Genomic DNA, 72089 nt, shown 5'->3' on the forward strand with positions numbered 1-72089 from the left:
ACTGGTGTAACGATGATTATTCGTTTATGTAGTGTGTTTTTGAGTCCAATTGATTGGTTTAAAATCTGGTTTTATTAGTTCATAGAGAGGTTTAACCCTCTCTGCATAATTTAGAATGTAAGTTCTTCCGAAATTCAGGAAACCTAGAATTGATTGTAAGTTTTTCAGCGTTCTTGGTGCTTGGATTACAGCGCATTTCTCTAAGAAATTGTCCGCCAGGCTTTTGCCTTCACTTGATAATTCATATCCTAAGAACAGGACAGTTAGATGGGCAATTCGTGACTTTTTAAAGAACCTATACTCCTGAGGCACAGCCGGGAGCTCTGCTGAAAAATTGTATGAAAAATTGTATGTTTTTTTAAAGTGTGTGTAAATTGATTTTAGAATTTGTACACTTCCCACTAACCTGTTAGGGGCACTCACCTAGACTCTGAAAACACCCGTGCAGCCGACCTAAACGCTGCCACGGAGAAGAAAAGTCTCCTTCACCGCCATTAGCGAGTGAGCCTGATTACAGGCCACGCCCACTACTTTTGGCCACGCCCCCTTGACTACTTAAAGCGCCGACGCCCAGTCTCTCTCAGAACCTATACTCCTGAGGCACAGCCGGGAGCTCTGCTGAAAAATTGTATGAAAAATTGTATGTTTTTTTAAAGTGTGTGTAAATTGATTTTAGAATTTGTACACCTCCCACTAACCTGTTAGGGGCACTCACCTAGACTCTGAAAACACCCGTGCAGCCGACCTAAACGCTGCCACGGGGAAGAAAAGTCTCCTTCACCGCCATTAGCGAGTGAGCCTGATTACAGGCCACGCCCACTACTTTTGGCCATGCCCCCTTGACTACTTAAAGCGCCGACGCCCAGTCTCTCTCAGAACCTATACTCCTGAGGCACAGCCGGGAGCTCTGCTGAAAAATTGTATGAAAAATTGTATGTTTTTTTAAAGTATGTGTAAATTGATTTTAGAATTTGTACACCTCCCACTAACCTGTTAGGGGCACTCACCTAGACTCTGAAAACACCCGTGCAGCCGACCTAAACGCTGCCACGGGGAAGAAAAGTCTCCTTCACCGCCATTAGCGAGTGAGCCTGATTACAGGCCACGCCCACTACTTTTGGCCACGCCCCCTTGACTACTTAAAGCGCCGACGCCCAGTCTCTCTCAGAACCTATACTCCTGAGGCACAGCCGGGAGCTCTGCTGAAAAATTGTATGAAAAATTGTATGTTTTTTTAAAGTGTGTGTAAATTGATTTTAGAATTTGTACACCTCCCACTAACCTGTTAGGGGCACTCACCTAGACTCTGAAAACACCTGTGCAGCCGACCTAAACTCTGCCACGGGGAAGAATAGTCTCCTTCACCGCCATTAGCGAGTGAGCCTGATTACAGGCCACGCCCACTACTTTTGGCCACGCCCCCTTGACTACTTAAAGCGCCGACGCCCAGTCTCTCTCAGAACCTATACTCCTGAGGCACAGCCGGGAGCTCTGCTGAAAAATGTTATGAAAAATTGTATGTTTTTTTAAAGTGTGTGTAAATTGATTTTAGAATTTGTACACCTCCCACTAACCTGTTAGGGGCACTCACCTAGACTCTGAAAACACCCGTGCAGCCGACCTAAACGCTGCCACGGGGAAGAAAAGTCTCCTTCACCGCCATTAGCGAGTGAGCCTGATTACAGGCCACGCCCACTACTTTTGGCCATGCCCCCTTGACTAGTTAAAGCGCCGACGCCCAGTCTCTCTCAGAACCTATACTCCTGAGGCACAGCCGGGAGCTCTGCTGAAAAATTGTATGAAAAATTGTATGTTTTTTTAAAGTGTGTGTAAATTGATTTTAGAATTTGTACACCTCCCACTAACCTGTTAGGGGCACTCACCTAGACTCTGAAAACACCCGTGCAGCCGACCTAAACGCTGCCACGGGGAAGAAAAGTCTCCTTCACCGCCATTAGCGAGTGAGCCTGATTACAGGCCACGCCCACTACTTTTGGCCACGCCCCCTTGACTACTTAAAGCGCCGACGCCCAGTCTCTCTCAGAACCTATACTCCTGAGGCACAGCCGGGAGCTCTGCTGAAAAATTGTATGAAAAATTGTATGTTTTTTTAAAGTGTGTGTAAATTGATTTTAGAATTTGTACACCTCCCACTAACCTGTTAGGGGCACTCACCTAGACTCTGAAAACACCCGTGCAGCCGACCTAAACGCTGCCACGGGGAAGAAAAGTCTCCTTCACCGCCATTAGCGAGTGAGCCTGATTACAGGCCACGCCCACTACTTTTGGCCACGCCCCCCCTGTCGGTATAAAATCATGTGCCGCATTCGGACGCGCAGTGGACGGGCTCAGCGGGCGCGCCGTCAGCGTGCCGAAGGCGCGCCAAAGGCAAGCCCGTCTGGGCCCGTCCGGGCCCAGCCGGACCCGGGCCCAGTTACTCTGCCCATTTCTGTCACGAAATGCCCGAACTACTCCCGGGACAGGCTCCTGGCCCTGAACACACAAAAACACCCCCTCTGCAATTACACCTATTCGGGCGACAATCCTTTTACCGGCTGCAGTTTCTGCAACCCTCCTGGCACAGACTCGGCACCAGGCGGACTTCAACTAGGCCTCCTTAACTGCAGATCGCTCGCTAAACATGCGCATGAAATTAACCTCTTGATTCTAAACCACGCTATGGACATTCTGTTTCTCACTGAAACATGGCTCACTCACAACAATGGCCCTGATATAGTCCTAGCACTCCCTCCGGGCTATCAAATCTGCTCATTGAATAGACCAGTTGGTAGAGGAGGCGGCCTAGCCATAATATCTAAGGACGTGTTCTCCTGTAGAATCTCGGATGGTAACATCAAAGGTTGTGAAAGCTGCCACTTCTCCATCCAAATCTCCCCAGTAACATCCCTGTCGGGAATGCTTGTATATCGCCCCCCTGGCCAACTCACCGATTTTCCTAGCAAACTCACTGACCACATCACCATGGATTGCACGACTTCCTCCAACTATCTCCTACTGGGGGACCTCAATATCCACTTCCTGGACCCGGTCGACAAACAGGCTGTAGAACTCCTACAAGATCTTTCCTCTATGGGCCTCGGCCTAAAAAACGCACAGGCGACTCACGACAATGGACAGCTACTCGATCCCATATTCACTAACATCCAAGATCTGAGCACTCGCCCCCACGTCCCCCTCCCTTGGACCGACCACTTCCTGGTCCCCTTCGAATGGCACATTAACATCCCTCCACCTCAACCTCCTAAATTCAGAACCCTTATTAGACGCTGGCATAAACTGGTCCCAGAGGGATGGGCAGCTAAACTAAGTGAAGATACCCCTCCCCCTCTCAAGACACTATCACTGCTGACACCAAATTTAACACATGGATCTCCCAATCTCTGGACGACATCCTCCCGAAATCCAGCACCCTCAAACGTACCAAGAGAGTCACCCCTTCCCCCTGGTACACCCCCGAATTAAACTTACTACGGAAGGAATGTAAGAGGAACGAACGCTTATGGAGGAAAGATAAAAAGGCAGACAAAAAAGATATATTTCGGGCCTCTTTAAAATCCTATAAAACGGAACTCCTCAATACTAAAAGCGCCTTCTACGAATATAGAATTAAAAACGCCTCCTGCTCGGCACATGAAACCTTTGCCGTCCTTAAGGAACTCCTCCAGGCCCCAGACCCCCCAGTAAAACCTCTGGACCCCAAAGCAGCGGAAAGCAAATGCATTAAACTTGCCACCTTCTTCGACGAGAAAATCCAAAAAATTCTCGCGGACCTACCCCCAATCACGGCTGACAACCTGGGCGGGGATCCTTCTAAATCTCCCATTAACTGCCCTCACTCCCCTGATGGCAACCTACCCTTTCTGGACACCTTTGGCCCAGTGTCTACGGAAGAGGTAGCCGCGACATTGGCTACAATTAAAAGTGGCTCTCCTCGCGATCCCGCCCCCCTCCGTTTTCTGAAAAAAGTGTCCAGCACCATCCTCCCCCCCTCACGTCCCTCATTAATTCCTCCCTCTCGCAGGGTCTAGTCCCTCCTAGCTGGAAGGCGGCAGTGGTCAAAGGCCTTTTAAAGAAACCCTCTCTAGACCCCCTGGACCTAGCCAACTACAGACCTATCTCCCTCCTCCCAGGAAATAGCAAGATCACGGAGAAGCTAGTGAATAAAAAACTATCACTATTCCTTGAGAGCAACAACCTACTCGGGACCTCCCAGACAGGGTTTCGTCCAGGACAGGGCACTGACACCGCCCTCCTGGCAGCAGTGGAGAAGGCCAGAAGCATTCTGGACACGGGAGGATCAGTGGCAGTGATCCTCCTGGACCTCAGTGCGGCCTTCGACACTGTGAGCCACCACACCCTAATCCAACGACTGGGAGACATCGGAGTAAGGGGCACGGCCTTGAAGTGGCTAAAATCTTTCCTAGACGGATGCTCCTTCCAAGTCTGGGAGAATGACAGCCACTCCCCTGCAATCCCCCTCCGTTGTGGAGTACCGCAGGGCTCATCCCTTAGCCCTACGTTATTTAACGTGTATATGTCCCCGCTGGAGAAACTGGTCAACCCTTTCGGCGTCTCGATTATCAACTACGCCGACGACACCCAGCTGGTGGTAACCCTCTCACACCCGCACCAATCCCCACCCGACCTTCACAGCTGTCTCTCGGAAATTCATAACTGGATGAACTCCTCGGCACTGAAACTGAACGGGTCCAAGACCGAGATCCTGCTGCTCGGACATAAAGAGCCCTCCCTGCCGCCTGACATCTGGCCCGTCTGTCTAGGTGACCCCCCTACACCGAAGGAGGAGGTCAAGAGCCTGGGCGTATGGCTCGAAAAGGACCTGAGCTTCAGATCACAGGCCAAAAAAACGGCAGGAATCTGCTTCGGACTCCTTAGGGCCTGCAGAAAGGTCTTCCCCCTGCTCCCCGCTACCTCCAAGAAACTTCTGATTCAGGGCCTCATTATGGCGAGGCTGGACTACTGCAACGCAATCTACCTGGGTGCCCCCGAAGCCACCCTCAATACCCTGCAGAAAGTCCAAAACGCCGCGGCCCGCCTACTTACCGACACCCCCGCCAGATCCTCGGCAAAGCCAGCCTTGAAGCTCCTGCATTGGCTCCCAGTCAGAGAAAGGGTGGCTTTCAAGGCCCTCTGTCTGGCCCATAAGACCCTCCATGACAAAGGCCCACCCATCCTCAAGGATTTCATCATCCCTTACAATGCGAGTAGGGTCCTCCGCTCAGGCGGAGAGAACTTCATCACTGTTCCCAGAGTCAAAAAGGCCCGGTCCGGAGGACGCCGCTTCTCGGTCCACACGGCCAAACACTGGAACAACCTTCCTCGGAGACTGAGAACTGAACCTAATCTTCTCCAATTCAGGAAGGCCTTGAAAACCTTTCTCTTTCCTTAAATCCCCCCCCTTCGATTCTGACCTCTCCTGAGTTCTGGTTCTAGCGCTGGGATGCTCTAGGGTTACTACGCGCTCTATAAAACCTTAAAATAAATAAATAAATAAATAAATAAATTTGTAACCCTCTGCTGCGAACCCAAGTATTATGGTATTCACTCTTTTCAAGTGAGTATCCAAGTCATCATCTGTTAGATAGATGTTATCGACATAAGATATTGCCTCATCATCATATATTTGTAGTAACTCTGTTACTCTTGCTGAGAATAATCCTGGGCTGTTCTTGAACCCCTGTGGGAGTCGACAGAATTTTTTTGCGAGCCCATTATTGAGAAAGCGGACAAATATCTGCTTTCAGGTGCTATGTTTTGACAAAAAGAATCCATTAGAGATGTCTAATGTTGTTTTGTATTTTTTGCGCACAATGTTATTCATTAGTAATGCACTGTGTGAGTTTTGTACTGCAAAAGTTTTGCAACATGAGTTTAGATGTCTGTAGTCCAAAACTAGACGATATGAATCGTCTGGCTTGGAGACAGGAAACAAAGGATTGTTCATTTGTGAGGTTCAAGTTTCAATCACCCCCTGATATTCAAGTTGATCTAAGATCTCCCTGACCTGTTTTTTAGCTTCTTGCTTAATTGGGTACTGCCTCTGTGCAGTTGGTTGACATTTTAACTGGATTTTGTGAGGAGGAGAGTCCTCATCCCATCCAACATGGTTTTTATATAATGCAGGAGCTTGGGCTACTGCCCATTTTCTTGCAAGTGTATATTTTTTATGAATTGGAATGTGATTTGAGAAGGCAGGTATAATCATTTCTTCGCCATGAGGGCACTCCCTGACAAACTCTGGTGGCCAGTCTTTTTCAGCTAAAAGGATGTCATAGCCTTTGGAGAGGTTATCCCAAAATAGACCCATTATTTTCCTAGTCTTATCTCCCTCTATACGTAATGTTATTTCGTATATTTTATGAGGTTTGCTAACTCTGGTATCTGCAGTTTCCACCTGAATGTATTCATTCGTGTCCACTGTCTCCAGATGATTCATCAGGATCTTGCGAGCTTTGCTCACTTCTGCTGTGCTGTCTAGCATTGTCTGAGCCCACTCTCCGTTTTTCAGCTGTGTCCTCAGGATCCTCGGCATGTTTGATTACATTAATACTGGCTACCTTCTTTTTGGGAAATTGTAATTTTTTACTTTGATGAGCAGGTTCCTTGTCTCTGGACTTGACGTGCTCTTCCCTGTGTTCTGACCGTCCTCTTCTTTCTGATTTCTGCGAGGAAGTCTGAAAAGATCGAGAGGGACGTGTATCGATATCTTGATATCTATCAGGTTTCTTCAAATTATCCCTATTTCTAAGGTTGTATCTTTTCTCAGAGGGCTCCCTCTGGGTAGACTTGTGTCCTTGGTCCGGAGATCTTTCTCTCTGTCGAGGAGACCTTCCTCTGGACTGGAATCTTTTTTCTTTGGGAGTGGATTGTTTATTTCCATCCCAGCTCTTTTTTGGAGTGTTTAGATTATTTTTAATAAATATTTTTTCAGGATTTTCAGTTAGTTGGGGTTTTACCGGTTTCCCACCCAAACTATCTCTTCCTAGTTCTTCATAGGATTTTTCCATGATTCTGGCAAGTTCAAATGGTTGTTCTGCTATATCTGTTTCTTTCAATTTCTGGAGGAAAGTTATATCCTCTGTTGCCAATTGAACTAACTCTCTATATGCCTGTGTTAATTCATTTATTTTAACTAAGAGTTCTTCGCTTGACATTTTGCTAATGTCAGGATGTGGTGTGTGGCTGGCTCGAACCGGCCACGTTGCTCCTGGTCTACCTAGTGGACCGAGCCTGGTGATGTGATTATTATGTTTTAGGGCGCCTTTAAACCAGAGCAGGTGCTCTTTGTATTTTAATGGGATTTCCACCTCCTCGAAAGGAGTGTACTCTTCCGGAGGTTCCTCTTTTTTGTAATAGTGGAAGTCATGTGTGACAGCGTTTGCTGCTGGAAAGTTTATCCATGAATAGAATACCTCTGTCTGCCGATATTCGTGTGCCTCAATTACGAATATGACTGTACCACCTCTTGGTGTTAGTCCATTTTCTATAAGTTTAAGAGTTATAGTTTTTCTTATGTTTTCCGGGATGATAATTGCACGCGGTTCATTTTCATTAAACCCTGTAACATCGAAACCCCGTTGATCTGCATCTACTGCAGTTTCACCGGTTTCGTTGCTGTCGCCGTTAGTTGACATTGCTTTAATGAAAGTTTTCAGAGCAGGTTTCCAAGGAAACAAAGATTAGGTGCACAATATTTTGGAACACTGTATCCTTCAATGTTGAATAAACCAAAAACTATACATAGAAATCTCTTCCTACTAAGTTCCGGCGGATTTTAACCTTTGACCCACTCCAGACGTCTTTGGAGTATGTACGGGAGAAAGGGTCTGTGTGAAAAAGCACGACTGAGTTACTCTAACGTCTTGCGTTAGATTTATCGCCTTACCAAACGTTGGGCGCCATGTAGTGTAGTTCCTATAGTCCCAATAGTCTCTGCGCATTGGAATAATATCTTCAGTAGTGTAGACGTAGGACTGAGGTTAACTAGGTATCTACTGACTATATTAGACTTACGTTTTTGCCAGCTAGCCCAAAGTTCACTAGAAACTTTCTCGAATAAGCGAGGAGGAGTTTAACCTCCCTGGATAGACAAGAAGGGATTTAGTTTCTGACAACCATAAAACATGACAACTTTGCTCTCCTTGATTAAGAGTATATCTCTAGAGTCGTGTGAAAACAAAAGACAGCTATTTCACTCAGTCAAAAGGTGCATACTTAGTTTCACCAGATTGCAGAGAAAAGAGAGACGGGCGTTTTCAATAAAAGGTATTATTTATTGAGCAGTCTCCTTCCTCATACAAGAGAAATGAATCGCTACAATTGCAATACTTATAGTAAAGTAAAGTGCATATAGTAAAAGCAGGATTATAAAATAATACTGTAAAAGCATTGATATGGTGCCTTAGCCATATGATACTTTAAAATGGATAGAAGATATACATACATATATACATTGACTAATCATACTCAACTGGTGCTTCTAAATACGCCTACCCCGGTGTACCTGACCTAAGCCTAATACGTGGGAAGGAGTAAGTAAGTAGCAGTTTAAGTTAAGTTTGTTTTGCCAAGAATCTGACTCAAGAATTCTCTGTAAGGGTTTAGTCAGTTCAGTACCTGGGTATTAGAAGGCAGGAGGGCTGGTATCTCTCTCTCAGGACTCGATATCCCAGTCACCCGCAAGGGTAAGCTGGAAACGCCGGAGGCTGGATTTTCTCGGCAGGAGAAGACAGCCTCTTTCTCAGCGCGTCAAAAGGGAGGGGCAGCGTCCGTGGGCTCTCGCATCAGCTGGGCTCTTGGGCAAGTAGTAGCTGATCCAGATTCACCACCACCGTGTCTTTGCTTAAGGCAGCGTTGGTATATTTATACCTGAAAGGTGCCGGGTTTGACGTAAGGCTGGACATAAGACGTCAATAAAGATGTCACTAAGAACGGGTCGTTCTTACAGTGCTTTACAGGATTGCTTGGACGAAATCAAAACAAAGGCAGCGGGGATTTCCCAGGTTGCTGGAGGCTTGGATTTGTTTAAGAACTCGGTGTGCTTTCTAGGGGGCTGGAGGAGTAGGCTTGCTTAATGTGAAAGCATGCGCTTTGACTGAATTATGAATAGGGTTTCTATGTCGTTGTAGGGATATTATTGATTTATAACCGGACAAGGGCAAAGAATAGAAATATCGATTCAGGTACCTAGATAAACACACTACAAGAGGAGCCGTCAGTCTTAGTTGTTGAGACCTGAATGTCTGATGGGTGCATCTTTATACTTCAACTGTTTGAGAGAGGGTGGCAGTGTCAAATTCTGGAGACACAGCTACCAACAGCTCCCCTCATAGTCTTTACTTTTTGCATCCACAGTCAGTGCTGATTCCACCTAAGACAGTAAGCTTTTCAGTTCGATGGAGTCAGCCTGCCTTGTTCTTCTCATACTTCTTTCAGAAAAGGTAAATGTGTCTTTTACTAAAGTGTCCTTAGCTCGCTTTTGGTAAAATGACTTGTGAGGTACGGCCTCGTTTGATGGTAAAGGTGAACAGTGGAAGTCACAAATTTCAAAGAAAAAAGAGACAAGGACTTCAAGATTCTAACCAAGTTTAGATAAAGAAGAATATTTAATAATTATTCAGAAGCAAAATCAAAAGAATAATTGTGATTTAGGGATTATTAATTAGCAAAAACAACGGTCCCAAAGAAAATAAAGGATACAGTTAGTCATGTATTCTAAACCAAAAACAAATGCTAAAAAAAATAAAATTAAAATGCCGATCCACTGATGCAATGTTGAAGCCACATATGAAATAGTAGTTTTCCTCGCTAGCCATGCTCAAGGGAGAACGGTAAGTCTAGTCTCCGGTAATGATTAACACTGGAATTTGATGCAAGGGTTTGGACTGAACCAATCACAGAAGGTGACGAGCTGCACAGAAGTGGCTTGAAGTACAAAATTCTCAGAGTAGAGTTGGATCATCAAGTCAAAACAAAATCTACTGCCATCAAAATGTGTGAAACGTCAGGCAGTTATAACAGGTGTGAAGTCTTCAGACCTCCCAGGTTATGGATATGGTCCAAGGTTGATGATCCAAACCAACTCAAAGAGCCAGCGAAACAAACACTTCGGAGGAGTGTTCTGGTGTCCGCGCAGGATCATCCCATTCGCTCTAATAACAGCCCACGTGCTGCGTTCACTTTAGCGTTACCACAACAATGAAACACCCAGGTTGAGTTGGACACCTCGAAGGCTATTCACAAAGGTAACTTACACCTGTGAGTAATCTATACATGCAAGAATGCTCATAGAGTAACGTTGCTAGTTTTAGCTATTCACCATTACGGGTATAAAGTTACTCAAAAATGTGGACTTGCACGTCTGTACACGCTTAAACAGAGGTGGAGTAAAATGTACAAATGTAATTTACTAGGGCCAAAGTGGAGTAATAGAGAGTGCAGCACCACGTATGGCCAACCACTGGTAATACAACACCATCCCTTAGAAAATAAGGGAGACAGAGACCTAACAAGCATTGACAAATCCAATAGGTCTCAGCAATTTGGGAGCTATTGATGTTGTTGATGTGAATGTCTTTTAGCTAAGGATTTTTCACTGGGTCCTGTTTTGAAGATGTGTGTTACAAACATGGTATCTTTACACTGGGTGGTATTTATCACACTTGACACATTCTGACTCAGTAGAGTTGTATTTTATTTGGTGCAATAAATATATCACCAATTACAAACCACATGCAATAAGGGACTGAAATGTATAAGAAACACCATGTGATGTCACTTTCTGCGATGTCACTTGGTCAAAGGTTATGTGAGGTCACTGACTCAAAGACCATGTAATGTTCACTTCCTATGATGTTACTTTGCTCAAAGATCTGCAGGTGTGGGTTCCATTGTTCAAGCTGTTCTGAAATGTTGATATTCAGGTTATATGAAATGTTCTGTAAGAGGCTCGTTGACCCTAAATAGCTGATTTACAATGGTTGATAGAATGTTTGAAATGGGATTCCTGTTTGGCTGAGGTATGCAACCAAGCCAGGCAGGAACCACCGCTCTCTACAGGGTAAGCTAGATGCACACTAAAAGATAACCTGTGTTCACCCTCCGGTAACTTGGGACAGAGCAGTCAGGCTTATCTAAAGATGTGTCCACAATTGTCTTCACTGAGAACCAAACACCCCATGGTAGCGCTCGACTCTCACAGGTTAGCTGGCGGAGTAGTCCAAGGCCTACTCAAGGGAGGTGGTGTGGGCCAGTAATCACCAATCACTGGCACACAATGATAACACCCAATAACTGATTGTCCAGTCAGTACATTTTCTTTAGAAGAAGGAGAAGTAGATTTATTTAAAACACACTTCTAAAAACTACAAAATAATGTACAAATATGTACATTGTCAGATGGAACATACATAGATGCCATTGATGAATCACTGGGGACCCCTTAGAGGGTCACCCAAACATCTCACATTAGTTCAATCATTTGTTTTGTAATAAACACATACATTTTGCAAAAATCATTAACATTACTGTGATAATCAATTAAATATTTGCAATCATAATGGTAACCCCATTAAGAATTTATCAATAATTAACCTTGTGTTTGTGTATTCTTTCATGGGTTTGAAATCAAAGCTGCAATGATACAAACAACCATAGAGGGCATCACATTGAAAAAGCACTGCATTGCAACCATATAGTCAGCCCCTACAGGGCATAAGATCAACATCACATTTGTGTATTTCCAGGCCTTCCAGGTCTGATTAAATGCCATTAAATTACCATGCATGTGGCCCCTAGAGGTTGAAACAATACCGGCTGTAGAGTCAAAGCTACAGCCATGGGAGAGCTAAAAAAGAAATGAAAATCAAGGGGAGGTGATCATTTTGGAGTCCCGCCAACTAAGAGTGAGGATTCTGACCGTACCTTTAAAAGAAAGACTGCGTTGTGTTGACTTTTTGGTGGTGGTCCCGTCATCCTGGGACCACCACAAGCAGAGATATGGGCCAAAAAGTGTTCAAACAGCAAGGCTCCGAAGGCATTATGGGGCTATTTTCTGAGAAAGCAGTAAATACGGTAGCAGGGGCACTCTCGCTATGCTGGGGAGAGCTGCGCGAGTTTTGTTACTTTGTTTTCCTTTGTTTTTTAAGCAGCCTCGTGTTGCGTTTCGTTTAGGGTAAAGCAGTCAGCAGATGAGACAGCATCTGACAAATGATCTCAGTCTTCAGTTTTCATGCGCGATGTGAGGCGCAATTGCACTGTATGGCGTGGCAGTGGGGGTGGCGCAGAATGGTGTAAGGGATGAGAGAGACAGACATAGAACACAGGGCTGAGCCATTGTATAGATAGCAGTCTGCAGATGAGACAGCGTCTGACTTTTGATTTCGGGCTTCAGTTTTCATGCACATTGTGAGGCACAAACGCGCTGTATGGCGGTGGCGGTGGGGGGGTGCAGGTAACCTGAATGGGGCGAAACAGAGGGGCGGAACACAGGGCGGAACCATTGTGTATGATAGCAGTCAGCAGATGAGACAACATCTGACATTTGATCTTAGTGTTTGAATGGACAGCAAATATTACGAGATAAGAACAAGAATTGAATTCCTGTTTACAGCGGTGCTCCATAAACCATGTCGCTCGTCTCAAGTTCTCTAAATTAAAGAAAAAAGTAGCACTGATTACAAATGCTAAAATGGCAGCTGGGGATGGATAGTAGTAATTGGTCTATGCTCTAGTAGGTAGAGACATGACAAATGTATGCCGTGGACATATGGGGATAAATCATATTAGATCGATGGTGGAGCCAGCAAATGGTAAGTCTGTGTGTGGGCTGAAGCCCATAAAGGAGATAAGCATGTCTCTTTGAGACAGCGCAAGCAGTGTCTAGCCGAGACATAGAAATAGAACCTCATAAGAAATAAAGGTACATTAAAATAATGTATTTTGTCTTTTCACAAAAAATTATTTCAATTAGTTCTATACAAAACTTTTGAGCAGAGGCAATTTAATAATTTAGAGCACATAGTAAGAAAATACAGGGATTTTACTTTCAGTGCGATTTTTTTCAACAAATCTTTAAAAAACATTTTTAACACATTTAAAATCAATTACATATTTAATTAAAATAAAAGTTAATAGTATTCAAACATTTTGTTCTATATTTAAAGTATATCAAATTAATTTACAATAATATTTAACTTAAAAATAATTCTTTTTTTAAGTTTAAAAAACATTCAAAATATCCCATATATTTTTACACAGGGAGATCTCCACCCTAGTTGAACATATTAAAGATTATATTTCTTCTTAAGATTAAATTAAAGGTTTCCCACCTGAAGTAACATTTGTTCATGTATTAATAATTATTAAATGTGCTGTAGAGAATTAGTTTTAACACATGTAAATTGACTTTACTAATAATTAATGTTATACTAATGTTTACATTTTTAAAATGTATTAAAACATTAAAAAATAATGAAATGTTTTCTTTAAATATTTTTTGCCATTAAATTATATTTATTTAGATTTTTTTAACTAGGTTTAAATATTTAATTCAGCATTATTTCCTATGGGGTTTTATTTTATGTCCCTACCACCATTATTATTTATGGGAGTTTGCTGCAGTTCCAGTGGATGGCCATGTGTGATATTGGACTTAATCCCGCTCTGAGAACAAGTACATTTACGATTGTTTTAGGTACATTATGGCTTAGTGACTTAAGAGTTGTAATTTATAAACAGCAATGGGCTTACTCTTTAGCGGGTGAGTGCCTGTCTTTTCTCTAAACCCCTCCCTATACTCCTCCTTAGTTCTGCCTTCACCCCTCCCCTTTATTTATGAGAATTTCCCATTTTACAGCCACTCCCTCTATTCCTTCCACATTTACTACTAAAAACTATACTAACGTGTGCGGAAACTGAGAAGTCGGGGCAGACAACTACACACAGAAAAAGTCACTAAGGAATGAGGTTAATTCACAAATTTCTATCCCTCACTGTGCTCTTTTCTCAGTAAACAGTTTGATGGACGATAAATTGATTGATGTCTTTGTGGCGGCTTCATGTGAAGGTTTTGCGATGCTGAAAGCTATTCCTCAGAGCACCTTTTGCTTTCCCACATTGTGTCTGTCATGTAGAGAGGTTGCTTTTATAACTGAAGTTTTTGTCACACTGAGAGGACTGATAATGTTTTTTCTTGCTGTGGATTTTCTCATGTTGAATCAGACTGAGTCTCCAGCAGATGCTTCCCTGGCATTTAGACCAATGACAAGGTTTTGCCCAGTGTGAGTTCTCTCATGACGAGTGAGACCAGATTTCTGACTGAAGCTTTTCCAGCATTCAGAGCACTGATGAGGTTTTTTCCCAGTGTGTATGCGCTCATGTTGAATGAGATTGGCCTTACGACTGAAGCTTTGTTGGCATTCTGAGCACTTATACGGTTTTAGTCCAGTGTGAGTTTTCTCATGTTGAGTGAGACCAGATTTATGACTGAAGCTTTTCCAGCATTCAGAGCACTGATAAGGTTTGTACCCCGTGTGGGTTCTCTCATGGAGAGTGAGAGCTATTTTCTGTCTGAAGCTTTTCTGGCATTCAGAGCACTGATACGGTTTTAGACCAGTGTGAGTTCTTTCATGTTGAGTGAGACCATATTTGTGCCTGAAGCTTTTCCAGCATTCAGAGCACTGATAAGGTTTTTGCCCAGTGTGTATGCGCTCATGTTGAATGAGATTGGCCTTACAACTGAAGCTTTGTTGGCATTCAGAGCACTGATACGGTTTTAGTCCAGTGTGAGTTCTCTCATGACGAGCGAGACCAGATTTCTCACTGAAGCTTTTCAAGCATTCAGAGCATTGAAACGGTTTTAGTCTAGTGTGAGTTTTCTCATGTTGAGTGAGACCAGATTTATGGCTGAACCTTTTCTGGCATTCAGAGCACTGATACAGTTTTAGTACAGTGTGCGTTCTTTCATGACGAGTGAGACCAGATTTATGACTGAAGCTTTCCCTGCATTCAGAGCACTGATAATGTTTTTGCTCAGTGTGAGTTACCGCATGTTGTGAGAGAGTAGATTTCTGACTGAAGCTTTTCCAGCATTCAGAACACTGATACGGTTTTAGTCCAGTGTGAGTTCTCTCATGACGAGCGAGACCAGATTTCTCACTGAAGCTTTTCAAGCATTCAGAGCATTGATACGGTTTTAGTCCAGTGTGAGTTCTTTCATGACGAGTGAGACCAGATTTCTGACTGAGCCTTTTCTGGCATTCAGAGCACTGAAAAGGTTTTTGCCCCGTGTGGGTCCATTCATGTAAAGTAAGGCTGAATTTCCGATTGAAGCTTTTACAGCATTTAGAGCACTGATAATGTTTTTGCTCAGTGTGAGTTCTCTCGTGTTGAATGAGATGGTCTTTCCGACTAAAGCACTTCAGGCACTTAGAGCACTGATAAGGTTTGTGCCCAGTGTGGATTCTCACATGTTGAATGAGATCACTTTTCCGACTGAAGCCTTTCCGGCATTCAGGACACTGATACGGTTTTTGTCCAGTATGAGTTCTCTTGTGTTTAGTGAGGTGGGATTGATAACTAAAGCTGTTCTCACATTCATTGCTCTTATTCAAGTTGTCTGTATCTCCAAGTTGGGTTTGTTCCTGGCTACATGCCATCTTAAGTCTGAATCTAATTCCGGAGTCTGTACTTGTTTGTGTTAAAACTCAACATTAACTTCTAAACTACGCTGCTGAAGATCTTCTTCACATTTGCATTTGACTAATTATAGCTTTTATTTGGAGATCAATGTTCTTATCTTTGAAGCCAGCCTATCTTTGAAGCCAACCTAAACTTTCACTGAGAGGCCCCTTATTTTTATTAAGATGCCCCTCATGGATTCATTTTCTCCAAGTTATGCCCACAAGGATTCCCTCAAGTAGAATTAAGCTCTTTCTGACTGCAGTTTATCGCATTTAATTTAGTTTTAAAAGCACTGACAGGGTCTTTGAGGATTAGTACTTACAAGTGAGGTAAATTTTTATACAAGTAATGAACTGGGATTAAAAGATGCTGGGGTAGTTTACGAATTATCAATAGTGTAACACTGGCCCTTTTTTAGCTTCCTATTCCGGTGAGGCCCACCATTAACTTTGGAGGTCTGGCACACTTGGAAACAACATAGATCAACCCAAGAGACAGAGTTGGTAGGAAAACTCTTTCTATGTTGTAGATGTTAGTCCAGTATCTTTGCTGTAATGACATCTGAGAAGAACATTTTCAGTTATTTTTTAAATACAAGGTTTTCTCTCCTCCGAATCACAGGAGACGGAGACATAAGCGTGCTCGTGTTAACTGAGGTTATTAGCCTTCCTGACAGTTCTGTCACATCACATCACGTCTACGGATACTGATTTGGTGGGAGAGGCTTAGGTCTCTATGTCATTTCTCATAAATCATCAGACAGAATTTGCAACACTGCTCTGTGTGAGGATCAGTTGTTGCCAATGTTCTTTGCTTGACCAATCGTGAAATGTTTCCATTCAGTTAAAATATTCTTTTAATTAGTAGTTGCAGTAGATTTTCAATTTACTTGCGGATACAGTTATTATTTCAAAGGTTATTCAATCCCAAACACTGACACTTGGTAAATGTTCCTTGTCATTGTACTTCAAGGGTTCGACAACAAATAATGATTGTAAGAAAGTCGATAAATAACTTTCACATTCAGCAGTTTCTTCCACACCAAATCCCTCACCATTCCTGGTGCATAGAACTAGTTTCTCTTTTAGAGATCTAGAATGTTTCTACTTTCCTCAAAATATCCCGACATTGCGACATTTCTTTTTCTTTTTGTTGCCTCAGTGACCTGTAAAAATAGTTAGAAATTATAAATGAGTTGCACTCCAAGAGGGTAAAACAGTTCATGGATACTGCATAGACAGGGAACTCGGGACCACTGAAACTCAATGTCGTGAGAGCTAAAGTAGTGAATACTGTAGAAAGAAAGACAAGTTACACATGCATCATGACACAGATTCTCAGAAGCATCCAACACCAACAGTTTACTCTTTCTGTGATGACGACTGGCATCACAGTAAGGCATTTGTACCTCCTTTAATGAATTATCAGATGTTGTGCACTCCCCTGCCCATTTAAAGGACTCTTCTATTCCTTATTTCAGGGATCCATGAAGAGACATTTAATTGAACAAAGGAATCTGCCTGATTGAAATCACTGCTCCAAATGCCACTGGTGGAGCGTGATTATTTTATTAAGAGTGTTTTGGTCGATCAACTCCTTACCCTTGGGTGTGATACTAATACATAATACATACTTAAGAAACATGACTAACAGTGTGCCTCGTGAAACACGTGAGAGTTTAAAACTGCATCGTAAAAGCATGCAGAAGGGTCACAAACTGGTTTGAGATTAAGTCATTCCTGACAGAGAGAGAAACCTACTAAAGTGCTATGAAAATAATGTGAGAGGTAATAATGCAGTCTGTAGTGTTAACACAAAATATGATTATGAAAATGCTCAAGTACAATGAGTCCTGCTTATGTTTTCTTTGAGATGCAATTCCGAGAGAAAGTGCTTGCACGTTTCTCAAAGAAATGTAATTAGGCTATGCTTACAAGTATAATGAAATGGTGTTTTTATATTATTTCTTATGCATCTCTATTTCTTTACTGTTTTCAACATTAGCATGTTTTTTCTTTAGAAAATAGTGATTTAGTGGTTTTCCATGTAGGCCTCAAAAATGTATTTTGTGTTTCATTATTTCCTTCGAATAGACTAAAAATGTTGACCTGATTGCACGGTAGCTATGAGTATTATCGCTGAAGTTTTTGTCCTACAGTTTGAAAAATGGACATCCTTTCTGTTAGAATAAAACTGTATTGACTTTGCTGCAAGCTCAGAAGAGAGCGAGTGGAGTGGACATGTTGAGTTGCAAATGTATTTACTATTTCTGAAGGGAAGTGATATTGCCCATTCTTAAAGAACAATGACCACTGGGAAAAAAAAAGAACAATGACCACTGAACAAAGGTATTACATATGGGTTCCAGACGATCTAGGTTAGAGAAAGATCACACCACGGTTGCACCATGGATTTTGACTAATGGAAATCATGCAAACTACCTAGAAGTTATTTTGTGGGCAGGAACTGAAATCGTTTGGAGGCATAATTGCCCCTTGGGAAAAGGACGGCATGCTGCTATTTTCCCTTGCAAATCCTGGGCCTGACCTGCTGTCGGTCTGAACTTTGATTTTTCCCTGAACTGAAGTCTCCTGATTACCTCCGCACTTTACAGGCTGGTGAAGTTGAGCAGGTCAAATCTTTCAGGTGAAGAATTTATTAACAGTGGGCAATGAACTCAGCTCCGCTAGTGGAGGTGGAGATAACTACGCATTACATTGAAAACACGGAGTTCATGCAAAAACTCCCACTCTGCCACGTAGGGAGTTAGCAACTACACCCACAACCTTTTTGTAAAACAACGTTACCTTTACATGCTAAACAGCATATAACCGTTTCACAAAAGTGAGCTTCGAAAAATATCAGGCAATGAGAGAGGTGATGATTTTGGGGTCCCCCCAACCTAGGGAAGGGCCAAGCAGATGCCTTGAACACAGAGAGCATATCACGCTGAACGATTCAGTGGTGGTCCCATCCTCCTAGGACCATCCCAAGCAAAGTTATGGGCAAAGATACAATGCTAACCAAAGGCCCAGCAAAGCATTATGGGGCGAGATTCTAGAGTGCAGTGAATATTATACTATTAGCTCTCAGCTGAGCCGGGAGAGATGCAGTTTGAGGAATGTTTTAATATTGCATACTATAATATTCACTTCACTCTAAAATCTCGTCCCATAATGCTTTGCAGGGCCTTTGTTTGGTATTGTAATTTTGCCCATAACTGACTGTGCTTGGGGTGGTCCTAGGAGGATGGGACCACCATTGAATCGTTCAGCCTGATATGCTCTTTGTGTCCAAGGCTTCTGCTTGGTTCTCTCCTTAGGTTAGGGAGGACCCCAAAATCATCAACTCTCCCATGCTTGCTTAAGTTTCATTTTCACTTTTGTGAGATGACTATATGCATTTTTGCATGTAATGATAGAGTTACTTGTTGTTTTACCAAAGGTATGTGAGGTTTCTGTTTCATTAAATGGGATGAGACGGGACGGAGTTACGGAGTGGAGTTTCACTGAGTTTTTGTTCAACTCCGCAAAATTCTGCGTAGTGGTACTCCGCCAACTTCGCCTACCCTTAGAATTTATGACTCCCGCTATTGCACGCTGTGCTCTAGCGTTCTACTGGGTCCACCTTGCGTCCTGATAAGTCTACAACCAATTCTTAGTTTGTATGATTCCGAATTGCATGTTCTATTTTGAAATGTGTATTCTCTCTTTTTCTCTCTTCCTTCCACAGTAGGTGTTATTTGACGATGAATTTGTTCTGAGCTGTGATGTGCTGTGATTTACCTGTATACAAAAGAATAACCGTTATTAAAAGATTCTAGTGTATGTTTGTGCTTTGACCATTCAATCTTGAAGTTTAGATAAAGATAACTTGATAACTATTCCATGTGTTTGTCCTTACTTATTGATGATTTTATTAATATTATGTGAATATTATTAGCTAGGCACTTCATTATTAAAGGAGTGGCTTTCCACCTCTAGTTATCTGAGTCCCTATTAGCTCATACGGAGGACCTTATGATTGTGAATGAATTGTTGAGTTTCTATGGGCCAAACTCTGCGTTATTGTGAATTGTGTTGCTGAGGATTGAGTTTACGATGTGGTGGGTAACCTATGTTTGAGCTCACAAATTTTACACCTCTCCCCTGGATCACCACCGTAGACTGAGGCTGTGTCCAGTAAGCTCAGTGGAATTCACCATTTCAAATTATGGTGAGGATAAGGACTTACCTGGTGGACTGGAACTTGTTACACTCCTTTGACAGGACCCAGACACTCCAACACCTAAAAAAAAGAAGAAAAAACCAGCATAACGGGAAAGGAAACTAAAATGGGATAAGAAAAGATGAATACTACAGAAACAGAAGAATAATAAAAAAGAGACTCTCTTCCACTCTTCTTCAAAGAGACCCAGTGTGGCCCTGGGGGTGACAAACAGGACAGGAAAGGGCAGGCTGGGAGGACGCAAAGAGCTGGAAGTCAGATCTAGAGAGAAAGGATGGGGCAGGTATAGACCAAGGAGAGGATAGAATCATGGGGTGTAGAGGAGACAAATGTGTCGACAGTCAAGGGACTGCTTGGGAACATGGGAGGCAAGCATGCTGATGGCCCAGTGCCTCCCGACCCGAGAAGGGCCCAGACCTGCGCTAGGATCCCACCACATTCATATTCCTTGAGAATGTGGCTGCATCAGGTGGGTGCCAGGGTTAGTGGAAACTCAAAAATTGATGAGGGGGGTTTGCGGGAACATGGGGAGGTTGGCCACTGCTACAACGACCATATGTGGCGGCACGCTTTTCCAGATAAACCTTAGTATTTATAAGAGCCCTAAAGTAAGAGGCGGAAAGAATAAAACTGGTATGAAGAGAATACACTGAAAGAGTTCAACAGTTCCTTATTAGCTTCCATACCTTCAGGCCAACAGATGATAGAGCATTCCAAATGTGGCAGGACAAAGGGGGAAAGGAGGGTTATACCAAGTAGGTTGATTATAACAAAAACATCACACAATTTAGGAACCCGAAGATAAATAGCCTGACCCTGGAGTATACCAACATTTGTGCAGAAACACGCTTAAAACAGCTAGCATAAAAACTACGTTACAGCCACGTATTTGTTTTATTTTTAATTTTTTTAAGATCATATGCTATCTAGCTAGAGAATGGTCTGGAGAGGGAGTCAAATTCTTGAAGCTGAAGAGAGATAAAAAACAGAGAGAGAGACACAGAGAGAGACTTGAGAATAAATAGAAGAAAAGGAAACAGAAGGCACTAGGAAACGTTACCTGACAGTTATCTTGTTTATTTCTCTGAAGGAGGCAGCCGCACCACCTGGCACGTCCCAGAATACCTTGAAAGGAAGTAAAGATTTGCTTCAACCAAGAGCTTATCTGCATCAAACGTGAATCTCACTTCCTCTCATCTTCCAAAACAACTGTCCTTAACTTACAAAGGAAAAGTCTTGTTCTCTGCAAAACCATTGTAAAGCACAGTTGGTCTATGATTAAATAGACATTTTTTTGTAACCTTTTTATTCTTCTGGTATCTACGACCAACCCACAACATCCTCCAAATTCAAATCTTGCACTGCAATGGACACACAATGAACCATGATCACTTGCTGAACATGGTCCGAGTGAACACACAGCCCACCAACAAACTAAACAAGGTCTGAGTGCTCATACAGCGCACCCACAAGCTGGACAATGTTCGAGTGAAGACACAATGCACCAACAGGCTTAACAAAGTCTTAAGTGCACGTTCAGCGCACCCACAGGTATAGGAGATTCTGAGTGAATAGACAGCTCACCCACAGGCTGAACAAGGTCTGAGTCAACATACAGTGCACCCACAGGCTGAACAAGGTCTGAGTCAACATACAGCACACCCACAGGTTGAACAAGGTCTGAGTCAAAATACAGCGCACCCACAGGCTGAACAAGGTCTGAGTCAACATACAGCACACCGACAGGCTGAACAAGGTCTGAGTCAACATACAGCACACCCACAGGCTGAACAAGGTCTGAGTCAACATACAGCGCACCCACAGGCTGAACAAGGTCTGAGTCAAAATACAGCGCACCCACAGGCTGAAAAGGTCTGAGTCAACATACAGCACACCGACAGGCTGAACAAGGTCTGAGTCAACATACAGGTCACCGACAAGCTGAACAAGGTCTGAGTCAACATACAGCCCAACCACAGGCTGAACAAGGTCTGAGTCAACATACAGTGCACCCACAGGTTGAACAAGGTCTGAGTCAAAATACAGCGCACCCACAGGCTGAACAAGGTCTGAGTCAACATACAGCACACCGACAGGCTGAACAAGGTCTGAGTCAACATACAGCACGACCACAGGCTGAACAAGGTCTGAGTCAAAATACAGCACACCGACAGGCTGAACAAGGTCTGAGTCAACATACAGCACACCGACAGGCTGAACAAGGTCTGAGTCAAAATACAGCGCACCCTCAGGCTGAACAAGGTCTGAGTCAACATACAGAGCACCCACAGGCTGAACAAGGTCTGAGTCAACATACAGGACACCGACAGGCTGAACAAGGTCTGAGTCAACATACAGGACACCGACAGGCTGAACAAGGTCTGAGTCAACATACAGCCCACCCACAGGCTGAACAAGGTCTGAGTCAACATACAGGACATCCTTAGGCTGAGCAAGGTCTGAGTCAACATACAGCGCGACCACAGGCTGAACAAGGTCTGAGACAACATACAGCGCACTCACAGTCTCAGAGAGCATATTCAAACAGCTAAGCCCACTTCTTCATAACCCAATTTTTCTATTTAGAGCCCTTGAAATCTGGTTGACAAACAGCATGTTTAAGTCTTTGTACATATTTCTGCCCACCCTTCATAAATCCGTCAACCACACTCAGATTTACAGAAACCATGCTCTCTGAGCAACTTTAAGCTGATGCAGTGTCCGACCGAATGCTGAGAAATGGCAGCAACAAGGCATCAATGCATCCAATCCCTACTCTTAAGGTGAACCAGGAGTGGAAGCGAGGTGACCCACCTGAAGGAACAATATGTGAGCCAAATGGCTGGTGGGCGATGTTGGAGTCAAATGAGGAACATTCGAGATGGCAGGACCTGAAGGTTCTCCGTTGTGATGGGAACCAGGAAGCCCATGATCACGTGAAAAAGACGCAGATTGGATGATGATGTGCAATTAGTGACTTCTGCCCTGGAAAGGCAAGGGGTGAAGCAATGCCTTGAACGATGGATGGTCACCCATTCCAAGGCTGGCAATAGTGAATGGAGGGCAGCACGGCTTCCCAGCACAGGGTGGGGAAAGTATATGAGCGAACAGGGAAGCTATACAAGGGCCCACTGGTCATGCCAATATGGATGAATGTATGTATGTATGTGGTATTACTATCAAAAGACACACAAATGATGGACGCAATGCAGAACAAATCAAAACATTCACCCCCATTCAAGAGACCTGGGTTAAATCCATCATTCTTTTGCTCACCATGCCACCCCAGTTTAGACCTGACAATATGCAAATCAGTCTTGATGCTGTGCCCCATGGGAACAATCCAGCCCGAACTGTTAAGCTAGGTCCTCCCTGAACTGGAAACAAACATCCTTGGACCTCAGGGTTTCACCCCCCTTCAGCCAGGATAGCTTGAATCCAGTGGCACAGGGAGCCCGGACCCATGTCTGGGTATACCTGGCGCACTTGGGGCGAGCAAGCAAAGACACACAATTGAAGGGTGGAACGCAGAACAAATCAAAACATTCACCCCCAGTCAAGAGATCTGGGTTAAATCCATCATTCTTTTGCTAACCATGCCACCCCAAGTTTAGACCTGGCCATATGCAACTCAGTCTTGACCCTGTGCCTCATGGGAACAGTCCGGCCTGAACTGCTAAGCCAAGTCCTCCCTGGACTGGAAAGAAGTATCCTAGGACCGGTTTCAGGGTTTCACACCTCTTCAGCCAGGATGGCTTGAATTCAGAGGCACAGTTGCCCGGGACCCACATCTGGGCATACCCGGTACGCTTAGGGCGAGGAAGCAAAGACACATAATTGGTGGACAAAATGCAGAACAAATCAAAACATTCACCCCCATTCAAGAGACCTGGGTTAAATCCATCATTCTTTTGCTCACCATGCCGCCCCGGTTTAGACCTGGCAATATGTAAATCAGTCTTGAACCAGTCTTGACGCTGTGCCTCATGGGAACAGTCCAGCCCGAACTAAAAGCCTGGCTGATGAGGGCTCTTAGCCCGAAACCGGTCCCAGGATGCTGCTTTCCAGTCCAGGGAAGACATGGCTTGGCAGTTCGGGCTGGACTCTTCCCATGAGGCACAGAGTCAAGACTGATTTGCAGATAGCTATGTGTTAGATTTGGGGGTCTATGATTGGCAAAGGTAAGTACTTGGGACATACAGGGACCCTCTCCTCTAGTCAGGGCAAGGGACTTACTCTTCAAAATAACCCCTGCTCACCCTCTAGGTTGCGTGGCGCGAGCAGACAAGGCTAATCATGGAGCATTATGGGTTAAGCATTTGTAAATACACAAAGTAACTCAATGACAACACCACAAAAGGGATACCACACTATGTTTTGTATCAAAAATAATTACTTTTATATAAGGCTTAGCACAAGAACCAATTACGTTTAAAATTAGGCCACAATACTATTCAGGCAAAGCGTCCTTGAACAAATGCGTGATTCTTTTGTTCTGTGCGTGTTGCGCACTGCATACACGTTGCGGACTTCACCGGTCCGGGGCACACACCCTGGGGTGCACGTCGAAGTACAGTACCTTTAGAGATGGGGAGTCCGGCTCGAATGAGGCGTGATGGCGGACTTGGAGCGGTGTCGGCCTCTCAGGGCGGTGATCCCGGCTGGTCGCGGCGTCATCTGGACGAGGCGTAGAGCGGGGGCCACGGAGCGATGAGGCGGACGTTCCGGGTCACAGTGCAGTGCGGCGTTTGAGCCGTACCTTCCTTTTGGGCTGCTGTGTGGATGCGGGCAGCGTGGCACGAGGCAGCCAGTACGAGGCGTACGGGCCGGCTCTTTAGTGCGGCGCGGTCACAGAAATCAGGAGCGCAGTGCGAGGCGGCCAGTACGCTTCGTGCGTATGGGACGTACTTCGCCTTGCACTGCACTCCGGTCTGGCTTCCAGCGCTGGGGGGCGGCAAAGCGAGCAGTGCGGCTCAAAGGGGAGAAGGAGGTAGAGTGCGGGCCGCCCAAGCGGGACGGTGCAGACACGGCTCAGGTCAGAGCGGAGTCACCCGGGGCAAGGCGGCCAGGCACAGGCTGGACAACAGACGGGGGCGAGGCACGCTTGGTGTCGCGGCTCCAGCGGCACAGAAGATTGGGCAAAAGTCCAGCAGCACGTCAGGGAAGGCAGGGGAGAGTCCAATAATCCTGGGACTCTGTTCAGGAGGCAAGCTCACCCACAAGCCCTGGGAGATTGTTGAAGCACAAGTTTGCAAAGTCTCTTTAGTCTTTTCCTCTCCTTTCACAGCAAGGCCAATCCCCCAGGTTAGGGACAGTACTCCTCCTTCAGCTTTCCCAGGTCCTTCTCATCGGGCAGAGGTTCTTCGTGGTTCAAGCAGGATCTGATTTCTTAGGAGCAGGGCTCCTATATTTATACCACATTTCTTTTGTTCTTGCAGGCCAGGGGGCCTTTGCCCATTCAGCCCAGTTCTGGAGCACTTTGTTTACAGGACTCTGGCTTCTTCTTTCAGTGTGCAGGGCAGAGACATCAGACGCTCCACAGGAGGTGAAGCCAGCATTGTGGTGGCAGAGCACAGCCCTATTCAGAGTCAAGGGGCACTCCTCCCACCCATCCTGGTGTAATCTTCCTATTCACCACCTGGCAGCCCAGACTGTCTCCTGGAATCCCCCATCCCTGTCACACACAGAAATCAGACAGCAGATAAACATCAGAGCAGAGGCGGGCTGACTTGGTTAGGCAAGCAAACACCAGCTTTCTAAAAGTGGTATTTGCAAACACAGAACATTAAAATAAACCTCACTAAAAGATGTATTTTATTATTCTGAGTTCAGGCATACTAAACTCGAATTTCTACCATGTTCCCTGAGTCTGTTAGAATCACAGGATGTAACAATTCTAACAGCCCATTCTGGCTTATGGGAACAGGTAGCCTTGCAACAGCGAAAAACGAAAATGACTGTAATTCACTATTAGGACATGCCACACACATCATGGCTTGTCCTACCTTATGCTTACAATGCATCCTGCCCTTGGGCCTACCATAGGGGTGACTCACATGAAGTAAAGGGAAGGTTTAGGGACAGGCAAGTAGGGGCACTTGCCCAGTCAGCATGACAGTACCAGACTGCACGCAGGTTCTGCAATGGCAGACCTTAGGCACATTTTACAAGGCTGCTTCTGTGTGTGGCACAACTAGTGCTGCAAGCCCACTAGCAGCATTTGGATTTACAAGCCCTGGCACTCCTGGTGCACTTTACTGGGTCTAACAGTAAACCAAATAAGCCAATCATGGAAATCAATCAACATATACACTTTATATAGGGAGCACTTGCACTGTGGCACTGATTGGCAGTGGCACAGTGCTCTGAGCAGCTAACACCAGCAAAACACATGAGGCAACAGCAGCAAAAATGGAAGGGAGACCCACGCCAAGGATGCCAGGTCTAACACTATGTCTGAACTGGGGTAGCGAAGTCAGCTAAAGAACGATGATGGATTCAACCCAGATCTGTGACTGGGGGTGAGTGTCTGAAAAGTTTCAGCGCTCCGTCTATCATTCCTTGTGTTTGCTTTGTTTGCCCTAAGTTGGCAGGGTATGCCCAGAAGTGGGTCCCTTGCTCACTTTGCCACTGGATTCAAGCTAACCTGGCTGATGAGGTCTGTTAGCCCAAAACCAGTCCCAGGATGCTTGTTTCCGGTCCAGTGAAGACATGGCTTGGCAGTTCGGGCTGAACTGTTCCCATGAGGCACTGGGTCAGACTGGTTTGCATATGAACATGTCTGAACTGGGGTTGCGAAGTGAGCTAAAGAACGATGATGGATTCAACCCAGATCTGTGACTGGGGGTGAGTGTCTGAAAAGTTTCAGACCTCTGTCCATCATCTCCTTGTGTTTGCTTTGTTCACCCTAAGTTGGCAGGGTATGTCCTGACATGGGTCCCTTGCTCACTTTGCCACTGGATTCAAGCTAGCCTGGCTGATGAGGGCTGTTAGCCCAAAACCAGTCCCAGGATGCTTGTTTCCGGTCCAGTGAAGACATGGCTTGGCATGTTCGGGCTGGACTGTTCCCATGAGGCACAGGGTCAGACTGTTTTGCATATGAACATGTCTGAACTGGTGTTGTGAAGTGAGCTAAAGAACGATGATGGATTCAACCCAGATCTGTGACTGGGGGTGAGTGTCTGAAAAGTTTCAGCGCTCCGTCCATCATCTCCTTGTGTTTGCTTTGTTCACCCTAAGTTGGCAGGGTATGCTCAGACGTGGGTCCCTTGCTCACTTTGCCACTGGATTCAAGCTAGCCTGGCTGATGAGGGCTGTTAGCCCAAAACCAGTCCCAGGATGCTTGTTTCCGGTCCAGGGAAGGCATGGCTTGGCAGTTCGGGCTGGACTGTTCCCATGAGGCACAGGGTCAGACTGATTTGCATATAGCCATGTCTGAACTGGGGTGGCAGAGTGGGCTAAAGAACGGTGATGGATTAAACCCAGATCTTTTGACTGGGGGTGAGTGTTTGATTGATTCAGATGCTCCGTCCATCACCACCCCCTTTTGTACCACTTTTGGCCGCCATAAGTGTGGCAGGGTATGCTCAGACGTGAGTCCCTTGCTCACTTTGCCACTGGATTCAAGCAAGATGGCTGGAATGCCAGAAACCGGTCCTCAGAAGCTTGTTTCCGGTCCAGGGAAGGCATGGCTTGGCAGTTCGGGCTGGACTGTTCCCATGAGGCACAGGGTCAGACTGATTTGCATATAGCCATGTCTGAACTGGGGTGGCAGAGTGGGCTAAAGAACGGTGATGGATTAAACCCAGATCTTTTGACTGGGGGTGAGTGTTTGTTTGATTCAGATGCTCCGTCCATCACCACCCCCTTTTGTACCGCTTTTGGCCGCCATAAGTGTGGCAGGATATGTTCAGACATGAGTCCCTTGCTCACTTTGCCACTGGATTCAAGCAAGCCGGGCTGAAGACGGCTGGAATGCCAGAAACCGGTCCTCGGAAGCTTGTTTCCGGTCCAGGGAAGGCATGGCTTGGCAGTTCGGGCTGGACTGTTCCCATGAGGCACAGGGTCAGACTGATTTGCATATACCCATGTCTGAACTGGGGTGGCAGAGTGGGCTAATGAACGATGATGGATTAAACCCAGATCTTTTGACTGGGGTGAGTGTTTAATTGATTCAGATGCTCCGTCCATCACCACCCCCTTTTGTACCGCGGACTGTTCCCATGAGGCACAGGGTCAGACTGGTTTGCATATGAACATGTCTGAACTGGGGTGGCGAAGTGAGCTAAAGAACGATGATCGATTCAACCCAGATCTGTGACTGGGGGTGAGTCTGAAAAGTCTCAGCGCTCCGTCCATCATCTCCTTGCGTTTGCTTTGTGGTATTACTATGGCATGAACTCAGCGAAAAAGGCAATGGAGTGCTGTAGATGGCCAAAGACAAGCATAAAGTCAGGCGAAAATCCAAGACGACCTCGCGGCCATCTCTGAATGGATGGTAGTTAACTACTTTCAACTGAAGTCCACCAAGTCGGAAGTGCTCCTGGTGGGCTGAGATACCCATCGATGGGGCAATCAATGGTGGCCTGTGGCCCTTGGAACCCCACCTCAACCGAAATCCATGGTCAAGAAACTGGGAGTTTCTATGGATGTGCTCTCTCATTTGAGGGGCACGCTAAGACAGTGGCTGGCACTTGCTTTGGTGTCTTACATGGCCTGAAACCCATTTTGGGACTTTTTGGCGCACCTGCTCGATAGGTGATTGTCCTATCCACCGTGCTGTCATGACTAGACTACTGTAATGGGTTGCTACTTGGTGTTAATTGTGCTGTGACCAAAAGACTTTAATGGGCCCAGAACGTGACTGCCAGCACACTCTTTGCACTACCTAAGTACTGCCGTGTTTCAGACCTTCTCCGCCTGCTCCCCTGGCTATCTAAAGAACAGAGAGTCTACTTTAAGAATCTGTGTATGACACACAAGATCCTGTATGGCCTGGGTCCACAATTGTTGGGCGAGCTGTGCTCTCTGTATGTCCCGGCTCGAGCCTTGCACTCTGCGGACCTGCATTTGGCCTGTGTCCAACGAGTGCACAGGACAAGAGCAAGGGGGCGCTCGTTCAGAGCACTGCCACCAGCCCTTTGGAATTCCATTCTCCTTGCTGCCCGTAGCACGCAAGACCATTGGGCTTTCAGGACAATGATCAAGTAGTGGCTTTTCTCCAACCACTAGCTTCCTCACCGTCTGCTCTGTCAGATTTAGCGCTGGGATGCCCTGTTGTTGGGGCAGCCATGTTCTCTACAAGTGCGTATAACATAACATAAAGTGATAGAAGAGGAGGCAGTTTGTTCACGGTTAATGCACTAGTGATGTAGGGTTCTTTAACGAGATGCATCTTCAGCTCTTTCATAAATCGGAGCAGCTTTGGTGCGTCCTGATGGATACGAGGAGGCTGTTCGAATGTATGCTGCTCACCTCTCATCCTTTAGATGAACCTGGTGAAATCTTTTGAGATGAAACATATTTTTGATGGAGAGAAGTTTGTTTGGAGGGAGATCTCCCTGATTTGGGGCCGATTAGAGCACTCGAGGGCAGTCATGTGGGATAAGATATTGGGGCGCTCCTGACAGGTGAGGTCAGGGAATGTACCTGAGTGCTTTGCTTCTGTGCAGCCGCAGCACCGATGGGACTGCACTCGATGGGGAGACTAACAGGAAGTGTCCAGTGTCCACCAGGTGGAAAGGTTCTATTCTGTCTGTAGTTGTTTCAACAGGTGAGCCTGCATTATCTGGAGGGATCAAGAGGGTGGGGTGGGGGAGTGTACACTGGTTTAATATGGACTGAAGGAGGGGCAAAATGAGTAACATTTCTAAGAAGTATTCATGTAAATCATGCAGAGTCAGGACAGGCCTCACCCCACCAGAGGACAGGCCTCACCTCTGCTCTGTACCATCTGGACAAGCCTCACCTCCTCTGTACACCGTGGACAGAACTCCCTTCCTCTGCACCCCCTCTGAATTGGTCTCGCCTCCTGGGCATCCCCTCTGGACAGTCCTCACCTCGTCTGCATTCCCTGGACAGGCTTCACCGCCTCCTCACCCCCCTGGACAGGTCTCGCCTCTTCAGCATCCCCTAGAGAGGACTCACCTCCTCTGCACCCCCTTGGACAGGCCTCACCTTTTCGGTACCACTTCCGGACAAGCCTGATCTCTTCTGCACCCCTCCTGGACAGACCTAATCTCCTCTGCACCCCTCAAGCCCAGGACAGACTTCACCTCCTCTTTATCCCCAGCACAGGACAGGCCGTAGCTACTCTGCCCTTCTGGACAGGTCTCACCTCCTGTAGGAGAGTAGGGTCTGCTATCCTATGGTCACCCCAAATTTTTGCTTTTTGCTTCACTGGTTTTCGACTACTGAGGCTGTGGGCCTGCTAATCAGACCCCCAGCCTGCTGTTCTCTCACTAAATTAATGACACATGTGCTATAGGCACATACCAATTGGAAATGAACTCCTTGTCAGCCCCTGTAGAATGCACTATAGGTGCACAGGGCACAGGAGCCACTAAGGCCTGCCAGGGGCTGCAGCATATCTTTTGCCACCCCTGGCTGGTTCTTAAATTGACACAACTGGCTGATCACTCAGCTGGGGTAAGGTGGTGTACACACCCCTTGCTTAGATATAGTATACCTATGTCTAAACCTATATCTGGACACATGTAAACCTGTGAGCCACTCCTATAGTCAGGCCTCACCAATCCTGGAGGCTGGGTGCATGGTTTTATGTGAGATGGAGCTCTAGCATGAGCTGAGCCTGTCTGCAGCCGTCGGGAACAAATCCCTAAGCTGTTTCAGGATAATGCCATACCATATACTATTAAGTGCCTTATAATCCTCGCGGTTATTTAGCAACTCTGGTTTGGCTTTATCAAAACATGTCGTGTAAGGTGTCATACGCTTTGGAATACCATCCCCTCGCCAGTTCTGGCGACGGGGATGGCATTCCACCCCTCTAGAGGGGTAAGACATGTTACTTCCCTTTAATGCGGTTGATTTCTCCAAAGGCCTTAAGATCCACAAAATGGATGCCTCTGCCACAGACAAATGTCTGGACCCCTGCAGTCGACCGAAACTCGACCAAATGGGTCCTGGACAAAGGGTTTCCTGTCACAGGAGGGTGTCACCGCCCTCCAGACAGGAGATAGTGTATTGTAGCAGGGAGGTTTGAAAGAAACCAGACACTGCCTGGGGCGCACAAGGCTGCCCCTTGCATAATCCGGCCAAACCGGTTCTGGGGCACTCCAGCCCTCGTGCCAGGGCGGCCTGGATCAAAGGAAGGGGGTGTATCCACCCACTTCCTGGGTCCCACCCATAGGAGGGGACCTAGCAGGTAATCACGCCCACCAGATTCGAATAAGAGTGGGAGCAGTGCCAATGCACATCAGATTTCCTGGAAGAAACATTTGAAACGATATTCTGGACCCTTCGCCCTCCATTTCAACGTGGAAGCCCGAAGAATCTCCCTTGTGGTCAAGGAGTGACCACCCTGCAGCAGCAGGCACCATCCAGCCCTCGACGTCTACTTAGTTGCAGTTCCCGCTGGAACTCGAGCGACTGAGATCGACGAGATCAAGCCTGCCCAGCTTCTAACAGCCCGATCCACAGTCCCTGCAAAGCTGAGACCCGTGGAGGCGACCGGAAGCGTGGGGCACGCCATCTTGAAGTGACCACGAGACGCTGACCGTGCAGCCCACGAGTGACCCTCGAAGCTGTGCACCGGGGTTTGAGAAGCCCCCATCCTGAGCTACTCCTGAGCCGAAGTTCAGCCCTCCACACTCGACGAGTGCTGCGTGGGGCCCTTTGGCACGATTTGGCTCAACGCGTTGGCCCGGTCACTTGCCAGCTGGCTTGTGGTCCCTGTGCCGACGAACTACCTAAGAAGACTCGTGAATCTGGTTGCTCCAGATCCACACCAGCTCTCCTGAAAAGGAGCCCCGACTCTGACCTTCCTGGTCCGAGTGAGAAGCAATCTTCCGATCCTGCGTGGATTGCTCTTACCAAGGCTTGTTTGCTCCAAACTTGAAGCCGACTGCACCGACGGTGAGAGCCTGCGTGGGACAGATCGTGACCCGCTCCTGGACGTCGCAGATGCCCCAGAGCCCACGTGACAGCGGAGAGAAGCTCCTCGACGACCACCTGATTGCGCCCGACATTGCCTGGTTCCGTCCTGGTTCCACCCTGGTCACTGCTGAGTGACCCAGACTCTGTCCCCTCTGCTTTCAGGTACTCTACAACTTGAGTCCACCCTTGGACTCCACCGGACACTTCGTCTTCACCCTGCCTGCAGCCCTTTCAGCTTCAAGAACCAAGAGCCTGCGTGTCAAAACCCGACGCCACTTCGACCCTGTGCACCCACTTCCTGTGGGTGAGGTAACTTTGCTCCGCCGGTGTTCCCACACTGGTGCACACCTCTAGGGTCTGTGTGTTAAGTTTTGTTCCTCTAGGTTCAGCGGAAGTGTCCTTAAACTTTAACTCTTTGACTTTTACGCACCATTGGTTAACATTGGTGCATGCGTGCGCTTTCCGCACATCTCCCGAATCCCGAGGGCCATTCCCGACTTCAGCATTGCTTGTCCTGACTGCTCCCAGCGATTCCCTAGGCCCTAGGCCTAACCACTGTTCGAGTGGCCTCTCTTATACCACTTGTTTAGTATATGGTTTGAGTGGCCACCCGCCCTCATCCATAATTGTGCAACTTGTATGTTTAAACAGTGCTTTTGATTTAACGCTTGTGCCCCTTTATTCATAAAGAATACTGGGGATTGTTTTTAGTAATAAACACATATATTTGTATAATATATACTTGTGTGGTGTCCTTTCATTTGGTATTACAGGATTGTATGTGGTAAAACAGCTCGCTTAACACGACCTCTTAAGTTAAGCCTTTAGGCTGCTTAGTCCATGCTACCCCTAGGATAGCTTGTCTAATAAGGTTGACTTACAACCAGACACCATAAGGGATTGTTTGGTCAGGTAGTAGGTGGTTCCAGAATTGGAAACATCCCCTACCAGGCCAACTTCTCACATTGGTGAGCAGCGGTGCGGATTTGAGCTTGCTGTTGTTTTACCATTGCAATCTTTATATCAAATTGAAAGATCACATCAAGTACCTCTAGGTACATATAAAATCAAAAGCTTAGCATATTAAGTTCTACTGAACTTAGTAGTTGTAGGTTGAAGGGAGTAGCACACCCCTGACTACAACTCACTAGCAAGGTCCAGTAGGAAAACACTTAGTGTAGGTAAGTGCACCACTTACACCTCACTAGTAACCATGTCTGACACAGGAAAAGCCTCAGGGTCTACTCCTGTGACAGTTGACCTTACCCAGGCAACTTTTGGATATGACAAATTAACCCGCAGAGACTTGATTGCCTTGTGCAAAGCAAGAGGGTTAAAAAGGGGCAGAAGCCCCACCTGCCTAATCCTGGTAGAAATCCTAGAACAGGATGACTTAGAGAAGGCTAAAGCAGCTTCCCTAGACACAGGAAATGGAGGGAACCCCCCTGTAGTTGATCCCCCTGAAGAGGAGGATGATGATGACTTGGATGAGGACTCAGATGTTGAGGACTTAGAAGTACAGGATCAGGGTAGCCAGGTTCCAGTTGGTAGGCTTAGCCAGGCCAACTTGGACCTACTGGGGAATGGAGAGGGCCAGCACCTCCCCAGAACCCAACATGTTATTCTCCCAGGCAACAGAAGAGTGAGATCTCCCTCAGGGGACTCTCATCTTTCTAGTGCCTCCAGAGAATCACAGAGAGGCATGAATGCTTCTCAAAAGCTAGAACATAGGGCCAGAATGAGGGCTGTCAAACTCCAGATAGAGAGGGAGGAGGTAGCCTTGGCTCAAGCTAGACTTGCCTTGGCAAGAGAGCAGAAATTAAGTGGCTTAGATGTCACTGGTGGCAGCAATTTTCCAAGAGAAAAAGACAGGGCCTATGATAATAGAAACCTGACCAAAATTGTGCCCCCCTTTAAAGAAGGGGATGACATCCACAAATGGATGACTGCTCTTGAGAGAGCCTGCATGGTACAGCAGGTTCCTGAGAATCAGTGGGCTGCAATTTTGTGGTACTCCTTTTCTGAGAAAGGGAGGGACAGGCTCCTCACAGTTAGACCTGAGGATGCCAAAAACTACTCTGTTTTGAAGAGTGCTCTCATTGAAGGGTATGGCCTAACCACTGAGCAATACAGGTTGTTGTTCAGAGACACCCAGAAAGCACAGACTCAAGACTGGACTGATTTTGTGGAGTGTGCCACTAAGGCTTTGGAGGGTTGGTTGCAGGGAAGTAAAGTTTCAGACTATACAGGATTATACAATCTTATGATGAGAGAACAGATCCTTAATAACTGTACAAACCAGCTGTTGCATCAATACCTTATTGACTCTGATCTGACCTCTCCCCAAGAATTGGGAAAGAAGGCAGACAAATGGGTCAGAACAAGGATTAAGCAGAAACCCCAGAACCAAGGTGGTGACCAGAAGAAAACAGACCAGAAGGGTGGTAATCAGAATCAGAAAGATAAAGAAAAAGACCAGAAGTCTTCAGGCCCCCAAACTAATAGTAAGGAGGGTGGTTCCCAAAATGGAAACAAGAAGAAGAAGAACAAAGGTCCAAAGACACCTTGGTGTAATACCTGCAAATCAGTTTCACACTGGGGCAGTGAGTGCACCAAGGCAAATCCAGTTCCCACCACTACAGCTCCTAAAGCAACTGCAACCCCAAGTACAGTAAGCAGTGGTGGAACACAGTCCAAGGGTGTAGCTGGGTTGACCCTGGGTATTGAAGTAGGATCTGGCCTAGTCAGAGTCCCTACACAGGCAGTTCTCCTGTATGATGTGGACATTGAGTTGCCCACTGCAGTAAGCCCCACTAACCTGGGCAAATACAGGCAGACTCCCTTAATTAATGAGAAACTGGCTCAAGCATACAGGGACACATGTGCCAGTGTCACCATGGTGACACCTGACTATGTGGACCCTGGGCAGATTGTACTAGGAGAGAGCTACCTAGTAACCAACGCCAGCAACTCCACTACCTCCCATAGTGTGGCAGTTGTGAACTTCTCCTGGGGAGGGGTTGATGGCCTAAAGAAAGTTGTGGTGAGTGCAGACCTACCAGTAGACTGTCAGGCAATGACCTTGAAAGCTCAGCATGGTCAGAAGTGGAGTACAGGACTCATGCAGAAATGCTAGGGATTTCAGAGCATGTCCTTGCCATGACAAGGGCTCAGGCTAAGAAGTGCCTTCCTGAACCAGTGGTGGATCTTGAGACAATAGACCAGCCACAACCCAAGAGAAGGAGCAAGAGAGGAAAGGCCCAGCCTTCCACCTTGCCCCAGGTTGAGGATCAAGTTTCAGAGGAAACTGATTCTGCAGTCCAAGAGGAGACTGTCTCAGAGGAACTTGAACCTGACCAGGTTGAGTTTCTGGGGACAGGGGGACCCTCAAGGGCAGACCTGAGGCAGGCTCAATTAGATTGCCCTTCCCTTGAACCCCTCAGACAGCAGGCTGCTGCTGAGGCTGCTGGGGATGCTAAAGGTACCCATACTGTGTATTGGGATGAGGGACTCCTTTACTCAGAGGCTAGAGACCCCAAGCCTGGCATGACCAGGAGGTTGGTCATACCTCTGCAGTTTAGGGGGTTCCTTCTTACCTTGGCCCATGATATTCCCCTTGCAGGACACTTAGGCCAGAACAAGACGTGGGACAGGCTTGTTCCACACTTTCACTGGCCTCACATGTCAGAGGATGTCAAGGAGTTTTGTCGCTCCTGTGTCACTTGCCAAGCCAGTGGTAAGTCAGGTGGCACAACAAAGGCCCCCCTAATACCACTACCTGTGGTGGGGGTCCCCTTTGAGAGAGTTGGAATTGATATTGTGGGTCCAATGGACCCCCAAACAGCATCTGGGAACAGATTCATACTGGTGGTAGTGGATCATGCCACCAGGTACCCAGAGGCTATTCCCCTAAGGACCACCACAGCACCTGTGGTGGCAAAAGCCCTCATTGCAGTTTTCTCAAGAGTGGGCTTTCCTAAGGAGGTACTATCAGATAGAGGGACGAATTTTATGTCCAGCTATCTAAAAGCAATGTGGAAGGAATGTGGAGTAAACTATAAGTTTACCACCCCATATCATCCACAATGCAATGGGCTTGTGGAGAGATTTAACAAGACCCTTAAAGGCATGATAAAAGGATTACCAGAGAAGCTCAGGCGGAAATGGGACATTCTTTTACCCTGCCTGCTCTTTGCTTACAGAGAGGTCCCACAGAAGGGGGTTGGCTACAGCCCTTTTGAACTTTTGTTTGGCCACCCTGTGAGAGGTCCGTTGTGTTTGGTGAAGGAAGGATGGGAGTTACCTCTCAAAAAGCCCAAACTAGACATAGTGGACTATGTACTTGGTCTCCGCTCCAGGATGGCTGAGTACATGGAAAGAGCATCCAAAAACCTGGAGGCCAGCCAAGAATTGCAGAAAGCTTGGCATGACCAAAAGGCTGTGCTGGTAGAGTTCCAACCAGGACAGAAGGTATGGGTACTGGAGCCAGTGGCTCCAGCAGCACTCCAAGACAAATGGAGTGGACCCTATCCTATTATTGAGAAGAAGGGGGAAGTCACCTACTTGGTAGACTTTGGAACACCCAGGAGCCCTCACAGGGTAATCCATGTGAACCGCTTGAAAGCATTTGTGGACAGGGAGGACATGAGCTTGCTCATGGCCACAGATGGGGAACAGGAGGAAGAGAGTGACCCTCTCCCAGACCTGCTTTCTCAGAACCCTGATGATGGTTCAGTTGATGGAGTAGCCTTGGCAGGCAGCCTCACTGACCAACAACAGAGGGACTGCAGACAAGTTTTGCAGGCTCACAGGCAAATGTTTTCACTCACACCCAGCCAAACTGACTGGTGTACCCATGTTGTGGACACTGGTGACAGTCTGCCTGTCAAGAATAAGATCTACAGGCAACCTGATCATGTCAGGGATTGCATCAAGGCTGAGGTGCAAAAGATGTTGGAGCTTGGAGTGATTGAGCCATCAGAGAGCCCATGGGCCAGCCCAGTAGTCCTGGTGCCAAAACCTCATACCCAAGATGGTAAGAGAGAAATGAGGTTTTGCGTGGATTACAGGGGTCTCAATGCTGTCACAAGGACAGATGCTCACCCCATTCCAAGAGCAGATGAGCTCATTGACAGATTGGCTTCTGCCAAGTTTCTGAGCACATTTGATCTGACAGCTGGCTACTGGCAAATCAGACTAGCTGAGGAGTCAAAAGCCAAAACAGCATTCTCTACCCCTAGTGGACATTATCAGTTTGTGGTAATGCCCTTTGGTTTGAAGAATGCACCTGCCACTTTCCAAAGGTTGGTGAACCAAGTCCTTACTGGGTTGGATGACTTTTGTGCAGCTTATCTAGATGATATTGCTGTCTTTAGCTCCACCTGGGAGGATCACCTGATCCACCTGAAGAAAGTTTTGGAGGCCCTGCAAAAGGCAGGCCTAACTATCAAGGCCACAAAGTGCCAGATAGGGCAGAGTAAGGTTGTATACCTGGGCCACCTAGTAGGTGGGGGCCAGGTTCAGCCACTGGAAAGCAAAATCCAGGCCATACAGGACTGGGCTCCTCCAGTTACCCAGACACAAGTCAGAGCCTTCTTGGGCCTGACTGGGTATTACAGAAAGTTTGTGAAAAACTATGGGTCTATAGTGACACCATTAAATGACTTGACATCCAAGAAGATGCCAAAAAAGGTTCAGTGGACAGTTAGCTGTCAGAAGGCATTTGAAGACCTGAAGAAGGCCATGTGCTCTGCACCTATCCTAAAGAGTCCTGACTACTCCAAACAGTTCATTGTTCAGACAGATGCTTCTGAGTTGGGGGTGGGAGCTGTGCTCTCACAACTTAATCAAGATGGTCAAGACCAGCCTATTGCTTTCATTAGCAGGAGGCTAACTCCCAGAGAGAAACGTTGGTCAGCCATTGAGAGGGAGGCCTTTGCTGTGGTTTGGGCATTAAAGAAGTTGAGGTCCTACTTGTTTGGAACTCACTTCCTGGTGCAGACAGACCATAAGCCCCTCTTATGGCTTAATCAGATGAAGGGTGAAAATCCCAAACTACTCAGGTGGTCCATTTCCCTACAGGGGATGGACTTTACAGTGGAGCACCGCCCAGGGACTGACCATGGTAATGCAGATGGTCTCTCCAGGTACTTCCACTTAGAACATGAAGACTTATCTGGTCAAGGTTAGTTTAATGTCCCTGCGTTTGGGGGGGGGTTGTGTAGGAGAGTAGGGTCTGCTATCCTATGGTCACCCCAAATTTTTGCTTTTTGCTTCACTGGTTTTCGACTACTGAGGCTGTGGGCCTGCTAATCAGACCCCCAGCCTGCTGTTCTCTCACTAAATTAATGACACATGTGCTATAGGCACATACCAATTGGAAATGGACTCCTTGTCAGCCCCTGTAGAATGCACTATAGGTGCACAGGGCACAGGAGCCACTAAGGCCTGCCAGGGGCTGCAGCATATCTTTTGCCACCCCTGGCTGGTTCTTAAATTGACACAACTGGCTGATCACTCAGCTGGGGTAAGGTGGTGTACACACCCCTTGCTTAGATATAGTATACCTATGTCTAAACCTATATCTGGACACATGTAAACCTGTGAGCCACTCCTATAGTCAGGCCTCACCAATCCTGGAGGCTGGGTGCATGGTTTTATGTGAGATGGAGCTCTAGCATGAGCTGAGCCTGTCTGCAGCCGTCGGGAACAAATCCCTAAGCTGTTTCAGGATAATGCCATACCATATACTATTAAGTGCCTTATAATCCTCGCGGTTATTTAGCAACTCTGGTTTGGCTTTATCAAAACATGTCGTGTAAGGTGTCATACGCTTTGGAATACCATCCCCTCGCCAGTTCTGGCGACGGGGATGGCATTCCACCCCTCTAGAGGGGTAAGACATGTTACTTCCCTTTAATGCGGTTGATTTCTCCAAAGGCCTTAAGATCCACAAAATGGATGCCTCTGCCACAGACAAATGTCTGGACCCCTGCAGTCGACCGAAACTCGACCAAATGGGTCCTGGACAAAGGGTTTCCTGTCACAGGAGGGTGTCACCGCCCTCCAGACAGGAGATAGTGTATTGTAGCAGGGAGGTTTGAAAGAAACCAGACACTGCCTGGGGCGCACAAGGCTGCCCCTTGCATAATCCGGCCAAACCGGTTCTGGGGCACTCCAGCCCTCGTGCCAGGGCGGCCTGGATCAAAGGAAGGGGGTGTATCCACCCACTTCCTGGGTCCCACCCATAGGAGGGGACCTAGCAGGTAATCACGCCCACCAGATTCGAATAAGAGTGGGAGCAGTGCCAATGCACATCAGATTTCCTGGAAGAAACATTTGAAACGATATTCTGGACCCTTCGCCCTCCATTTCAACGTGGAAGCCCGAAGAATCTCCCTTGTGGTCAAGGAGTGACCACCCTGCAGCAGCAGGCACCATCCAGCCCTCGACGTCTACTTAGTTGCAGTTCCCGCCGGAACTCGAGCAACTGAGATCGACGAGATCAAGCCTGCCCAGCTTCTAACAGCCCGATCCACAGTCCCTGCAAAGCTGAGACCCGTGGAGGCGACCGGAAGCGTGGGGCACGCCATCTTGAAGTGACCACGAGACGCTGACCGTGCAGCCCACGAGTGACTCTCGAAGCTGTGCACCGGGGTTTGAGAAGCCCCCACCCTGAGCTACTACTGAGCCGAAGTTCAGCCCTCCACAATCGACGAGTGCTGCGTGGGGCCCTTTGGCACGATTTGGCTCAACGCGTTGGCCCAGTCACTTGCCAGCTGGCTTGTGGTCCCTGTGCCGACGAACTACCTAAGAAGACTCGTGAATCTGGTTGCTCCAGATCCACACCAGCTCCCCTGAAAAGGAGCCCCGACTCTGACCTTCCTGGTCCGAGTGAGAAGCAATCTTCGGATCCTGCGTGGATTGCTCTTACCAAGGCTTGTTTGCTCCAAACTTGAAGCCGACTGCACCGACGGTGAGAGCCTGCGTGGGACAGATGGTGACCCGCTCCTGGACGTCGCAGATGCCCCAGAGCCCACGTGACAGCGGAGAGAAGCTCCTCGACGACCACCTGATTGCGCCCGACATTGCCTGGTTCCGTCCTGGTTCCACCCTGGTCACTGCTGAGTGACCCAGACTCTGTCCCCTCTGCTTTCAGGTACTCTACAACTTGAATCCACCCTTGGACTCCACCGGACACTTCGTCTTCACCCTGCCTGCAGCCCTTTCAGCTTCAAGCACCAAGAGCCTGCGTGTCAAAACCCGACGCCACTTCGACCCTGTGCACCCACTTCCTGTGGGTGAGGTAACTTTGCTCCGCCGGTGTTCCCACACTGGTGCACACCTCTAGGGTCTGTGTGTTAAGTTTTGTTCCTCTAGGTTCAGCGGAAGTGTCCTTAAACTTTAACTCTTTGACTTTTACGCACCATTGGTTAACATTGGTGCATGCGTGCGCTTTCCGCACATCTCCCGAATCCCGAGGGCCATTCCCGACTTCAGCATTGCTTGTCCTGACTGCTCCCAGCGATTCCCTAGGCCCTAGGCCTAACCACTGTTCGAGTGGCCTCTCTTATACCACTTGTTTAGTATATGGTTTGAGTGGCCACCCGCCCTCATCCATAATTGTGCAACTTTTATGTTTAAACAGTGCTTTTGATTTAACGCTTGTGCCCCTTTATTCATAAAGAATACTGGGGATTGTTTTTAGTAATAAACACATATATTTTTATAATATATACTTGTGTGGTGTCCTTTCATTTGGTATTACAGGATTGTATGTGGTAAAACAGCTCGCTTAACACGACCTCTTAAGTTAAGCCTTTAGGCTGCTTAGTCCATGCTACCCCTAGGATAGCTTGTCTAATAAGGTTGACTTACAACCAGACACCATAAGGGATTGTTTGGTCAGGTAGTAGGTGGTTCCAGAATTGGAAACATCCCCTACCAGGCCAACTTCTCACACCTCCCCTTCACCTTTCCTAGACAAGCCTCACCTGCTCTGCATCCCTTGGACAGGCCTCGCCTCCTCAGCACCTGGCACTGGCAAGTTATACGTGAACATCGGGCAGCTACAGTTCGAAAAAGATTGGATTATTGGTTTTAGAATCAGAAGCTCCAAATCTACGAAACAAATGCTCTTGATCAACGTAGATATTTCAACAAGCGCCAGGGAGAAGAGGCTCAAGTTTGATCACCTGCTCCGGATCATGTGTAACCTATTAAGTGAGTATGAATGTCTGACAACTGGAGATTACAACACAAACCTCTTTCAAGACTCTCCAGATGAGCACGACGCAAGAAGCCCTCCCATCATGGAACAAACAAAGCCTACCAGCAACAAATACAGTAAACTTGGTGAATAGGTGGTACCACAGTTCAACATCTGGGCTATATAACTTTGAATGGTCTTTTCTCCATGGACAGCCCTACAAACTGGTCAAGAACAAATGGCCGCGCTTATTCTTTTTTAAACTACACTGTATGCAATAAGGTGATGCTCCCACCGATCGAAATTAAATTACACCATCACAGCACGAGGTGATCGCGACCATCGACCCCAAGTAATCACCTTGTCACTTAGTGTAGTTCGCACGCCACGACACGTCTGACAACAAAAGGAATTTTTGCAGAGAACCTTAAAAAGTTAAAATGGTCAAATCCTTTGATAGCAACAATAATGACAGCATGCCGAGCCCAGTTAGCAACAAGGAGCTTTGATGATACCCTAGATCTTTTCTAGCCAACTGCTCACAAAAAAACAAAAGAGGCAACTCAACCACAACATCTGCTGAAATTAGGAAATCAAAGCACCTACGTAACTCAGAATTGTTGTGTGTTGTCGTCTCTTCTTTTCAACCTCTTCATCTTGGATCTATCACAGTCACGTGAAGATGTGAACTCCCTCCCTCCAAAACTCGGGGGAACCAGGGTCTGCAACCTTTTGTACGCAGATGACTTTATCCTGATTAGTCACACCAGGATCAGGCTGCAGAGGCTGCCTGATCAGTTGTTCTCCAACACCACCTCAAATGACCTGGAATTAAATCTATATCAAAGACAAGGGTGATTACCTACGGGTGAAGGAAATAGCAAGGAGGTGGATAGCAGTATGGAAAAAGCATCGAAAAGCCCGCCTCAGACAAATATTTAGGGGTCCAAATGGATAGGAGGTGCACCTTCTCGAAACCCTCTAATAAATGTTTTGAAGGCCAGAATCTCCAATTATCTTACTTACAGTCAGAAGATTATGTTAGGGAAGGACAACAGTCTGGTGAATAAAATAACAACAAGGATCTTTAAGCAAGTGTTGAGCCTACCAAAATCCTGATACCCGGCATTGATTCGACTTGAGTTTGGCCTCCAAATCCTTGAGCAGTTGGAGCTGGAGCATTTATCAAGCTGTGCAACAAGCTACGCTCGCCCAGAGAATCGAGCCTGGAGGCTATGATGTGGCAGGAAATATCACTTGGTCAACAGAGACCATCATATCAATACTACTTAGATGATTCTTTACAACTTCTGGAGGCAAAAGAAATCTGGGACACTAATCCTTCTCAACAAGCCTCAAAATGTTGATTAAAATGACCATTCGTTCCAGGTCATTTCACTCGGACAGAGCGAAACTGGCATATCGTAAACATACGTGGATGGTTTTATCAGGGTTTAAGGCAGGGGTTGAGGCCCCATATCTGTCATATACCTATTCAGAGTACTGGAAAAAAATATGTTTGGCACCATACAAACGATAACACCATGTGTAGGGGAGCGGGAGTAGTAAGGAACCCATTGAGCACGTGGTATGTCTTTGCCCTGTATTTCTTAATGACCGAAGAATGTTGTTACGGGGCGAATGGAACAAGCTTGGTGTTTGCTCCTGCCATCAAGCCAGCCTTACATCCATGAACAAGAGCGGCAAAAAGGCTTACTCAATGTGAGAGCCGATGAGTCAACAATAATCAATTAGCACTGGGCTGCTCCAACACCATAAAAATGCTAATTTGCACATTTTCCGAATCCCTTTAAAGTTGATCTGTACTAAATAAGTGGGATTGTTAGTAGGTTTTTAGTAAAGACGAGAGCCTAGCTCCCTTCTTTTAATACGAAGTTAAAATGTAACAAATTATTAGTGACTTTTGACTGTAACGTAATTGAAGTGGTCTTTGGTTCAGAACTCACCTGGTGACGCAGTCCCACTTGAAGTAGAATGACCCTAAGAGCCCAAAAGATGTGAACAGGTGCTGACTAGGTTTTATGCAATTATTATTGTTAAATATCATAAGTTTCTACCAACTGCTCTCACACATGACCCCTTTATTGGCCCAAGGGCCGCATTTGGATTTTATAGATTGTGAGGAAACTATGTAGCATGAATTCAGAAATGAGTGAACCTCCTTTTTATTCTTTTCATTGTGAGTAAACATCTTAACAGTCAATTGATATATGCTTTAGTATCTGTACTTCAATATTGTAATGATTTTTATTAATCAAATAATAAAGTAATCTATCTATCCTCTGCACATCTATCCAGACATGCCTCACCTTCTCTTTATTCCTAGCTGGGCAGGCTTAACCCAGGCTGCAACCCCAAGCACAGGACAGGCCTCACCTCCCGTGCACCCTCTGGAAAGGCCTCACCTCCTTTGCACCCCCTGAACAGGAATCACCTCCTCTGCACCCCTGCACCCCTGGACAGGCCTCACCTCCTTTGCACCCCCTGGACAGGCCTCACCTACTCTGCACCCGTGGACAGGCCTCACCTCCTCTGCACCCCTGGACAGGCCTAACCTCCTCTGCACCCCTCTGGACGGGCCTCACATCCTCTACAACCCTGGACAGGCCTCACCTCCTCTGCACCCCTGGACAGGCCTAACCTCCTCTGCACCCAACCCCCCAGGACAGGCCTCACCTCATCTGCACGCCCTGGACAGGCCTCATCTCCTTTGCACCCCCAAGACACCCCTCCCCTCCTCTGCACCCCTGGACATGCCTCTCCTCCTCTGGACAGGCCTCTCAGGTGCTTCTCACAGGAGCTCTGGTGAAGGATTTTCATTAAGGACAGAGGACCCAAGAGTTCATTCCACCCCATACAGCGCCTCTGACTTCGCCCTGAGTCTTGGGCGCTATACATAGGCCCGAAGAGAGACACTGCTCCCCTGGATAGGCCTCACCTGCTCTGAGCAGGCCTCACATCCTCTGCACCCCACCTGGACAGGCCTCACCTCCTCAGCCCCCCATCTGGACAAGCCTAACCTCCTCAGCCCTCCTGGACAGGCCTCACCTCCTCTGCACCACCAGCTCAGGACAGGCCACACCTCCGCTGCACCCCTGGACGGGCCTCACCCCCTCTGCACCCCTGGACAGGCCTCGATTCCTCTGCACCCCTGGATAGTCCTTTCCTCTTCCGCACCCCTTGAAAGGCCTCAGTTTCTCCACTCCTCCTGGAGAGGCCTCACCTCATCAGCACCCCTGGACAGGCCTCAACTTCTCTGCACCACTGGACAGGCCTCATCTCCTCCGCACCCTTGGACAGGCCTCTGCTCCTTTGCTCTTCCTGGACAGGCCTCACCACCTCTACCCCCTAGACAGGCCTCACCTCCTCTGTACCCCTGGACAGGACTCACCCCCTCTGCACCCCTCTGGACATGTATCACCTCCTCTGCACCCCTGGACAGGCCTCACCTCCTCTGCACCCCTGGACAGGAATCTACTCCTCTGCACCCCTGGACAGGCCTCTCCTCCTCTGCACTCCTCTGGACAGGCCTCTCCTCCTCTGCACCCCTGGACAGGCCTCACCTCCTCTGCACCCCTGGATAGGAATCTACTCATCTGCACCCCTGGACAGGCCTCTCCTCCTCTGCTCCCCTGGAGAGGCCTCACCTCCTCTATACCCCTGGACAGGCCTCACCTCCTCTGACCCCATGACAGGCCTCTCCTCCTCGGCCCTCGCTGGACAGGTCTCGCCTCCCCTCTACCACTGGACAGGCCTCACCTCCTCTGAAGCCCCTGGACAGGCCTCCTCTCCTCCTCTGCAGCCCTGGACAGGCCTCACCTCCTCTGCACCCCTGGACAGGCCTCACCTCCTCTGCACCCCTGGACAGGCCTCTCCTCCTCTGCACCCCTGGACAGGCCTCACCTCCTCTGCACCCCTGGACAGGCCTCTCCTCCTCTGCCCCCCTGGACAGGCCTCTCATCCTCTGCACCCCCCCAGGACAGGCCTCTCCTCCTCTGACCCTTCTCTGGACAGGCCTCTCCTCCTCTGACCCCTGGACAGGTCTCCCTGCCTCTGCACCCCTGGACAGGCCTCTCCTCCTCTGCACCCTTGGACAAGCCTCTCCTACTCTGCACCCCTGAACAGGCCTCTCCTCCTCTGTACCCCTGGACAGGCCTCACCTCCTCTGTACCCCTGGACGGGCCTCTCCTCCTCTGCACCCCTGGACAGGCCTCTCCTCCTCTGACCTCTGGACAGGCCTCACCTCCTCTGCACCCCCGGACAGGCCTCTCCTCCTCTGCACCCCTGGACAGGCCTCTCCTCCTCTGCCCCCCTGGACAGGCCTCTCCTCCTCTGCCCCCCTGGACAGGCCTCTCCTCCTCTGCCCCCCTGGACAGGCCTCACCTCCTCTGCACCCCTGGACGGGCCTCACCTCCTCTGCACCCCTGGACGGGCCTCACCTCCTCTTCACCCCTGGACAGTCCTCACCTCCTCTGCACCCCTGGACAGTCCTCACCTCCTCTGCACCCCTGGACAGGCCTCTCCTCCTCTGCACCCCTGGACAGGCCTCACCTCCTCTATACCCCTGGACAGGCCTCTCCTCCTCTGCCCCCCTGGACAGGCCTCAGCTCCTCTGCATCCCTAGACAGGCCTCACATCCTCTGCACCCCTAGACAGGCCTCACATCCTCTGCACCCCTGGACAGGCCTCACCTCCTCTGCACCTCTGGACAGGCCTCACCTCCTTTGCACCCCTGGACAGGCCTCACCTCCTCTGTACCCCCCTGGACAGGCCTCACCTCCTCAGCGCCTCTGGACAGGCCTCACCTCCTCTGCACCCCTGGACAGGCCTCACCTCCTCTGCACCAGTGGACAGGCGTCACCTCCTCTGCACCCCTGGACAGGCCTCTCCTCCTCTGCACCCCTGGACAGGCCTCACCTCTTCTGCATCTCTGGACAGGCCTCACCTCCTCTGCTCACCTGGACAGGCCTCACCTCCTCTGCACCCCTGGACAGGCCTCACCTCCTCTGCACCCCTGGACAGGCCTCTCCTCCTCTGCACCCCTGGACAGGCCTCACCTCCTCTATACCCCTGGACAGGCCTCTCCTCCTCTGCCCCCCTGGACAGGCCTCAGCTCCTCTGCATCCCTAGACAGGCCTCACATCCTCTGCACCCCTAGACAGGCCTCACATCCTCTGCACCCCTGGACAGGCCTCACCTCCTCTGCACCTCTGGACAGGCCTCACCTCCTTTGCACCCCTGGACAGGCCTCACCTCCTCTGTACCCCCCTGGACAGGCCTCACCTCCTCAGCGCCTCTGGACAGGCCTCACCTCCTCTGCACCCCTGGACAGGCCTCACCTCCTCTGCACCAGTGGACAGGCGTCACCTCCTCTGCACCCCTGGACAGGCCTCTCCTCCTCTGCACCCCTGGACAGGCCTCACCTCTTCTGCATCTCTGGACAGGCCTCACCTCCTCTGCTCACCTGGACAGGCCTCACCTCCTCTGCACCCCTGGACAGGCCTCACCTCCTCTGCACCCCCTGGACAGGCCTCACCTCCTCTGCACCAGTGGACAGGCGTCACCTCCTCTGCACCCCTAATCAGTCTCAGCAGCAGGAAGGGGGGGGGGGCAGCAAAGTGAGTTAGCAGCTCTCCTACCTGAGCAGAAACGTGCCGGGCTCTCTCCTCCTCCTGGGGGGCAGATCTGGGGTGTGACGGGGGCTAGTGGTGGTCTGTAGATGAAGGTCGCTGCACAGACAGACAGGGCTCCTTCCTCCTCTGCAGCAGGCTGAACACACCAGGAGAGGCCGGAAGTGATGTCACAGCTGCTGGTACTGTCTCTGCCGCCGCTGACCCGGAAGAGGAAACCCTTCTCCCTTTCATCCAATGTGCAGCTCAGTGGGTTTCATCAGCGGGCGAGGAGCGCCCTCTGGTGGCCGCTGACGGAACCGCCGCCTCCAGGCTCCAGCAGTGAATACATTTCACACAAACAAGCATTTACACCTGTAAAGACCTGGGATTTCAGATGTCACAGACGTGAATGGTGTTAAGGGTCAGACAGTTCAAGTACAGGGCCTCACACTTGGCTGCTGCTGTAAAAAAGTATTTATAGCTTCACTTCAGATGAGCATCTTCCAAACAAACCAAGGGGGCCAACTCAACGTACCCTACTATATCGTCAACAGATCGTATCCCTCTGGTCCTCCACTGTGTAATGGGAGTTCAGATCATACTTGACCCCAAGCAGCTCCTTGGGAAGAGAAGGTGTCAGCAATGCGTTATACGTCTGAGCCGGGTGAAACTCAAGGTCAGTCAACCAACACTGTTATGCCTCACAGGGGCACTTATAGGTAGCCAAATCGTTCACCGACCATACTGCCCTCTCACAGCACCTGTGCAGAGGAGATGGACCCAGCGTTCTCCTCCAATTACTAGCTCAGATATTGGAACCGTCTGTGTTTGTTTTCAGGGGCTTTATACCATGCTGTATACATACGCCAACGGGCCTGAGGGGTTTTCAACAATCAAAGTTTATGATCGAGTAGCAGAAGATCATGACCAGAGGTACTGTTTGGGAGGATCAAGGCGTAAACATTTACAATGGACGCAGGAGGTGAAAGTATAGTCCGTGTCCCTCAGGTGCGCCAATCACCATGGATCCATCAAGGCATGATCATCAATAATATCAGAGAGGATGAACCTGTATCGGGGCTGCCCTGTCGTATTGTTTCTGGACTTGTCAAGGTGCCATATTCCAGCACCCCCCCTCATGAATACCCCGGCTGTCCAAAGGAGAGCAGGAGTTTGGTCAGCCGCCGGGGCATAGATAAAGCCCACACACAAAGACTCATTGAGCATCTGAACCTTGACAAAAATATATCTGCCCAGGTTGGTCCCGCCATGTCTGCAGTGTGCAAACCGCCAGGGATTTGTGAAAATAGATGTCCAACCCACTCTACCTATGTTCCAAAGGAATAGATGGGTGTGTAAGGGTAGTCTGGATCCTGCTGGCATGTAGTACCGTACTCATCCAATCCCTTCTGGATGGATGGATGGATAGGTTTTTATATAGCACAATATCACCGTCAGGTCTCAAAGCGCTTTGCATTGGGAACCCGTCCTGGTTTTTCCCTGTGAGATAGCCCCTACTGGGTATCCCCAAGGTGAAAGCCAGGCATCCCGCCGCGGGGGGCCGTAGTGGAGATTAAGCAAGCTAATGCCCAGAGTTGCAGAGTGTGAACCTGTGATTCGAGTAGGCACCGAAGCGAGAATTACCGAGTCCGTGGACATTTTGGGCTCAAGACCCTGCCGCGTCGGGAATTGAACCCTGGTCCCGGGTCTGATCTCAGCGTCCGGGTCTGCCTCCTCTAACCAGTGAGCCACATTCTCCACTGAGTTCATCATGTTAACCAGTGGAGAAGTGTGGCTCACTGGTTAGAGGAGGCAGACCCTGAAGCAGAGGTCAGCCCGGGACCAGGGTTCAATTCCCGACTTGGCAGGGTCTTGAGTCCATAGATCCATGGACTCGATAATTCTCGCTTCGGTGCCTACTTGAATCACGAGTTTACACTCTGCAACTCTGGGCAATAGCTTGCTTAATCTCCACGACGTCCCCTCGCGGCGGGATGCCTGGCTTTCACCTTGCGGATGCCCTGTTGGGGTTATCTCACAGGGGAATACCAGGACGGGTTCCCTAAGCAAGCGCCGAGATGCCTACGGGTAGTCGTGCGCTATACAAGAGCGTAATCATTTCATTTCATTTCATTTCATGTTCACTAGGTAACAGGTGTGTTTCCTGGAGCAATGCTACATTAAGGCGGTGCATCTTCTGAAATGAAAGGATTTTCTGTCTCTTGATAAAATAGGCCAGGCTGTTGACATTAAGGGGCATATTTACAAGGAAATGGTGGAGCACGGCGTTGGCCTCCTTGGCTCCTGAAATGCAGGGCTACACCGTATTTACAAGAATACGGTGCAGCCCTGCATTTCGCCCTGTGCTGGTGCTGAATTTAGCTGCCTAGCGCCAATGCAGGCAGCCTTGCACCATACTGCAAGGGTGCCTGCGTTGAGGGGAGCAGGCCTGCCTAGTACCACACATCAGGGGTTAGAGTAACACATTTCAATGTGGTGGTCCGCATCACCGTATTGAAATGCAAAGACACACATTTTTATGGCTTCCTGAGCTGTCAAGTGCTGAAGCGCGTCTATAATAATTAGAAGTCAAACTGAGCAAAGCTGGCAGCGCACATTTAGGGGATCTGGTTTAGCTACATTCAGGCATGTTATGTATGTTGTTATGTTAGGTTAATTTCTATAGCGCATGACTCACCCGGGGGCATCTCAGCGCTCGCCTAGAAATTTGGCCCGAGGACTGAAAGTCAGAACAGAGTTAGAACAGGAATGCTTTTAGTTGTTTCCTAAAGGTGCTGTACATGGAAATTTTGTTTAGGGACAGCAGTAGTTTATTCCAGTATCTTGGGGCCAGATGCGAAAAAGCTTTTCCACCAGTCTCACTCAAGCGTATACGAGGAACCTGTAGAAGGCCTAGAGTACTGGATCTGAAATTTCTGTTCGGTGTATGAAAGGTGAGTTTCTTTTGTAGATAGTAAGGGCCTCTGCCATTCAGCGCATTGTAAGTGAGACAACAGATGTTGAAAAAGGATCTCTTCCTTACAGGTAACCAGTGCAGCTCTCTCAGCAAGGAAGCAGAAGGGGAGCCAGCAAGGCGGTTCAGTAACATTCTGGCCGCCGTGTTCTGAATCACTTGTAATTTAGTAAGCAGGGTCTCTCCCACTTCCGCCAACAGAGCATTACCATAGTCTAATTGGCTGATGACCACGGCTTGAACTAAGGTTCTGCGGTGATTAGTAGGCAAGTAGGGAAGAATTTTGCAGAGTAAACGCATACTATAGTAGCAGGAGCTAGTAGTGGCAGCAATGGGGTCTTTCATGGTTAATTTAATGACTGATCTAATTTTAGGCCTAGATTTTTAACGCATATTTTAGGAACAGGAGCTGGTCCCAATTGTGAGGGCCACCATTCATCAGACCAGCTAGCTGAGGCTTTCCCCGTTAGCATGACCTCGGTTTTTCCAGTATTTAACTGGAGGCAGTTCTGTGTCATCCAGCTAGAGATTACAAGCATTCAGCTGGAGAACCGCAATTTCTCTGCTTCTATCTTTGGGCCAATAGTAAATATAAGCTGAGTATCATCACCATATGAAATTATCTCAAAACCTAGCTGTTCTACAAATTTTTCTAACAGATATGGCCCTAGCATGATAGTTTGTGTTCTGTCTGACAAAGTTCTGCTGCCCCTTGAATGCCACAGGAAGCTAGCCTCTCCGCGAGCCTTAAATGTGAGATGGTATTAAAAGCCGCTGAGAGATCTAAAAGGATCAGTACTACCGATCCTCCAATGTCTATTTTCTGTCTGAGCGAGGAAGTTACAGCGAGCATGGCAGTCTCGGTACTGAAGCCCGCTTGAAACCCGGATTGTGATTGACCCAGAATTTCCTTGGACTCCAGGCATAGACTTAGTTGCTTGTTAATTATACTTTCCAGCAGCTTGCCCAATAAGGGTACCAAAGAAATAGGGCGGTAGTTGCTTAGTTCTCGGGGATCCGCAGTCGGTTTCTTCAATATTGGACGTAATCAATCAATCAATCAATCAATACATTTATAGAGCGCACTACTCACCCGTAGGGTCTCAAGGCGCTAGGAGGGGGGGGTGCCTTTACTGCTCGAACAGCCAGGTCTTGAGCTTCTTCCTGAAGGAGAGGTGGTCTTGGGTCAGGCGCAGGTCGGTCGGGAGGGAGTTCCAGGTCTTCGCGGCCAGGTAGGAGAAGGACCTTCCTCCTGTTGTCGCTCTTCGGATGCGGGGGACGGCGGCGAGGGCGTGGCTGGTTGATCTGAGGTGGCGCTTGGGAGCGTAGAAGTTGATTCGGTTGTTGAGGTAGCTCGGGCCTTGGTCGTGTAGGGCTTTGTGTGCGTGGGTGAGGAGGCGGAAGGTTATTCTTTTGTTGACGGGGAGCCAGTGCAGGTCTCTCAGGTGTCCGGAGATGTGGCTGTTTCGTGGGATGTCGAGGATGAGTCTGGCTGAGGCGTTCTGGATCCGCTGGAGTCTCTTCTGGAGCTTGGCGGTGGTTACGGCGTAGAGGGCGTTGCCGTAGTCCAGTCGGCTGGTGACGAGGGCCTGGTTGACAGTCTTCCTGGTCTCGGTGGGGATCCACCAGAAGATCTTCCGTAGCATGCGCAGGATGTTGAAGCACGACGAGGAGATGGCGTTGACTTGTCTGGTCATGGAGAGGGAGGAGTCCAGGATGAAGCCCAGGTTGCGTGCGTGGTCCGTTGGTTTGGGTGCGGTGCCCAGGGCGGGGGGCCACCAGGAGTCGTCCCAGGCGGAGGGCGAGGAGCCCAGGATGAGGACCTCCGTCTTGTCTGAGTTCAGTTTCAGGCGGCTGGTCGTCATCCACTCGGCTACATCTCTCATCCCTTCGTGCAGGTTGGCTCTGGCGGCGGCGGGGTCGTTGGTCAGGGAGTGGATCAGTTGGGTGTCGTCTGTTGGAAAGGTACCTGATTGTATTGAATAATTATTGATATTTAGAATTGCTGGCACGCAACGAGTGGCTAATAGGGTCATTGTTTTTGGAGGACAAAGATCTTGGGGTGAGACAGATTTTGAGAAGGAGAGAGCATTGGAAACTTCCTCAAGCGTGGTTAACTCGAAACAATCTAAGGTGCTAGCTGCCATTTTTTCTAAGCCCTCTGTTCTAGAAGAGGCTTCAAGGTCTTGAGAGGTGATCGATGAAAAGTTAGCATAAATATCAATTATCTTTTCTTGAAATTAGATTGCTAACGAATTACAAAAATCTTGTGTTTCCATAGGCAATTGTCTACAGACATGAAGAGATACGAAGTCTTTTACTATATTAAAAAGGGCATTTGGGACGTTACTGGCACGTTCAATTTGGTTAATAATAAATAGACGTCTGGCTGATTTTAAATTCAGATTACAGCTAGACAAGAATTGTTTAAACCGTAGTTTGTTTTGTGGGTCTTTACTAACTCGCCAAAGTCTCTCCAATCTCTTGCATTGGATTTTTCAATCTTTAGCTCCGAGGTGCACCAGGGGGCTGATGGTGGACATTGGGGAGAATCCAAAACTGTCACAAAGGCGGTATTCAATTCTTCCAACGTCGTAGGAGCATCCTTATCCTTCTTTGGTGATTCCAGGTGAAAATCCTCATTAAAGGCCTCTACAGAAAGATTTCGCCAAGGTCTTGTGCCACTTGGTTTTTCCCTGCACTTAAGTCTGAGCTCTTAGGGCATGGCTGTTGGATACAGAACTTAATCTTTGAATGATCGGTCCAAGTGAGAGAGTCTGGGAGGTTACAGGTTAGATGATCAATATTAGAAAAGATTAGGTCTAGCGAGTGGCCAGCTGGACGAGTTGGGCCTGTAACTCTTTGGGTGAGTCCAATCATCTCAAGAGTAGAGAGGAGTTTATTAACCTCAGGGTTCGTATGATTTTCACCATGAAAATTAAAATCCCCCAACAAAATAAATGTATTTGAGGAGAGCACATGTATAGCAATTAGATCTATCAGTTGGTCCGTGAAATTGGTCTTAGGAGAGCTCTTCCGGGGAACCCTCCCTGCTCCCGGGACCGACGTTACAGAGCCTAACAGCAACCTAGGTCTGATGCCGATGCCAGACACAATTCTGCCCTCCTGCTGCTGGGCCATGGCCGAGCAGGGGAAGGTAGTACAATAGGTTTCCTGTCACAGGGAGGTCGCTCCCCACACTGCAACAGCACCACCTGTCTGCCCGTGTCTCCCAGCTCCCTGCTGTTGCCTCGGACACAAGTTCAAGGCCCTCCTCCACCCGCAAGCTACCACCTGTGCCTCATCCCTGGTGGCCAGTGGTAGGTTGCTTTCTGTAATTGTATTGCTTGTTGTATTGTTTATTTTGTTTGCTTCATTCCCCGTTACCTCTTGCGCTACTTCTGTGTCCTGTGCCCTTCTGCCTTCTCGCCGTTCCTCCTGTGGTTTCCCCACCGCTGCGTCCCCTGCGGCCCTGCCCCCCGCTCGCTACACTTCACCTTAATGTATTTTGTTGGATTGTTAGTTGTTTTCCTTTCGGTTCCTCCTTTTCCTCTTGTGCCATTTCTGTGCCCTTTTTGCCTTCTGTACACTCGCCGTTCCCCGTTTTCTCGCCGCTGCACCCCCTGCGGCCCCAACCCCCCGCTCGCCCATTCATGCGCCCCCACCTCCCAGATGCTCCTCCCTCCCATCTTCCCTTCTTATGGCGGCTGCTGCACGGTGAGGAGTACGACCCATGACCCTTTCCCAGGCAGGTGGCTCCCCACGTCGCAACAGCACCACCTGTCTGCCCGTGTCTCCCAGCTCGCTGCAGCTGCCTTGGATGCGAGTTCGGGCCCTCCTCCACCTGCAGGCTACCACCTGTGCCCCATCCCTGGTAACCAGTGGTAGGTTGCTTTGTGTAATTGTATTGCTTGTTGTATTGTTAATTTTGTTTGTTTCATTCCCCCTGTTGCCTCTTGCGCTACTTCTGTGCCCAGTGCCTGTAGGAAGGTGGCTACCTGACTATGGTTACCCCAGATTTTTTGCCTTGTGTTTAGCTGGTTTTTGACTTAGTTGACCTGGTTCCCTGCTAATCAGGGCCCCAGGCCATCTGCTCTCTCTGTAAAATGGATTCCATGTACCCTAGGTACATACCACAATTGGAAATGGACTCCTTGTCAGCCCTTGTATATTGCACTATAGGTGCCCAGGGCATAGGAGCCACCAAGGCCTACCAGGGGCTGCAGCATGTATTTTGCCACCCCTGGCTGGTTCTTAAATTGACACAACTGGCTGATCACCCAGCTGGGGTAAGGTGGTGTAATCACCCCTTGCTTAGATATAGTATACCTATATCTAAACCTATATCTGGACACATATTAACCTGTGAGCCACTCCTATGGAAGGCCTCATCAATCCTGGAGGCAGAGTGCGTGGTTTCATGTGAGATGGAGCTCTAGCATGAGCTGAGCCTATCTGCAGCTGTCGGGAACAACTCCCTAAGCTGTTTCAGGATACTGCCATACCATATACTCTTATGTGCCTTATAATCCTCGCGGTTATATAGCAACTTTGGTTTGGCTTTATCAAAACATGTCGTGTAAGGTGTCATACGATTTGGAATACTATCCCCTCGCCAGTTCTGGCGACGGGGATAGCATTCCACCCCTCTAGAGGGGTAAGACATGTTGCTTTACTTAAATGCGGTTAATTTCTAAAAAGACCTTAGATCCACAAAATGGATGCCTCTGCCACAGACAAGAGTCTGGACCCCTGCAGCTGACCGAAACTCAGCCAAATGGGGCCTGGACAAAGGGTTTCCTGTCGCAGGAGGGTGTCACCACCCTCCAGACAGGAGATAGTGGATTGTAGCAGGGAGGTTTGAAAGAAACCAGACACTGCTTGGGGCGCACAAGGCTGCCCCTTGCATAATCCGGCCAAACCGGTTCTGGGGCACTCCAGCCCTCGTGCCAGGGCGGCCTGGATCAAAGGAAGGGGGTGTATCCACCCACTTCCTGGGTCCCACCCATAGGGGGGGACCTAGCAGGTAATCACGCCCCCCTGATTCGAATAAGAGTGGGAGCAGTGCCAATGCACATCAGATTTCCTGAAAGAAACATAAGAAACGAAACTCTGGACCCTTGGACCTCCTACTCAACGTGGAAGACCGAAGAATCTCCCTTGTGGTCAAGGAGTGACCACCCTGCACAAGCAGGCACCATCTAGCCCTCGACGTCTACTTTGTTGCAGTTCCCGCCAGAACTCGAGCAACAGAGATCAACGAGATTAAGCTTGCCTGCCTTCCAACAGCCCGATCCACAGTCCCTGCAGAGCTGAGACCCGTGGAGGCGACCGGAAGTGTGGGGCACGCCATCTTGAATTGACCACGAGACGCTGACCGTGCAGCCCACGAGTGACCCTCGAAGCTGTGCACCGGGGTTTGAGAAGCCCCCACCCTGAGCCACTCTTGCAACGAAGTTCAGCCCTCCACACTCGACGAGTGCTGCGTGGGGCCCTTCTGCTCCATTTGGCTCAACGTGTTGGCCCGGTCACTTGCCAGCTGGCTAGTGGTCCCTGTGCCGACGAAACTACGAATACGACTTGTGAATCTGGTTGCTCCAGATCTACACCAGCTCCCCTGAAAAGGAGCACCCACTCTGACCTCCCTGGTTCGAGTGAGAAGCAATCTTCCAGTTCCACGTGGATTGTTTTTGCCAAGTGTTGTTTGCTCCAATCTTGAAGCCGACAGCGCCGACGGCGAGAGCCTGCGTGGGACAGATCGTGACCTGCTCCTGGATGTCGCAGATGCCCCAGAGCCCACGTGACAGCGGAGAGAAGCTCCTCAACGACCACCTGATTGCGCCCGACATTGCCTGGTTCCGTCCTGGTTCCACCCTGGTCACTGCTGAGTGACCCAGACTCTGTCCCCTCTGCTTTCAGGTACTCTTCGACTTGAGTCCACCCTTGGACTCCACCGGACACTTCACTTTCACCCCGCCTGCAGCCCTTTCAGCTTCAAGCACCAAGAGCCTGCGTGACGAAACCCGACTCAACTTCGACCCTGTGCACCCGCTTCCTGTGGGTGAGGTAACTTTGCTCCGCCGGTGTTCCCACACTGGTACACATCTCTAGGGTCTGTGTCTTAAGTTTTGTTCCTCTAGGTTCAGCGGAAGTGTCCTTAAACTCTAACTTTACGACTTTTACGCACCATTGGTTAACATTGGTGCATGCGTGCGCTTTCCGCACTGCTCCCGAATCCCGTGGGCCGTTCCCGACTTCAGCATTGCTTGTCCCGACTGCTCCCAGCGATTCCCTAGGCCCTAGGCCTAACCACTGCTCAAGTGGCATCTCTTATACCACTTGTTTAGTATATGGTTTGAGTGGCCCCCCCGCCCTCATCCATAATTGTGAAACTTTGTATGTTTAAACAGTGCTTTTGATTTAATGCTTGTGCCCCTTTATTCATAAAGAATACTGGGGATTGTTTTTAGTAATCAACACATATATTTTTATAATATATACTTGTGTGGTGTCCTTTCATTTGATATTACAGGATTGTATGTGGTAAAACAGCTCGCTTAACACGACCTCTTAAGTTAAGCCTTTAGGCTGCTTAGTCCATGCTACCCCTAGGATAGCTTGTCTAATAAGGTTGACTTACAACCAGACACCATAAGGGATTGTTTGGTCTGATAACAGGTGGTTCCAGAATTGGAAACATCACCTATCAGGCCAACTTCTCACATTGGTGAGCAGCGGTGCGGATTTGAGCTTGCTGTTGTTTTACCATTGCAATCTTTTTATCAAATTGAAAGATCACATCAAGTACCTCTAGGTACATATAAATCAAAAGCTTAGCATATTAAGTTCTACTGAACTTAGTAGTTGTAGATTAAAGGGATTAGCACACCCTGACTACAACTCACTAGCAAGGTACAGTAGGAAAACACTTAGTGTAGGTAAGTGCACCACTTACACCTCACTAGTAGTCATGTCTGACACAGGAAAAGCCTCAGGGTCTACTCCTGTGACAGTTGAACTTACCCAGGCAACTTCCAGCTATGACAAACTAACCCGAAAGGACTTGATTGCCTTGTGCGTATCAAGAGGGTTAAAAAGGGGCAGAAGTCCCACCTGTCCTATCCTGATAGCCATTCTAGAACAGGATGACTTAGAGAGGGCGAATGGTATTCCCCTACAGTCAGGAGAAGGAGAGAACCCACCTGTAACTGGTATCCCTCAGGAGGAAGAAGGAGAAGAAGGAGAAGAGGGAGATGAGGACTCAGATGTTGAGGACACAGAAGACCAGGATCAGAGGGGTAGCCAGGTCCAAGTTGCCAGGCTTAACCAGGCCAACTTAGACCTACTAGGGAATGGAGAGGGCCAGCACCTCCCCAGAACCTATAACATTCTCCCAGGCAACAGAAGGGTGAAATCTCCCTCAGGGGACTCTCATATTTCTAGTGCCTCAAGGGAATCACAGAGAGGCATGACTGCTTCTCAAAAGCTAGAGCATAGGGCCAGAATGAGGGCTGTCAAACTCCAGATAGAGAGGGAGGAGGTAGCCTTGGCTCAAGCTAGACTTGCCTTGGCAAGAGAGCAAAAATTGTGTGGCTTAGATGCCACTGGTGGCAGCAATATTCCTAAAGAGAAACCCAGGTCCTATGATAGTAGAAACCTGACAAAGATTGTGCCCCCCTACAAGGAAGGGGATGACATCCACAAGTGGATAACTGCTCTTGAGAGAGCCTGCATGGTACAGCAGGTTCCTGAGGAACAGTGGGCAGCAATCTTATGGTACTCCTTTTCAGAGAAAGGGAGAGATAAGCTCCTCACTGTCAGACATGAGGATGCAAACAATTACAAAGTCCTGAAGAGTGTTCTGATAGATGGGTTTGGCTTAACCACTGAACAGTACAGGTTGAAGTTCAGAGACACCCAGAAGACACAGACTCAGGACTGGACTGATTTTGTTGATTGTGCAACTAAGGCTCTGGAGGGTTGGCTACATGGCAGCAAAGTACATGACTTTACAGGATTGTATAATTTGATTATGAGGGAGCAGATCCTAAGTAATTGTCAGAACCAGCTCTTACACCAGCACCTGGTGGACTCTGATCTGACCTCTCCCCAAGAATTGGGAAAGAAGGCAGACAAGTGGGTCAGAACCAGGATTAGGCCTAAGAATCAGGACAGTAACCAGAAGAAGGAGTCTACCAAGCCTCAAGATAAGGGTGGGGATAAAAATAAAGAAAAGACTTCCCCAGGGCCCCAAAACTCCAAGGATGGGGGTGGGTCCCAAGACACTTCTTCAACTGAGAAAAAGCCTTATTGTTATGCCTGTAAACAGGTTGGGCATTACAAAACAGACAACTGTTGTCCCAAGAATAACAATAAAGAAAATATACCTCCAAAGCCAGCTCCAACACCTCCTGTTACTGTCAGCAGTAATCCCCCAGGAAGTGGGAGCACACCCAGGAATCTGGGTGGGTTTACTTTTGGAGCCCAGGAGGACCCTGGCCTATCCAGGTCCCCCTCCCCAAATGATCTTGTTTATGAGACTGGCAGGGGGTTTGCCAACTTCTCTGATTGCCCAAATACTTTGAGCAAGTATAGACAAGAACCCATCATCAATGGTTTGAAAGTTGAAGCTTTTAGAGACACAGGGGCTAGCATCACCATGGTGGCTGACTGTATAGTCCCCTCTAAGCAACTTTTACCTGGTGCCACATACCAGGTGACAAACATTGATGGCATCAAAACAAATCATCCCATGGCAGTAGTAAGTCTCAGCTGGGGAGGTGTAATTGGCCCAAAGAGAGTGGCAGTGTCATCAAACTTGCCTGTAGACTGCCTACTTGGTAATGATTTGGAAATCTCAGCCTGGGCTGAGGTTGAACAGGAAATCCATTCTAGAATGGTAAATTCCAATGGAAAGGTTAGTGGGGCTGTAATGGCTTCAGCCCCAATCCAAGATGTCCTTCCTGAAAAGGTTGGTAGGGCTGAGAAACTCTCTGCCCCATCTTTAGCAAAAGCTCTTCCTGAACAGAATAGCAAAGCTGTTATGATAACAGCAGATACCCAAACTGAGTCTCCTCCTGAAAAGGTTGGTGGGGCTGTGCTGGCCACAGCCCAAACTCAAACTGATATGTGTGTTGTGAAGCCTGAAATGATGGATAACTCCACACAAACTGAGAGCATGGAGGAGGAAGAGAAATCTCCCCCTCACCAGACTTTAGGACAGGATCAGCCTCCTCAGGGAACTGATCTTACCCCTGATGAAGGAACTGCCCCAGAGGTGGTTGGGCCTAGCCTGACAGAACCTCTGATGTCAGTGGACCCTTCTCAGGTGGGACCCAGTCTGGAGCAGGTAACCTGCCCCTTTCTACCTTGCTTTACTCAGCCCAGGGCTGCAGAGGACAAGAAGGACAGTAAGACCCAGAGGGTCCCCTGTCAAATAAAGCACCCCCATCAACAGATTAGGGGCACCAAAACTAGTAGCCCTAGTGAGGTGAAAACTTTAAAAACTCCTGAGGGAGCCCCCTTAAAGACAGTTAGGGACCTCCCACAGGTGGATTCTGTTGGGCACAGCCAAACCTGGGACCCAAGGGGCCCAAACCTGAACTGTCCCTCCAGCAAGCCAAACAGAGGGACCCAGCCTCCAGCTTTAGGTAGCCAGAGGTTGACCCTGAGAGCACAGTGCAACTCAGTTAAAGTAAGAAAGGCACACATGGTGGAAGATAATTGGAAGAAGAGGAGCCCTAAATTAGTGGAGCCTCACTTCAATACTCCATATCCAAACCAGCCTTTAACTTTGCATAAACACACCCAAGGTAGTGATTCCCTATGGTGGAGACCCTCTAATACCCAAAGGGTGAGGGACTGCCTAGTGGACCATGAGACAGGGGGTACCCATGCTAGTGCAGGTACTTCCTTATATGGCCACTCAGGCAATATAGGCTTACCTGGCCAAGGATAGCCTTATCTCCTTTCGTTTGGGGGGGGGGTTATGTAGGAAGGTGGCTACCTGACTATGGTTACCCCAGATTTTTTGCCTTGTGTTTAGCTGGTTTTTGACTTAGTTGACCTGGTTCCCTGCTAATCAGGGCCCCAGGCCATCTGCTCTCTCTGTAAAATGGATTCCATGTACCCTAGGTACATACCACAATTGGAAATGGACTCCTTGTCAGCCCCTGTATAATGCACTATAGGTGCCCAGGGCATAGGAGCCACCAAGGCCTACCAGGGGCTGCAGCATATCTTTTGCCACCCCTGGCTGGTTCTTAAATTGACACAACTGGATGATCACTCAGCTGGGGTAAGGTGGTGTAATCACCCCTTGCTTAGATATAGTATACCTATATCTAAACCTATATCTGGACACATATTAACCTGTGAGCCACTCCTATGGAAGGCCTCATCAATCCTGGAGGCAGAGTGCATGGTTTCATGTGAGATGGAGCTCTAGCATGAGCTGAGCCTATCTGCAGCTGTCGGGAACAACTCCCTAAGCTGTTTCAGGATACTGCCATACCATATACTCTTAAGTGCCTTATAATCCTCGCGGTTATATAGCAACTTTGGTTTGGCTTTATCAAAACATGTCGTGTAAGGTGTCATACGATTTGGAATACTATCCCCTCGCCAGTTCTGGCGACGGGGATAGCATTCCACCCCTCTAGAGGGGTAAGACATGTTGCTTTACTTAAATGCGGTTAATTTCTAAAAAGACCTTAGATCCACAAAATGGATGCCTCTGCCACAGACAAGAGTCTGGACCCCTGCAGCTGACCGAAACTCAGCCAAATGGGGCCTGGACAAAGGGTTTCCTGTCGCAGGAGGGTGTCACCACCCTCCAGACAGGAGATAGTGGATTGTAGCAGGGAGGTTTGAAAGAAACCAGACACTGCTTGGGGCACACAAGGCTGCCCCTTGCATAATCCGGCCAAACCGGTTCTGGGGCACTCCAGCCCTCGTGCCAGGGTGGCCTGGATCAAAGGAAGGGGGTGTATCCACCCACTTCCTGGGTCCCACCCATAGGGGGGGACCTAGCAGGTAATCACGCCCCCCAGATTCGAATAAGAGTGGGAGCAGTGCCAATGCACATCAGATTTCCTGAAAGAAACATAAGAAACGAAACTCTGGACCCTTGGACCTCCTACTCAACGTGGAAGCCCGAAGAATCTCCCTTGTGGTCAAGGAGTGACCACCCTGCACAAGCAGGCACCATCCAGCCCTCGACGTCTACTTTGTTGCAGTTCCCGCCGGAACTCGAGCGACAGAGATCGACGAGATTAAGCTTGCCTGCCTTCCAACAGCCCGATCCACAGTCCCTGCAGAGCTGAGACCCGTGGAGGCGACCGGAAGCGTGGGGCACGCCATCTTGAATTGACCACGAGACGCTGACCGTGCAGCCCACGAGTGACCCTCGAAGCTGTGCACCGGTATTAGAGTTCCATGTCTCAAGGCCCAATCTGTCCTCTATTACTTCTAGGGTGGCCCTCTGGGGGATATTGGTATAGAGGGCCTCCACATCTAGAGTAATTAAGAGGTCAATTCGTGTAGTGTCCTGTATGGAACTCAACAGTCGCAGCACATCTGTGGTGTCCTGGATGTATGAGGGGATACTTCTCACCAGAGGCTGCAAGAAATGGTCACAGAATTGTGAGAGTGGCTCCAGGATTGAATTGATCCCAGACACGATGGGTCTACCTGGTACAGGGTGGGTCCCTTTGTGAATCTTAGGCAGGATGTAGAAGTACGGTGCCCGTTTTAAGGATTATCAGCTGTTTCTGCATGATTTTTTTTAAAACTTTAACATAGTTTAATATTTTTGTGCTTTGGGTAATCTTCAGTTTTCAGAAAATGGTTAATAAAATTCACAAATGTTCCGAACAGGTGGCCCCTAAACATGTCATGCACAGGGCCCCGAAAAACATGAAGATGACAATGATACAGGGCAGTAGCTATCGATGGTGGAGAAAGAGCATCGATACCGGGTCCATTGCACATCAATTACTGCTGCCTTTTACAGTGCAGACTGGGTGCGGGGTGACATTATCATTGCTTGCACTGGGGCCCAGTGCTCTCATGTTACACCACCGCACAGAGACCACATTTTATGTGTTGTTTAATCTGTTTAAAGAACAGCAGGAAACCTCCAAAAATGCATTCGGCTCGGATTCTGACATTAACAATTCAGTTCCCCAGCTTCCAATCTAGATAAATGCGCCTTGAGGCCTGAACGCGATTTACTGCGTCTACAGGTCAGGGGTCGAGTAAGGGTCCCGAACAAAAAAAAAAAGGGGAAGGCTTAAAACCTGCTCTGCTCGTTTCAGAAGTACGGGGGCTAGGTACCCTAAAGCTGTTGTCATTGGCCTTGAATCAGGGCTAATGAGAGCACTCCTGCAATGTACCTGCGAGCTCTAGGATTGGCTGATGGCTTTTAAGCCAATCCTAAATAGCTTTGTTTGGCCTCCACAACAAACGGCTGGCATTAGAAAGGCACATGATTCGCTGTCACGTAACAGCTGTTAAAATTACGGACAAATGGCGTCCGTTAAAGAAGTCTTCACGGACAACGGACAGACGGCCGAAATTACGGACTGTCCATGAAATTTACGGACGGTTGGTCACCCTACACAGGCAGCCGGGCCCCCAGCGTGCCCCCACCTCTCCCAGGCCCTGCAGCCTCTACTGAGCGGTGCACAAGGAGAGGTGAGGCACTCTGTGAGGTCATTCACACTCCTTAGGTTGCAGATGGTTGTGAGAGGCTCACTTACCTCGGCTGTAAGTGAAGGTGCCTGCAGCCAGGGCTCACTGGAAGAGAGGGGGCTGCTGGTGCTGACTCTGCCCCCGCTGACCCAGAAGCAGACATTTGTGAGAGGGTGGGGGGCGGGGCCTATGTTATCCTGACAGGAGGCTTCGATCCGCCTCCGTTGCTGACTCTGCCCCCAATAACCCGGACGCTGTTCACCTCTCAGGCCTGAGGATCCAATCAGCGTCCGGTAAAGGGGAGACTCTGCCGGCGCTGACCCGGAAGCAGCCATTTGTCTCAGAAAACAGCGATGCTTTAAACAACCTCCGCTCGGAGCTGCCGCTGCCTCCGGTCACCCGGAAGTAGATATTTTCGGGGTACAGAGGAGAGCGGAGGCAGTTTCGAGGGGAGGTGAGTTGGGGGGGAGGGGACACCAGAGGGCAGTGGGGGCTTCGAGGTTTGTTTCATCAACTTTTATTCGATTATAAGTTTGAATAATCATAAAAAGTACATATTTAAAAATTTTGAGCGCAAAAAGTTGGGAAAATAGTAAAATCAGAGAGAAATTGGATCATGGTAAAAAAAAAGGCATTTTAAGACAATAGAGTAATTTTTATAGTTTATAACAATACTGAATTTAGCTAGAAATGTTGCGACGTGTTGTTATAACTGTTTTGAGAAAAGTCGCTATAAGTTTGGCTTCATGTGGCGATTTTAAAGATTGCAAGTAGGAAAGTGCTGGGTAGGATTATCTAAGACCACTGGATCGGAGAATAAGAATGATCCATGTTTTCCTTGCTAGTTTGTAATATTTACAAAAAAGGACGACGTGGATCGTAGATTGTGTGGAGACTCCGTCACAGGGGCACCTCATCAGATTATGGGACCAGTTCTGCGTTTCCGGAAATGAAACCAAACGGAAGAAAACATCAAAGCGTAATCTTGTGAGTAAGAACTTTTCATAGTTGGATAAAAAATATGTCAAATAAGGCTGAATAGTTTTTCCAGGCTGCAGTGCACATATTTTTTCATTTTGTGATTTGGTGATCTCTGCCTGGTTACGGAGGTCTCTCAGGTGACCCAAACACATTTGCTTTAATTGTTTCTTGGAAATATCTTCAACTGAGGGAGGATCGTCAAAATAGTGTTCACAATCCAGGTCTTTAAAGAAGTTACGTATATAATTTAGCCATGGGATTTTCCGCCAGTTTGTCAGGCCTAAGCAGTCAGTGATGAGGGAGCGGGTTAGATGGCTTTCAGGATTACACCATATTCGATGCCACAGTAAGATGGGCTGGCACCGAATGGTGTCGATGATGTATTCCATACCAAGCTCCCGGTGTGAGGCTAATATCGGGGAGCTTTGGGGGAGGGCTAGGATGTATTTTATAAAAGCGTTTTCAGTGACCTGAAGCTGGTCAATACGGCCATGGCCCCAAATTCCAGCTCCATAAGTAGCCACACTGTGGCATTTTGCGTAGTATATGGTTAAAAGTACGTGTGGTGCTGGTTTTCCCAATTTCCTCGAGAAGGAGGTTAGTGCTGAGGTTGCTCGGCGGAAATGTAAGTTTCTGGCTTCAATTGCCTTTTTCCAGTTCATTGCGTCATCCACTAGGATGCCCCAGTATGTGTAGACCGGAGTTTTTTCTAGTCTATTGTTATTGACCATTATGGGTTTGGAAATTTTGGTCCTGGGGCCGATTTTCATTGTAAACGTTTTCTTGATGTTAATTTTAAGGCCAAGTGAATCCATGAATGTTATGTATTTGTTAAGTTGTAGCTGAAGTTGGTTTAAGGTCCGTGCTAGGATTACTGAATCATCAGCATACAGGAGAGTGGGTATTGGGCGATGATTTATCTGGGGCAGATCCTGGCTCCCTTCCAGCATAGCCTGTTCAAGCCCATTTGTGTAGAGGTTGAACAGGAAGGGAGCCAGTACACATCCCTGTCTTACTCCCTTCGTTATTTGAAAGGGTCGTGACAGTTCGCCACTGGTACCAAATCGTACTCGACCTTCAGCGTTTGTGTAAAGTTCTCTTAGGAAGGTTAGTATCGAGGGGTCCACACCAAGGTCTGATAGTATTTGCCAAAGCTTCGCGTGCTGGACGCAGTCGAATGCCGCGCTTAGATCGACGTAAACAAGGTAGATGTTACCTCCTTTGGCGCGAGCATATTTTCCAGCCAGGAGAACAAGGTTCAGGGCCTGCTCCACGGTCCCAAGCCCCTTCTGGAAACCATATTGCAGGTCGGTTATGATGTTGTTCTCCCGGGCCCAAGATTGTAGTCGGTCCAGGAGTAATCGACCTGCAATCTTGCCCATGGAGTCCAGAAGGGAGATTGGTCTGTAGCAGGCGGGATCGTTGCGGTCGCCTTTTTTGAAGATGGGTAATAAAATTGAGGTTGACCATGAATGAAGGAGACCGGTTGAAACTACTGCTGACATGACCCGTGTGATTATTTTTGACCAAGAGTCTACGTCATAAAGGAACAGGTCCATTGGGACCCCATCGGGGCCAGGGGCCTTGCCAGTTTTTGAAGCATTGATTGCTTTTAAGATTTCGTTAAGGGAGAAACGTATCTTGATCGGGTAGATGTTGTTTTTCTCCGGTCGGGCTTCGCATGTTGGATTATTTGGTACGGCATCTGATGGTGTTCCAAAAATTTTTGTAAAATGGAAGACCCAGTCATCCTCCGTTATTGCCACATCAAGGTGATCAGGGTCAGTGCTGTTGGCCAAGAAAGGTGATCTTATGGTTTGCCAAAATGCAGTGCTATCTTTCCTTTGAGCACTGTCATGTAGACGTAGCCAAAGGTCTCGTTTGATCTGTTTTTTGCGGTCATGCCGAGCAGAGTTATAGTTTTTCCTCAAGTGAGAGATTTCCTGGGGGTCTCTCGTAGGCTTGCACAAAGCTTTTTTTAGGGATGTAAGTGCCTTTCGGCAGGCGGTGTCAAACCATCTCGTGGTGGGGGACTTGATCTTGTTATTTAAGTTGACAAATAGCTCATCCCTTATTGTTTCCTGGATACTTTGGAAGCATTGGACAATTGTTTCCGGTGGCGTCTCCGGAGACATGCATTTGGATAGCCAATGGTGTGTTTTTCCAAGGATCCTCTGTGTCGTCTCTTCAGGGTCAATCTTTGCCCATTTGATTGTGTAGCCATTCAGTTTGTTCATGGACACTAAGTGTTGATCAAGGGAACTAAGCTTTACAAGGTGTGCTCCTGCTTGTTTCATGTGGATTGTCACGCTAAGCAGATAGTGATCGCTTATTGGGTTTGTCCCAATTTCGTAGTTCGTTAGTTGCCCTTTGAATGAGTTTGAGGCTATTATATAATCAATAGTTGTGGAACAGCCTCGCCCATGGAAGGTGGGCAAGTAATCCTGCTGCGGGTCAACTAGTTCGTTAACAAAATCCAGATCTAGGGAGAAGAGGATTTCGTTGAGTTTGTTACCGCATGATGAATGTGCAAAATGAGGGGTAGGATTCCCAAGTTCATTCTGGAGACCACAATTTCCGTTTTTGTGTTTTGGGCACAAAGGGGAATTGAAGTCGCCGCCCCAGATGAGATGAGTTGGAGATATTTTGTTGTCGTGTTGAAATGAGGTTAGAAATACGGCTATCTCTTCTAGGTTTGTCCAGCATTCCAGAGTGCCTGAGTTATTGTAATAGTTTATGAGTATGTATTTATTTTCTTTGGGTGCTGTAATCTGCGTGATTTGCATGATTTGAGAAGTAGGTGACTCCTTTAATAATTTCACTCTGAGGGGGAGGGTGTTGGCAATATAGGTCGTAAGCCCCCCTTTTGGTCTGCCCATGTTTCCAGGTACTGCTTGAGTAAAGAAAGTTTTGTAACCCACAAGATGTAATGGGATTGTGCACCAAGTTTCTTGCAGACACAGAATCTGATGTTGCTTTGCTGTGTCGAGCCACAAAGTCGATGTTATTTTTGAGGTCAAGCCTGCGATGTTCCAATATGCGATGGAGAAGCCCAGGTTTGCGGTGTCCCTCAAGATGTGTGGTGGAGTTATCGGGATATTAGCAGTCTGGGTTTCTGATAGTTGTTGTGGTTTGACCTGAGGGGGTTCGGCTGAAACTTTAGAAGCTACAGTTGGCTGGTGCAACATGCCAGGGGTAGTTTCATCTACTGATGGAAAGATTGTATAGATGACTTTCGTAGAGATATTTGGGTTAGTAGTTGGCAATTTCTGGAATGGGTTATTATGGTAGTCAGGAGGGGACTCTGGGGGTGTTAGATGCTGTATAGAGTTGGCTGGTTGAGGTGTGGTAGTGAGTTTTGCATGTCTAGGTTCCTCCCTGAGTGGTCAATCGACCATCTCTAGACAGTCAAAACGGTTTTGCGTTGGGAGGCCCTGCCAGCCTTCATAAGTTTGGCAGGGTCTTTCTTGCCAGTATTGCCTCGGCCGTTCTCGCGGCCCATTTCTGCCTCCATGTTCATAAGTGTACTCCATCTGGTTCCATGGCTCTTGGTTCCATGGTTCTTTGGGGATCTGATGCCAGGACCAGGGCGGGGTGTTGCGATGCTGTCTCGCTGGGGGGTAGAAGAAAGAAAGATGACGTGCATCGATCCCCCCCTTTTTTTCCAGCGAGGGCCAGGCGCAAATGTGTGGATCTCCACAGTCCGCGGATTGTTTTTGTTGTTTTGCCTACCCATACTACCCTGCGGACTGTGGAGATCCCTCCAGAAAGATGGGATTCAAGAGGTCTGTTGATACTTAGCCACTGCATGACCTTGTTTTTAAGTGACCATGCAGTTTCAGGTGAGTCATCGGTTAGCTCTGGTACGCCTGTGAGAACTATTGTGTAGGGGGTGGCTCCCGGGGGCAAGTGGGCTGAACGTCTGGTTGCAGGTGTTTTTTTGGTGATGTTCTTGGGAGACGGCTGGGAGGCCGCTGATTTCGATGGAAGAGATTCTGGCTTTTTTTCCGAATAAACTTTGCTGGTATTATTATTTGTCGCTGTTCCTGGAGTATTTACAGTGATTGAGTCTGTGTTTTGCGTTTGTTGATTTGGAACAGCAGAGGTTTTGCTCCGCTGTGGTTGGGGCGTTATGGATGGTAAGTTTTGATTTGCAGTGTTTTGTTTGTGACTTTTTTGGGGTAGAGTAGTTGGATTTGGACGTTTTTCTACTTTGTGTGGTTGCGCTTGGAATTGCGTTTTGGGTGGCTGTGATGGATTTCGCTGGCCCTTTACTTCTATGCGCGTATTAGTGTCAAGGAGTGTTGCAGAGATTATATTCAGCTGAGCTTCTATGTTTCTAATACTGAGTTGGATGGGTTTCAGGTATTGGAATAAGAGGTCTTTTGTTGTCAGAACTTGCGAGGTGACTTTGCATGTTCTGCAGAGATTATCGGAAGCCTCACTTGAAGTTACCAAGTGGGGTAGATTAGTTACAGAGGGGAGTAGTGTGTTTTGTTCCGTTGAGAAGTTTGGATGGGTTATGGCATGATCTAGACCGGGAGCCATGGTTACTGTATTTCCGGTAATTGTTATGTTGTTTTGTTTTGGGGTGGCTCCTTCCCTTTCTCCTTGAGGGTGCAGGTTAACGTTTATCTGGACTTCCTCCTGAGTTTGACAAATCTCCAAGTCAGGGGTTGCTTCCAAGTCATCCGAAGTTAATGAGAGATCAGACTCGGAATGTGTTACAGACAGATCCACTATAGAAGGTACTTGTGAGAAGTTGGCCTGGTAGGGGATGTTTCCAATTCTGGAACCACCTACTACCTGACCAAGCAATCCCTTATGGTGTCTGGTTGTAAGTCAACCTTATTAGACAAGCTATCCTAGGGGTAGCATGGACTAAGCAGCCTAAAGGCTTAACTTAAGAGGTCGTGTTAAGCGAGCTGTTTTACCACATACAATCCTGTAATACCAAATGAAAGGACACCACACAAGTATATATTATAAAAATATATGTGTTTATTACTAAAAACAATCCCCAGTATTCTTTATGAATAAAGGGGCACAAGCGTTAAATCAAAAGCACTGTTTAAACATACAAGTTGCACAATTATGGATGAGGGCGGGTGGCCACTCAAACCATATACTAAACAAGTGGTATAAGAAAGGCCACTCGAGCAGTGGTTAGGCCTAGGGCCTAGGGAATCGCTGGGAGCAGTCAGGACAAGCAATGCTGAAGTCGGGAATGGCCCTCGGGATTCGGGAGATGTGCGGAAAGCGCACGCATGCACCAATGTTAACCAATGGTGCGTAAAAGTCAAAGAGTTAAAGTTTAAGGACACTTCCGCTGAACCTAGAGGAACAAAACTTAACACACAGACCCTAGAGGTGTGCACCAGTGTGGGAACACCGGCGGAGCAAAGTTACCTCACCCACAGGAAGTGGGTGCACAGGGTCGAAGTGGCGTCGGGTTTTGACACGCAGGCTCTTGGTGCTTGAAGCTGAAAGGGCTGCAGGCAGGGTGAAGACGAAGTGTCCGGTGGAGTCCAAGGGTGGACTCAAGTTGTAGAGTACCTGAAAGCAGAGGGGACAGAGTCTGGGTCACTCAGCAGTGACCAGGGTTGAACCAGGACGGAACCAGGCAATGTCGGGCGCAATCAGGTGGTCGTCGAGGAGCTTCTCTCCGCTGTCACGTGGGCTCTGGGGCATCTGCGACGTCCAGGAGCAGGTCACGATCTGTCCCACGCAGGCTCTCACCGTCGGTGCAGTCGGCTTCAAGTTTGGAGCAAACAAGCCTTGGTAAGAGCAATCCACGCAGGATCGGAAGATTGCTTCTCACTCGGACCAGGAAGGTCAGAGTCGGGGCTCCTTTTCAGGGGAGCTGGTGTGGATCTGGAGCAACCAGAATCACAAGTCTTTTTAGGTAGTTCGTCGGCACAGGGACCACAAGCCAGCTGGCAAGTGACCGGGCCAACGCGTTGAGCCAAATCGTGCCAAAGGGCCCCACGCAGCACTCGTCGAGTGTGGAGGGCTGAACTTCGGCTCAGGAGTAGCTCAGGGTGGGGGCTTCTCAAACCCCGGTGTACAGCTTCGAGGGTCACTCGTGGGCTGCACGGTCAGCGTCTCGTGGTCACTTCAAGATGGCGTGCCCCACGCTTCCGGTCGCCTCCACGGGTCTCAGCTTTGCAGGGACTGTGGATCGGGCTGTTAGAAGCTGGGCAGGCTTAATCTCGTCGATCTCAGTCGCTCGAGTTCCGGCGGGAACTGCAACTAAGTAGACGTCGAGGGCTGGATGGTGCCTGCTGCTGCAGGGTGGTCACTCCTTGACCACAAGGGAGATTCTTCGGGCTTCCACGTTGAGATGGAGGGCGAAGGGTCCAGAATATCGTTTCAAATGTTTCTTCCAGGAAATCTGATGTGCATTGGCACTGCTCCCACTCTTATTCGAATCTGGTGGGCGTGATTACCTGCTAGGTCCCCTCCTATGGGTGGGACCCAGGAAGTGGGTGGATACACCCCCTTCCTTTGATCCAGGCCGCCCTGGCACGAGGGCTGGAGTGCCCCAGAACCGGTTTGGCCGGATTATGCAAGGGGCAGCCTTGTGCGCCCCAGGCAGTGTCTGGTTTCTTTCAAACCTCCCTGCTACAATACACTATCTCCTGTCTGGAGGGCGGTGACACCCTCCTGTGACAGGAAACCCTTTGTCCAGGACCCCCTTGACTGGGTTTTGGTCAGCTCCAGGGGTCCAGACATTTGTCTGTGGCAGAGGCATCCATTTTGTGGATCTTAAGGCCTTTGGAGAAATCAACCGCATTAAAGTGAAGTAACATGTCTTACCCCTCTGGAGGGGTGGAATGCCATCCCCGTCGCCAGAACTGGCGAGGGGATGGTATTCCAAAGCGTATGACACCTTACACGACATGTTTTGATAAAGCCAAACCAGAGTTGCTAAATAACCGCGAGGATTATAAGGCACTTAATAGTATATGGTATGGCATTATCCTGAAACAGCTTAGGGATTTGTTCCCGACGGCTGCAGACAGGCTCAGCTCATGCTAGAGCTCCATCTCACATAAAAACCATGCACCCAGCCTCCAGGATTGGTGAGGCCTGTCTATAGGAGTGGCTCACAGGTTTACATGTGTCCAGATATAGGTTTAGACATAGGTATACTATATCTAAGCAAGGGGTGTGTACACCACCTTACCCCAGCTGAGTGATCAGCCAGTTGTGTCAATTTAAGAACCAGCCAGGGGTGGCAAAAGATATGCTGCAGCCCCTGGTAGGCCTTAGTGGCTCCTGTGCCCTGTGCACCTATAGTGCATTCTACAGGGGCTGACAAGGAGTCCATTTCCAATTGGTATGTGCCTATAGCACATGTGTCATTAATTTAGTGAGAGAACAGCAGGCTGGGGGTCTGATCAGCAGGCCCACAGCCTCAGTAGTCGAAAACCAGTGAAGCAAAAAGCAAAAATTTGGGGTGACCATAGGATAGCAGACCCTACTCTCCTACACAACCCCCCCCCAAACGCAGGGACATTAAACTAACCTTGACCAGATAAGTCTTCATGTTCTAAGTGGAAGTACCTGGAGAGACCATCTGCATTACCATGGTCAGTCCCTGGGCGGTGCTCCACTGTAAAGTCCATCCCCTGTAGGGAAATGGACCACCTGAGCAGTTTGGGATTTTCACCCTTCATCTGATTAAGCCATAAGAGGGGCTTATGGTCTGTTTGCACCAGGAAGTGAGTTCCAAACAAGTAGGACCTCAACTTCTTTAATGCCCAAACCACAGCAAAGGCCTCCCTCTCAATGGCTGACCAACGTTTTTCTCTTGGGGTTAGCCTCCTGCTAATGAAAGCAATTGGCTGGTCTTGACCATCTTGATTAAGTTGTGAGAGTACAGCTCCCACCCCCAACTCAGAAGCATCTGTCTGAACAATGAACTGTTTGGAGTAGTCAGGACTCTTTAGGATAGGTGCAGAGCACATGGCCTTCTTCAGGTCTTCAAATGCCTTCTGACAGCTAACTGTCCACTGAACCTTTTTTGGCATCTTCTTGGATGTCAAGTCATTTAATGGTGTCACTATAGACCCATAGTTTTTCACAAACTTTCTGTAATACCCAGTCAGGCCCAAGAAGGCTCTGACTTGTGTCTGGGTAACTGGAGGAGCCCAGTCCTGTATGGCCTGGATTTTGCTTTCCAGTGGCTGAACCTGGCCTCCACCTACTAGGTGGCCCAGGTATACAACCTTACTCTGCCCTATCTGGCACTTTGTGGCCTTGATAGTTAGGCCTGCCTTTTGCAGGGCCTCCTAAACTTTCTTCAGGTGGATCAGGTGATCCTCCCAGGTGGAGCTAAAGACAGCAATATCATCCAGATAAGCTGCACAAAAGTCATCCAACCCAGTAAGGACTTGGTTCACCAACCTTTGGAAAGTGGCAGGTGCATTCTTCAAACCAAAGGGCATTACCACAAACTGATAATGCCCACTAGGGGTAGAGAATGCTGTCTTGGCCTTTGACTCCTCAGCTAGTCTGATTTGCCAGT

General features: G+C 48.3%; 1 protein-coding gene across 1 annotated transcript; it reads right to left on the minus strand.

Moving 5' to 3' along the window:
* Positions 1-11354: 11354 nt before the first annotated feature.
* LOC144807696 (uncharacterized) lies at positions 11355-21058 on the minus strand. Its single transcript, XM_078673340.1, has 3 exons — positions 21011-21058; positions 19957-20010; positions 11355-16888 (listed from the first exon to the last, which is right to left on the minus strand). Exon 3 carries the CDS (start codon positions 15696-15698, stop codon positions 14259-14261), a length of 1440 nt encoding a protein of 479 aa, XP_078529466.1. The 5' UTR covers positions 15699-16888; positions 19957-20010; positions 21011-21058; the 3' UTR covers positions 11355-14258.
* Between the last annotated feature and the right edge of the window lie 51031 nt (positions 21059-72089).

Source organism: Lissotriton helveticus, chromosome 1_2, assembly GCF_964261635.1.
Source record: "Lissotriton helveticus chromosome 1_2, aLisHel1.1, whole genome shotgun sequence".
Taxonomy (NCBI): Eukaryota; Metazoa; Chordata; class Amphibia; order Caudata; family Salamandridae; genus Lissotriton; species Lissotriton helveticus.

Coding starts and splice junctions, on each gene's coding strand:
- LOC144807696 (XM_078673340.1), bottom strand. CDS start 15,698: ATGGCATGTAGCCAGGAACAAACCCAACTTGGAGATACAGACAACTTG.